Below are 70,364 nucleotides of genomic sequence, written 5' to 3' on the forward strand. Positions count from 1 at the left end.
TTCATTGTCTTCCAGCTCGTCCACATCCAGCCATTCCACTGGAGACGACACGAACTCGGATTCGAGTCGTCGTGAGGCTGCAGATCTGGCCTTTGAGATGTGGAAACAGAGAAAACGACAAGAAAAACGACTGCGGGAAAGAAAGGTCTACTTACAGAGCCAACAACACAGACATCTCTACTAATCAAAGGCTGATATGCTTATTTCACACTTGATGACAGAGATCTAATCTAACCCAACAAGTGTCAGGTTCGACAGAAAAGGATTTCGAACGAACTACTGGTTTAACACCGGATTATGAACAGCCATGAGAAAAAAGAAACGGATTGGAAATGAGCTTCTTTTGCTATAGACACTTTATCAATTTATTATACCCTTGATGATGAAAATAATGCTTAGAGATCAATAATTTCAATACAATATGCTGTGTTCGCATACTCGGTACTTTGTAATTTCTTTTCCTCAATGAGTTTGATAAGGGGCATCAAACTTGCATAATCCGAAGACAGACCTTCAAACGTTGCGATCGTGTTCAAAAGACTTTCCACCACAGACAGGACCTTTTCATCGGTTTTGGCTCGCAAAATGTTGCCATATTGCGAGTTCAGCAACAACGACGTCCATTGGATCAGGGCCAAAAATCGGTCGTTGTGACTGCCAGTTTCAAGCTTCAGACTCAAGTCCAAAAATTCGAGCATTTTGATCAAGGTGCCAAATTCGAGTTGTCCCAAATATTGGAACATGAGAGCGTCGGTGATGGGAAGGCCAAAGGCTAGGACCAACAACCTTTCCCGTTGGATCTGAGGAGCGAGTGGGCCAATTTTTTCAAACCGTTCGTCCTCTATTTGGATGAGAAACTCGATCACGTTCAAAATGATCAACTCGGGAACATCTTTGGACTGGCGCAAAAACGCGCTCAGTCCTTTCACGTCTTCTTGTTCCAGATAGTGGAACACCTTATCATACATGTCTTGAACTTGGCTCACGGTCTTGGTCTTGGCCTTTGCACTTTGGCTCTGAGCGGCAATCACCTTTGACAGGGTGTTCGGGAGGTCTTGAATCACTATCATCCGCACTTGGTTCCCATCTTTGTATATGATTTTGTCCTTGTGACAAGCTACTGAGGGCCAGTCTGAGCCGGATATCGACACGCTCGTTTGGGCCACACATCCGCCAAATTTTAAATTCACCACAGAGACCGTACACTCATTTCCTTTGGCTTCGCCAGCGAAAACCACCAAGTTGTCAGGATTCAAAGGCTCAAGCACCACTCTTGACCCGGCTTTAGTGTCAGTTAAAAGGCAAATTTTCTTCGGTTGATCTTCTTCGGTTTCCAGGCCCATCTCATCTTTGAAAGCCAGGATTCGTTGCATCATCAAGTACGAATCTGCCATCCAAACCAAGGCTGGACCTAATGTGGTGAGGATGGTTTGCATTCCGGATATTCCGGCGGGAAATGTCCGTGACCGAATCTCGGTAGCCGACAATTGACTTGAATCCGGGTCGATCGCGTTCCTGAACACCTTGATTTGATGATTTTTTTTCTCGTTTTGCGTCAGATACCAGGTCATGATTTGGCCTTTATATTGGAACACCCCATACTTCAGCACATTGCGGACATATTTGTCCTTCATATCATGAGCCACCATGTCGGGATGATGTCGCACATAATCCACGGTTTGAATATCGTTCGATTGGAATACAACGTAAATCTGGCCTTGTTCGTCGACGATCAGATCGCGGACTTTGGATTTCAAGGCCAAAGTCGGGATTTGATCCAATTTGGTCTCAATCCCATCCCAATAAATCAATTTAGCACCATTCAAGACGCCTATATGGTTACCCATGCCAGTTTCCAGCAGGATAGGACTGGTCAATTTGAGGAAAGTGGGCGGAAACCACGTCTTTTGAACGGCGAGTTCGGCTAAATTGTATTTTAAAGCGGCACGCTCGCCAACCGTGATGAGAATCAGATCCGATCCGGATTCCGGACAACTTTGGGAGCGCAGCGAGCCGGCGCTTTCTAGCCCAGGTAAGAGGATAGGATCCCGGAGGACGTGGGACTTGGGGGCCGAGGTCACCATGAGACTTGATGATTTGACAAATACTCACGTGGTCTTCTTGGAACACGAGGTGTTTTGGATCGGTGGGTCGGGGGAAAAATACACGGAATGTTGAACAATGGATTAGAGGTTGCGTGTGTGAAAGTCGAGTGTTGGCCTGAAATATGATTCGGGACCAATGTGAAGTGACCTTTTCTGCCTGAATGGTTATTACACAATATTCTTTTTTAAAGTGGTCACTTTGAAGCAAAACAGCTACAACACATGCAAACTATATATATAAATAATGCTAACCTTTTTCCTCTTTATACGTAAACAAGAGAACGATTATTATAATGCAAAAGACCCCTAAGTCATTTTTTACCGGGTGAAAAATATTTAAAAAGGAATTAATCAATTCCAAGGATTTCCTAAAATATCTAACTCAATCTTTTGTGTCAACATCTGATTTTAGTTTTGCTTCCTTGTGTTTGAAAAGAATGATGGAAAAATTCCGCGAAAAAATAATTTTGCGGATCGAGGCTGGCGACAGCGCCAGAACTGTCGCGACCAACTTCAGCATCGCCAGGAGCACCCTCTGCAGGGTCAAGAACACGTGCAATGCCACTGGCAACTTCAGTGATAGCACAAAATAAAATAAAAAAAACCCAAGAGATTTTGACTTCCAGTGATGTGGATCAAGGTCAACTTGGATGGCACCCAGTATAGCCGCATTCTTGGGGCGGATTCTTAACAGCCACTACAGCGCCGGGAACTGGGTGTGGCAGCAGGATGTTGCTCACAGTCACACTTCTGACGTCACTCAGAAGTATCTGGAGTTGAAGTTGAGCTCCAATGGATTCTGGCCCCCTCATCCATGAACCGGAAAAAGGCCATCATAAAGGCGTTCAAGTCCTTCTGGAGGCGGTTGAAGGTGTTCATTGCTGCCAACGAGGGGGAGGGGGTTGAAAAGTGGATTACTCTAAATTGTCTACATCTCATCTTATACCATTTTAACCCTAAACCCTTTGTTCTCAAAGTATACTTTGCTGAAGGTTGTTAGAGAAATTGGTCAGAGGTCTTAGGAGATACCAGGTACATTTTTGGCTGATAAAGATTCGTAGGACAAGAACCAGAGTCCTTGTTTGAACGACCCAAAGATTTGAAACATTTTTTTAGAACTTGTTTAAAGCCCTTGTTTAAGTTCTCTGCGTTTGGAATCTAGTTTGTCGCCTCGAGTATTCTCCAAATCAAAATAAATAGTTTATATAAATAATAAAAGGGGACAGAATAAGGTGAAAAGCTCATCAGCCCGTATGAGGTTGTCTCAAGCTTAATCAAAGCATTACACTTCATATATGATATTATACATTCGTAAGTTTTTTCCCACCCCATGATTTAGGGTCAATTGTAGTGACCGTCGAGGCTTAACGCGAGTTTTGAGAGCACCTTCAAGCCATCGAGAATCCAGGCTAGTTCAAACATTGAAGTCCAACTCTCTTTTCTAAGGCTCCTTCTTTGTACCGGTATGTACAATCTACTCGTACTTCCTTCAAATATTCGCAGGCAATTCGCATTGTAGGTGTTGATCCTGTAGCAGCATTTAAATCGGACTTGGACAAGCTTCTGATCACCCCTACATTCAAGGACTAACCACCTCCCCAACCGTAATTCTTTGGTGAATATCAGATATCATATGCATATTAAGCTAAATAATATATATCAGTTCTTTTTTAACTGCTAAGGATTCCATTCCCAGTAGCGGTAGGAAGTCCGCAGAAAAATCATTGCATGACAACGCAACACACTGTACTATACCGCAATTTGATTAAAAGAAGGTCATTTTTTTCCTTTCTGCATTTATGGAATTTGGTTGAAGGTGAGCCTCTCCCGGCCAAAGAAGGAACATAAGGTTCACGGTTTTTCCGTACAAATTCGTCTAAAAATTCGTCCAAGCATTTGAGAGCAGATGTAATGGGGGCATATTGGAGCTAAAATCGACGAAAAAGAACCATTTGATCCGATATAACTCATGAGCATTCGATTCTATCATGTCCTAATTTGCATTCAATTGATATACTCTGCTCTTAATCTCGTAAGTCTAAAGTGCTTAAACGTTTTAAATCATATACATTTTTTATTTGTGTTAAAATTCAATAACGAAATTTTATCTAAGCTATTCCATATGATTTTGCGAGGTAGAAAAACGCGATAATATGTTTGGATATTTCCCTCGAAACTTGATCAGGCTTTTTTAACCACCAAGTGGGAGGTGAGATATGGTGAGAAAACACGACCTTAACCAAAAACCCAGCCAAGATATATCTGAAAATCTTGCTCTTTGTGAGGCTTCTATTTTATCTACTAATCAACCCAGCATATGTTCCTTGTAGTGGTTATTTGCAAGATTTTTTATGCCTTGATAAGTAGGTTTTGCTTGTTTTCTAACATGTTATTTAGGAGATACAAATCACCCAATAAAGTACGTAGAAGAATGAATACCGTTTTGGTTGTCAAAACAACGTAGAACGCTAAGTTCTATATGCATTTTTGCATGCATTATGCCCTGAAGAAATGGGGTTGTATAAAGAATTGGCTAAATAGATTGAACATAGTTTTATTTTCTTATTAATCTCATGCATCAAGATGGGATTATCATAAATTTTGTTCGTACAAAAAGACCACAAAAAACAAGGCAGCTTGCGAATGGCTTATCACAATGGCAAAGAAGAATTGAGTGCTCGTCACCTCTTTCAAAAAAGGAATTCAACTTTCACAACTTTCAGGGTTTACACATTTTCTTTTTTGGGGGGCGGTAATAATCGAGACAATGGAGGTACGCAAGATTAATTGGATTCCATTGTCTCAAAGAAACAAGAATTTAGCATCTCAATCGGATGGGGTCGCAGAGGTTGCAGGATGAACGTCTTGAAATTCTTATTCGTGTTCATCTTGAGCCTGGGAGAGAACATGGAATATTTCCTTGAAAATCTCTTTGTAATTGGTCTTTGAGGACATCATGATTGGTAACTCTCGCTTATCCACAGGCGGAAACCTTTCTTTAAGGCTCAAGAGCTGATGTCTGCAGCTTTCCTCTGTGCGTGCGGTGATCTCCTGGAGATTCCTCAAAAACTCCCTCGCATCCGTTTGCGTTTGGGCGTTGGTCTGCGTTACCTTGATGTCTGGATCAAGCTCGAAACAGCAATCCGGATCCTCGATTATGTGTTGATGTTCATACATGAGGAGCTCCTCTTGGAGTGATAGAGGTGGGTTAGAAGTGGGCGTGCCAAAAGGAGGAAGTGAAGAGGCTCTGATAAGGAGCTGGGATGGCACCTTGGAGACCTCCTCGGGGAACTGGGGATTAAGGTTAATAGTGGGGACTTGCAAGCAATGAAGTGGGTCAGTGGGACTGGCTGCGTTTGTTGTTGTTGCTGATAGGGTTAGATCATCCTGTATGAAAAAACAAGAAGAGTTCATCTCTCTGGCAAGGAATTAGTGGATAAATTTGAAAGTCAGTTGTGCTTCATATATAGGGGAGCAGAACAAACAAAGGCTAATTTGTACAAACGAAATCAGAGCACATATTCCTAATTTAAAGAGAACCTTTTTTTACCTTCATAATTTTAGAGGGAAAAGGTTAGAATCAATGTTCCTTTTCTTCTATTTCTTATCAGAAAAATGGGAATGGTCTTTACAAAATCAAAAAAATTGCAAATATTTTACACGGAGGGAGAGGTAGAGTTTGAGACGTGAAGGAATGTTAGTTTTATGACTGAAACATCCTCGCCTCGAAGCTTACCGTGTTGAAAGACTAGAAGGCCCTTTTTGTCATAGCACCATAGGTAGAAGTTAGAATCAAGATTTAAGGTTCACAGCCTTGGACCCTAAGTTTTCCGATGGCAGTTGTTAGTAGTAGTAGACGTTGCTCTGGTAGTAGCAGTATCGGTAGGAGCAGAAGTTAGTGAAGGAAAGAGTTGTTAAGATTGGTCGGCTAGAAGCATGCCCATATCCTGTCCCCCAAGCACTCAAGAGTCTGAAGAAACATGACAAGGATGAGAATGGCACCAATCCACAAGTCCAGCCAAGGACGAGTTACACTCCGAAGACGAAGGGTGGTCCAAGAGGTGAAAGAACCGTCTTCAAATCGGGTTATCAAACACCTCCAGAGCACGTTGAGCTAAATTGAGGAAGAAAGTCACACAAAAACTGTCTTGAGAACCATTTTGTACAAAACAACAGTCCCCTGATCTCTCAAAAAAAGCCATGCAACCAAACTACGACGCTGACAAGAAAGTTTATGACCTTTTAGTAAAGGATCGTTTTTTCCCATAGATTTTCCTCCTGCCCACAAAGTTTGAGATGCTTTTACAAAAGTTCCTCAAAACCACTTTTTCATTGGAAAGAAATGACCTTTTTTTGAATCGCTCTACTTGGAAAGGAACCCGTTTTAAAACCAACGTGGCGAATGCAAGCAAGCAAACACCTTCAGCATCTTGGCTCATGGTTTGATGTGAACGCAATTGTCTTGGAATGCTGAATAAATTGCATCGTGCAGAAACGCTAACAACCACGTTTTCATTACGAGAATAAACTTTCTTGTCAGAGAGCAAGCCTTATAAAACGCACCGCAAGCAATTCACTACAATTCTACAACTCTACGATTAATCCATGGGAAGAACATCATAATTCGATCAATAAATGACCCCCTCTTCCACTGGAAATAAATCATTCGCATTTACCTGGGCTCTGAGTGTTTGAGAGATTTGTTGGGCGGCTTGTCCCACCAGTTCCCCAAGGGGGAAATCTTCGATCGGTCCAAGGCAGGTCCGACACACCTTTCCACTTCTACAATGATATTCAACACCACACCAGTTAGTTAGTCACTTACGTATCACTCACTCAGCAATCTTCACAGCGCCAATAAAGCGGTAGGCCATAAACCAATTGTGGTCATGTTCAATATCCATTGTTATTATATTTGTACCTGACAACATCCAAGTCCTCCATTTCATCGCGTACATTGGTCAACGTGTGGTGAAACAGACCATCGTCCTCAATGGCATTCAAGCTCTCCTCGTTGGCCTTCCCCTCGAGATCCGAGGTCTTTAAGGCGGCATTTTCCACTTGGAGCTTGGAAATGATAATCTCAAGCTCTTTGGCTCGTTCCAAGACTTCGTCGTATTTCCCGCGCAGATTGTTCAACTCGGAAATCAATTGGAGATCGTGCTCATGGCTGAGTTCTAAAGAGGACAGATCCCGTTCTGTTAAAGGCAGGGATCGGTGAGGATCATTGGGAACTCGGGTGGCATCCTAAAAGACGGATATGATTCGAGTGTGAAGGCATGTTTGCAAGAAGAGCCGAATATTAGCGAGACAAACGTCCCCGAACGGATCAATCCACGAGATGACCAGAGGAATCAGTTTTGTTTTATTTTATTTTCTTTTTTTTCCTTTTCGAACGTAATTGATGGTAAAAGTGCGCGATTTGAAGCTATTGCGCAATATATGCCAAGTTGAGGAGGCCCACAGCCAGATTGCTTACGTTTTTCACTCACTTTTGGTGGTCAAGCAACGGCTGCAGGCCATCTCAGAGCGGCATTTGTTCGAAAAACATCTTGCATATGCCACCTTAAGATCCGCTTATCTATTCACTCTAACCGTCTCTCTGAGTGTCAATCAACCAACCAACCAACCAACCACCAACCAACCTTAAGTTCTTTGGCAAGAGTCGAGATATTCTCGTGATGATCGTTATCGGAATGTTCTGAGCTGGAGAACGGGTGGGTGTGCGAGTCGATGGAACTACTGCTGTACCCGGAGGATGAGGGAGGTTGGAAGAAGTCAAAGATGTCCCCGGTGGAGACTTCGGCTCCCAGATGATCCTGTCGTTCCTCCTCATCTCCGTCTTGTTCTTCTTTTTCATCCTCGTCGTCGTCATCATCCTCGTCCCCATTCGATTCGGAATGGGTGAGAGAACTCGGGTTGGGATCATCGCTGGAAGTGGCTCCACTTCTATCGTCATCGTTGGCATGACGAACAAAAGTGGGCAAGATCAAGTGGAACTGAATATGGGGAAGAAAGGTAAAACTAAATCATAAGCAAAACTGAAAACAGTGCGCGGAAGTGTCGTAATAGGTCAAAGCCCGGAGTGGAGGAGAAACCAGAAGATGAAATATGTGCCAGAAACACAGAAACAAGAAAAGAAGAACAAAATATGAACAAGCTTTGAATGTGGTTGCAGGTGAACTCCTCGAGAGCCATGACAATGCACCTGTGGAAGATGATTGTGTTGGTTTTTCTCTCTTCCAATTGTTCGTGGCCCCCATGAAAATCCGTTTTTGAGGGGAGTAGTAGGTAGGAGCAGGAGGATTTACACAATTGAAAAGTGCGCCTGCCATCGTCTTGACCATATGTCAAAAAGAAAACAATCCCCGTGGCCATTGAAGTCGAAGAACATGAAGAAGAAGAACCCTTGGACATGTCCAAAAGTAAAGATAATATATGGTACCGCACTCGCTGGGAGGAAATTGAAAGAGTCGAGAGAAAAAGTAACTCGCCTTGTAATGAACGAACACGACAAATGAATGTCAGCTCAAAAGCCATCTTCTCCCAGTTTTCCCTGGCCAAATAGTAATCTATCTGACTGAAGGCCGGGCGGAACACGGACACGAGGGGAAATTGCATTTCCGTGTCGCTTTCCCATTTTTCTACCATGCTAAATGAGTATCTTTTCATTCCCAAGATTTTTGGGAAATCTTGAATTCCACGGATGTAAAAAAACAACTTGGAATGGACATGGTATGGTATGGTTTTCTTTTGCTTCATACCAATTAGCAGGACCTGTCTTAGAGTGCTAGCAGTAATGAAATGGCTGTAACTCATTCCAATTTTTTGACAATGGAAGGCGGCTTCAGTCCTTGATAAAAATATCAAATACTTGGAAAAAAACGAGAAAGTAGCAACGATTGGCTACCTTTGCCGAGAAGTGGATCTCGCTTCATTTACATTTTTTCTTTCCAATTTTCATGATGATCGTAATCATCAATCTTCGATAAGTGAGCAAGATTTATTAACGTTTTGAATAGCTAGTGCGGACAGATCGTGTTTTTTAAGACACCACGTTAAAAATCGCTTCCCCAAAATGAAAACCCAGTGCAAGTTCAAGACATCCGAGAGCGGGCCCACATCCTTCACAAGTTCATGTGTCAAGCTAATTAAAAGCCCATTGGACTCACCTCTGAATCAGTTCGCTTCCATTTCTCGGACGAGAGCAGACATTCCACAATGGACGAGGATTTCCGTCGATCTTTTCGCCGCCGTCCGTTTTTGATGGCATTGGGCGTGGCATTAGTGTGATTGTGGTGGACGGAGTCCAAGGAATGTAGCTCTTCATTCCGGATCTGCTCGAGCTGTCGTTGAAGCTCTTCACAGCGAGATTCCAAGCACTCGACCGTAAACGACAAGCTAGAGAGAAAGAGCCAACGGGAAAACGCTTTGAAAATTGATGATCAGGAATGATTCGAAATTAATTAGACGAGACCAAAAGGATGACTCGGAAGAATAGATGGAAGAGAGAGGAGTCGAGAGGAAAGGCAAAAAAAAAAAACAAGATTGCCTGGAGATAATTACCACAATTATCGGTTCAGAAATGAGTCAAAGGCACCCACTCTGGCTATACTTTCTGTAAGTATGCAAACTGTATTGACTCCAAAGCTGGGCTCAAGAGCAGATTCCTGAAGAACTCCATCCTCCTTCTTTTTAGAATATCGACGGTGTTTTCAGTCTATCGCCTATTTACGATTGATGCTCTGTTCGAACACAATCGTAAGGTTTAGTATTGGTAACTGGAATGAAAGAAGCAAAATGCTCCTTTCAAATCCAAATGGACTCCGTTAGCAAATAAATGCCAAAAGAACCAAGCATCGCAAGACAAGGTCAATGATGAAGAAAAAAAGCCCGTTCATCGGCACGATTTCCTCTCTCGAAGAACTGGCAAAGTCATCAATTGTTGGAGAGACCATTAAGGATCTCGTCGAGAAAAGAAGAATGTGTGCCGTTTTGAAAGTGCCATGAGATGTCGGAAGTTCAACCCGTTGTGTTTCTGTGCCAAATGGATAGTAGTGAGCCCTCCATTGAGTACAATACACATGACCTCTGCACAACAAGTTCGGGGTGGAGTGCCAGAAGAAATATGTCATGAGAGCAATATGAGGAGATGGTTAACGCACGCCTCCAACCAACAATAAGGTAAAGGTGAAACACAGAACTGGTGGGGGGCTAAAAAAAAGAAAAATTGGCGAGGGGGGAATTTAGGTCGACCTATTTCCTGTTGGCAAATGGAACAATGAAATTGAAAGCCATAACCCAACATCCGGCAGAGTTAAGTCCGAACAAAAATGCCCTTTAGAAACTTGACACTGGCCGTGCAATTGTTGAAAAAAGGTCAGGGGCACTTGACAATTCACTTTGAGCACTCGCAACCACAACCAGGCGAGGTTGGGGAGAGGGGAATAATGCATCCTCAAGAAATTCGATAAACCTATCAATTCATTCGCCATCTCCATGGAACAAATTACCATGGATTGACAAAAATTGTTTAAAGAATAGAAATATAAAAATTGTTGGAAAAATTCGACAGACATTTGAGTGTCCCATGGTTACTCACGTTTTCAAGTTGTGCTTGTCGGCATGGTTCTCGTCCACGAGTTTTCGATTGGTTTTCTCGAGATCCGAGTTGGAAACCTCCAATTGTTCGCAGGTTTTGACTTGGTTCTCGTTGACTTCTCTCAGGGCAATATTCTGTTTATTCAGGTACTAGAAAAAAAAAGATCAAGATATGCCACAGTAAGTAAAGTAGCCATTATCATGGATGGGCTCTTGGATGGTTTGACTCTCGCAATTTGGTTGCACATCTGCCCTGCCAACGATGGCGATTTCTCCGAAAATTAAGATGATTTTCGGGAAACAAAAGAGAGAACTACAATTACACTTCCCAAGAACCAGACACAAAATCATATTGGCCAGACCATTTTGCACAGTGGCCAGACAGAAATTTTGCACGAGGTCCCATTTGTCAATATTGGCAAGTAAGACGGTGTTCTGTTGAAGGGGATGAACCAATTGAACATTCAGTGGGACTGGAAATTCATTTCACCCACCATCTACTGGACGTCCAAATTTAAGAAAGCAAAAACACTTACAATTCCTAGAATATCCATTCTTGTCTTCCTGGACACAAAGGCCTATATAGGTTTTTATTAGCATGCCGCCGAACAATGCGGATAATTACTTTCAGTCTTTTTGGTACCGTTCTACATTCCATAATTGAATATCGACTCTTGTTTAACATTGGTCACGTCACTTCTTATGGCTTCAAATCCTAATGTTTGACGGATGGGAACATGAGACTGAACTGAAAAAACGAGGAGGTTGAGAAAAATATATTTCTAACGACGACAGAATTGGAGATGTTCAAGTCTCCATACGTACTCTCATTTCAATGATCTAATGAATCCATCCAAGTTCATCCACCATGGTACATTTTGGTGATTGAGACTCTTTTCCTTGTACATGAACAAGATGATGATTATGATGAGAATGACGTGGATCTATCATTAGGCCGTGGTCAACCCTAGGGTTTCGCGTTAAAACTTTCACAGCACTAACCACTTATCTCTCTCTATTTAGAGACATTTCAATCGTCTGGTCAGAACCATGAGATAAAGTGAAAGATGTCGTTGACTGGTCATCAAACCTAGACCAATAATTGTGCTATTATTATGGTTTTCTACTACTTCTAACTCCTTATAGGTCATTCATTCCCTTCCCAATGAAATTGCGTCCTATTAAGTAGTACATTGTTGACGCACAAAAAATTGATCATTGATGACTTGAGTGGACGTCCATCATTGGAGGAGGCAAAAGTGATTTGCTTTGGAAGAGTACAATTTATTTGTAGTAATGCAAACACTGGGCGCGATTTGTTGGAAATTGATTCGCTATAACCACAAGGCGTGAAACGATGAACTAAATCATTTGTCTGGATCTTGCTGTTGCCTTTAAATACGCTTTAACTTGAAACGTGTACTCCCAACAAGAAAAACACGAGACCACAACATTAGCATGAACACTAAAGCGAGCCAGCAACCCTGAGCAAGCTGATTGACTCTCATTCAGTATCGATAGATACACAGGAGGACTGCAATATGTCTTTGAACAAACACACAATGTTAAATAAAACAGTACTGGTCTCTACGAGGCTTGCCTATGTTTTGAGGGCCTCACATCACTTGCGCTTACAGGGTGACAAAAAAAACACTATTAGAAATATCAAAGCGGTTATGACGCTTTTCCACACTAGATGCAAACCGAGAATGTCTGCAGCCGAAAAATTATTGCTGATAAGAATTTAAAAACTAGGTGCTCAAGGATTATATCAAATTATAAGAAATCATATTAGTGGCGTAAGAAATTCGATAACGCCATCATGAATTTAAAAAAAGAAATAAGGTTTAAGATTTTGTTGTCACCCTGTAAATACCATAAAATACATGGATCAATAAATCTACACCCATGCACCACAGTGGCGTCAATGCTTTGTCTGGAGTAAGATAGACATTTACATTCCAACATTCTGCCGGCATTGCACTAAAAGATACCCAATTATGATGTTGATAAGGCAAGAATTTCCTAACGAGTATGAAAAGTGTAATTTAAGTTTAACCCTCGGTTCATTATTAGTTTGTTTGGTTGGCTTCCATAAAGTACATCTTTCTGACGATCGACACAGACTGTCTCGCATTGGTTATTGGCATACCTTGCGGAGTCATCTTCTTGTCAGTATTCATTTACTACTCGAGATTTCATGAACACCTTTTGTAGCTTTTGATCTGTGCCCGTGAACGGTTTGTCATCCAAGATACGAGGTTGTTAAAAGAGAAGGCACGAATAGTTTGGATGGGTTGATTGAAACCCACCAATTTGAGCTGCAGCTCGGGTAATTTAGTAAAACACAACACCTATGGTGTGTGTAAAAGGGTGCTCGATAGTCACAGATTAACCAATCAACAACAAGCAGACTTCCAAATTTCATTCAGCATAATATGATTCAAGGACTCGTTGGTATTTGGTATTACATTGGTTGAAAACTTCGTTCCTGGAGAATTTAGTGAGCAATCGCCATTTACCTTGTTCTCTGAGAGCGTCTAAGAGACGTGTCTTTAGATTCTGGGCAGAAAGCTCCTGAGAAACTATCATCGTCACCACCATCATCATCATCACAATCCCCACTACCAATGGTGTTGTTCATTCGAATGTAGTCGCTACTTCCAGTGAGCGAGTCGTCTTCAAGTGCGATCTTTTCTCTCTTATCACCGCATTTAACCCCGGGAATGCGTTTACCAACATCCGGCTCTTGCTCACTCAATTTATTTTTCCAACCGGCAAAGGGTTAATGGAAATTACGTCGCTATTGACTTTCAAGTGTTCAAGTTCTAGCCATTCGGAGTACATTCAGAGAGTAATTCACGTTTGAAGGACCCTCTTTTGTTGACCTCCTTTCCAAATGACTCCTTCCTTATTCATCCCTGGGATTGTTTGAAATTCAATAGCTCACCAATAATTACAATGGGATCGAGTGTGCTTCGAGCTTGCTTGCACACACCCCTATGTTCATGGCGCAAATAGTAGGGAAGGGTGATTCCTCCACACCCTTCCTCAAATTTCCATTGACAGGTAAATAACAAGCACTAAATGGCAACCACCAGTGGTACTCTTAGTGCTCCCAGTGCTCCTAGTGCTCCTATCATCATCACACGGTGCAAGTGGCGATGGACTCGAAATCCCCTCAGGGTTTTTGGATGGTCTCTCTTAATGTCAAAACGACTGGCCATCTGACAAAATTTTCCAAGGCGTTTCAAATGTCTCCAAACCAAAACTTGAAAGATCTTCTGGGCCATAGAATGGCTTTTAGTAATCGAAGCTCTAAGGCGCATTTTAAATGGCCTCCTCCACTCGGGTTCATGTGTTCTTGAACGGTATATGGAGCTAAATGTTGGTCGAGCATTCATGGAGGCCTGCCAGGACTACCTACCATTATCATTCCAGGGCACAAAGAATTTCCCCTGGCTCAATAAATAGAAGGAAGAAAACTATTTATGATCAAAGGAGATGAAGCGATTGCCAAACATCCTAACGACCGATTGTTCCATCCACTGAATGGCACAAAGGGTGGTGTCTTGAAGGCGAGCTATCTGAATGATTCGAAGGAAAGTCAGACTGGGCTTTGAAGCTCATTCATCCAGCCGAGCCCGACCATTGGGCCTCAAATAAGTCCATTGGGTTCGAATTGGGGTAGACCACGGAAGAGCTTCCTGCCTTTGAGTGGTTCTGGCACATATCAATCATCTAGTGATCAAATTTCTCCCTCATTTTGTATGGAAATTGTTTCCATCTTCAAGACGAGATTCTGCCCACATCGGATCGATGCACTAACATCCTCCATCTTGAGGGACTCCTCTTAGAACGGACGGGATATTTCCTAACAAAGTAATTCAGATCAATGCTCTACCAATATTCTAGTTGTAAACCCCAAATCGAATAGCTACATAAGACTCTACAAACAATCGTCGAGTCCATATTTGCTTCGAGTTACTGAAAGTAAGAGGGAATGGCCGAATTCGTCTCATGCCGGAATTCAGATGGCTCTCTGTTTTCTAACACGATTTTCCCCTTGAATATCTGGAGCGAAAAGCCCTGCCAAGACAACAAGATATCTGATCTCGAAATCGAGCATCGTTGCATTAGCATGATGTCTGGTTGGTTCTTCCATGAAGAGAGTTGTCGTCGCCTATTCGTCTTGACTCACCTCGATTTCTTGGGCTTGATCATCGATATGGGCTTGCTGATGTTTCAATGAGTTTTCCAATTCTTTGTTTCTTTCCAGGAGTGTTTTACCCAGTTCGGCTGCTAGTTGCAAATCTGGAAGAAACGAACAGAAAACGAAATCTGCAATTAGTCTGGAAGAAACCATGAACCCAGTCCAGAGAAAAGTGAAAAGGCGCAGGCGGAGGTTGTTGATGCACAATATAAATCGACTTTATTAACTTGACTTTTGTTTTAGATCCCTGGGATAGATAAAGAGATGCCATTGTTTTTAAGTCGTCGATGAAAAATGCTCTTTTTACAGTTGTTCGAGACGTTATGAATGTTAGAACAATCCCTAGCAAACGAGTTGTGGTTTCAAGTTGCCACTGATGATGATAGTAATGGCATGACGCCGATCTCTGGTAACAAATAATTAGTCTGTTGTTGGTCGTTCGACAGTGAAGATTCTGACACGCAGGATATGGACTCGATCCTCTACGAGCATAAAGTGCCCTCCCCAAGATTGCCACGGGCACAGATCAAGTGTGTGGTGGCGTCCAGATCGTAGATCATCATGATCAAATGTGTGAGAAGCCAGGGGATTCCTTGAAATCCAAACGTCCAAATGTTCTTTCGTCGAGCTCGGCGAGCTTATAATTACCAAAAGTACCAAGTACCTCGTATCAATTGGCATCTTTGCAGACAATTAACTTTATCTCACTTGCTTACTCTTGTCTCCACACCTGAATTGTGGCGAACCATTCGAAGCGATATCACCTTCAAAATGTGTGCTTATTTTGAAGTTGTAGATGTAGTTCCAACTAATTATGGGCTCATAAAGGAGGCACATATCAGAAGGGTATCCAACAATCCGAGTAGCAGTTATCATAACTGACAACTGACTTGAGTTGGAATAACATTCTCCAAAGGAAATGAGCTCTTCCTCCACAGATCAACCCCTCAAAGTTGCCTTAGTCTTCAATACCATTTGTAATTTGAAATTTATGGAATGCACATAGCTAATTGCCAGTTTTGGGAGTGCTAAGAGCCATACCATTAGTGCCATTTAAGCATTCCAATTCGACGGTGTAATCCCAACCGAGCGAGTTCAGGGTGGATTCTGCGGCCGAGTTCGTGTAGGGCACTCTCAGCGACCAATCCATAGATATGGGGTTTTGTGTCGACGGATGGCTGCCGTTGAGGCTGCCAAGATTGGTGATGGTGGTGTTGGTGGTGGTGATACTGTAACTTGATTTGATAGTGCTAGGGGGCGTGGTACCAAGCAGGGAGGGTATGGCTGCGGCAGACGGCTCTTCCTCGGCAATCTCTCCGCCCAAGCCCTCCCAAATGCCTGAAGTGGGACAAAGCGCGGTGGTGGAACTGAGTGCATCACTAGAGTTCCTTCGACTGCACCAGACTGAGAGCGAGTTCCGCTTGTGGGCCAACGAATATCGTCCCTCTGGAACCGGCTTCTTCCGATCCATAAGTCCAGGGAAAATAGACGACTGAAGAGGCTCACTTCTTCGACATCAAGGCGGGGAACTCGGAGCTCTCACTTCACAAGTCTGTTTAGAACGGGAGTGCACACGATTCTTGTCGTTTATATAATGTACTGAGTGTTCACCATGCGGACACCGCAAACTATCTTCAACGAGGATGCATGATCCGAGTTCGAAATAAAAAGTACTCGTATCAATATAAATAGAAAAAAAGAACAAGATCGCATGAGAAAAAGATACGAATCTTCCCACTTCAACCAACCAAACACTACTACCGAACTTGGTTGTAGAATATCGCTCTCTGGAAAGGCATGCGGATTGAAGCCAACGTACGTAGACGCCAAGCTTCACGACGGCGAACTTCTCACTCGTTGAGCGAATCGACGAACGTGCAATAGGCAGTTTAGTGGTTGTACCTCTGATGCCCTCAGAAGGAAGGCCCCCCCCCTCCCCAACTCCAGTTTACCAACAAAAAGACGTACGTACCTACATGTGGATGAAGGGAATGTGGATTGCATTGTTGCGCACACTACATAAGTAGTTTGCCGGTAGCCAATGTGTTAAGGTTCTTTTGAGTCGGACTCGAGCAATGGAGGGTAGGGGCAACATAATTGTCAAAGGTGGGATTCGACTCACACTCAAAAATCAAAGTTTAACCAGACGAGGACGTCAAACTTACACGTATGTGGCATGTGGTTGGTTGCCTCAAGAACATGATTTATGAACGCCATGTTTCCTCCGAGGAAGCAACATTAGCAACACCGCCGAATCTTGGAACCAAACCAGGGCTTCAGTGGTCCTGGTAAAGCCAATAAACATTTAATGGGTTGCACTCAGATCATAACTTGGTTAAACCCAATTCCTTCAGAACGTACTCCCAACAATGGCATACCGGAGAGGCGTGGAAGCGGATGGACCCGGCATGACTTGACTTTTGACTGGAAATGCAACGGTATATCCGCGACATTGGACATGCTTCTTCTTGAGGCCTGGGAGGCATTTCATTAAAGTTAATTCGCCATTTGAGGTCGATTGCCGAGAGATCACAATAGAGCTGCTGTTCCATGAGGTTTGTGATCTGTGTGCCCAAGACGCCAAGTCGGGCCCTGTCATTACTGATGATGGCCTCTCCTCGAGCTTCTGATTTTAGGGCCCAGAAAGATTAATGAGCATCAAACCTCAAAGAAATGAGTGCACGACTTCATCAGTCACCATGACGTATCTCAATTTGTAAGTAGATCAGTGTTTCTACGATTGATTTTGAATTCAAACTTCTTCGAGAGTACAGAACAACGTATTTGAGGCTAAAGAGGCCTCTTGGAATGATTCTAATTGATTCTCAAGTTGATGAAAAGCCAATTCGTTTGTCAATTTTAGATTTGCCATTGAGGTTTTTTATCTCGTTGTCAAAGGTACGATAAGATCATGTGCAATTGTGGACGTTTTAGAGGGAAAAATTGGGTTTTGACTGAACAAGGAATTTGAACATAGGAGTACTTTTTCGCCAAAGGAACCCTGAGATGAGTCGTTTTTTTTTGTTTTCCATTGGTTTTAAAGTGGCCTTCTTACTTGAGTTTGTACTTTCACGGTCAAGCAAAAGATAACAAACGAACGTGTTACAAAAATATGACAATCTCAACATGGATTAGGTCCGGTTTCTAAAGAAAATGACCATGATAGACTGAACCACGCCATGATTTAAGCCACTAATGATATGCTTTCTATCTTAATAGGCGTTAAACTAACTTAGGGCACTGGATTGGTCCTGTGATAGCTTGAGGAGAGGAACCATCTGATAGCAAAATCGGACCTTAATTTGCGGTCCATAAAAAGCCATTTCATTTCGAAAAACAACATTAACATTGCATTGAAATCCGCTGTGAGAGTGACTAATTGTAGACTTATGCTTCAATTAAACGCATCGTACTTCATACCATATCTTACCGACTCTAAACTCAAACTACTCAAAAGGTAATATACTGTAGTAGCCAAACTGGAGGCCTCACAATTCAATGGAACTCTAGCACAATTATCCGACATTGCCAAGCCCCAAATGCTTCCAAAAGGTGACAACAGATTTCCGTACTTCTGACCAGCATGATTTGTTCCTGGATACGAACTTCGGTTAAAAGGAATGATGCCTCGTTTTTTTTCTTGACACCATCATGAAACCAGGAGAAGGGCCTTTGAAATACAAGGAACAAGCCCCTTCTAAGATGCTCTCATGTGACGACGGATATCTGAATGAATGCCATTTGCCAGTCCCAACATCACCTTTTCATCATTGACAATGCAATTTTTCAAAGCTCTTTGAGTTAAAACCATGTGGCTCAGTCGTATTCAAATGACTCTACTCAAAGGCGCAATCTTGGTTCCTTGATGAACTCCTTGGTTGCCGTCACAACAACCACACTCCATGATTAACGCCCCCCTTAAAACACCTCTAAACACTGAATTGCTATTCATAAACATCCCAATTGGACAATAACGATCCTCAAGATGAATACCCCAGCCATGGGAAAACCTTTAACCGTGCAGGGTGCATCAACGAGCCAATTAACTTCGGGTGTACTCGCATGAATATGAACTGACTGGCAAGGAATCCAGCTCTTTCAACTCCAAACGGAGCGTGATCCAATCCTTGATGCATGGCGGAAGGAAGGATAGGATTTCAGTCATTCTCGAATACTTTGGAATCGCTACACTTGCTGGCCATGATTGATGTATTCGCTCCAACGCCTTCATTGCAGACTTTGGCGTGGTCAAGACAGACATTAGCGATCTCATGGCAAAAATACTGCTGATTAGACCTCACCCCGTTTTTATATTTCATGCATGACAATCAGTGGTTTGCTCATCAGGACATGCTGTACATTCCCATGAATTGGCAATAAAAAGTAAAAACAGAGAATGTATATTTTGGATTTTTAAAAGACAAAAGCAACATGTTTGAAGAATAAATGAAAGGAAATCGCGTTTTGGCAAGCCATTTGGCATTTGCTTGATTCTAAATTAGGTTATTATCCATCCGTTTTGAAGTCGGTTCTTGGAGGCAAAAGTTCCCAAGATTTGATGCCTTTGGAATTGAAGCTACACTACTACGTACTAGTTGCATTGGTTCCGACTACACTATTTTATTGGTCGATAGAGGATGTGTTTCATTACGTAAGTAGCGCCTTGAGCCAAGAACCCTCTCTTGTCGGTTCATTCAATGCTCAGTCACCAGAAAATGGCCTCCCAAAATGTGCAGAAGGCGCAAGAATGAAATGGCCAGTCTGGACATGACGAAGTACTGCACTATCTTGGGAAGTTACCAACATCAGTCAAGATTGGCTGGAAACATTTAAGAGGAGAATCGCCCTGTCAAGAACAATGCATCCCATCGAGTTCAAGGTTCCAGCACAAATGTAAGCATTAAATACTGGAGATCAAATTGACCTAGAGACCACCGAATGCGTGTGCTTGATATACACACAAGTGTCCTGATGAGTGACGTTTCTCTCTTCAATAGAAGTCATCCGACTGAATTAATCACAACAACAACGCAATTTGTGCCATTCAAGTATAACAACAAGGTACAAGCAGGATCCCGAAAATGACAGCCACCCCCTAATTTTCTTCTTTGTTTTCATATCAGTCACATTAGTCTCAATCTGGTAAGCATACCAGAAGATATGTACAGTATGTACTGTAAGTCGTTCTTACCTTGTTCTAGATCGCTTCCTTGCTCGAAGAATCCATTCATAGTCCTGTTGGATTTGGAGAATCACTTTGGTATGACTCACGTGACTTTACGTGATGGAAAACTAGTCTAGTAGATATATATTGTAACTCTCGTTTGCCAGCTTTCACAAGTGTCCTTTTTCGAAGGAGAAAAAAGGTTATGCCATAGTCGTCCTTGACATTGTATTGTAAAGGAAAGGCTGTGGGGAGTGGGTAAATACAGGCAAATGATGCACATAGGTTAGTGAGTCAAGAGCAAGAAGACCCTTTACGGACCGAACGGGATGTGAATATTCATAATGTACAAACGCAGCTTTTCATGCAAGACCAATAACGAAACCTCGTAAACACTCTATTTAACACAAGCAAAGGTATTATTATGTAGTCTATTGAAATTTCTATTGTTTTCGGCAAAGTGGGTACAAGAATTAGTGAGACCTCCAAAAATACAAAATTGAAGGGCCCCTTTTATAGTAGATCAAGGGCAATATCTGTGCTATCTTCGTATCTTAACTTGGGTTCAAACCAATCTAAAGAAGATAAAACCCGATTGGATGCTGATCAAGACAATCTATAAATAGAAACAACTTAATCTAGAGAAGAAATCTTAAACGGAAAGGGAAATGGCTTGATTGGTATCAGCTGATATTGGGACCGAACAGTTTTTTCCGCAATCATTCCAATATGCCTCTCTCTCTCTCTCTCTCTCTCTCTCTCTCTCTCATAATGAGAAGACTACAATTAAAAACCAGAGTAATAAAACTGTGCTTTGAGACAAGAACATCTGACCATCTCCAAAGCATTCATTGTGTTATGGTCAAATCTTTCCACAGTCCTAATCATCGCACTAATAAAGCCAAGATCACTTAAGGCTGGGAAAATATGGCAGGGGAAACAATAGATTCGGAATAATGAGTCCAAGTCAAAACACAATTACAAATAATTCCACGACCATTTGTATCTTGCCAAGGCATCCGCTTCCTCGTGTTTCGAATATCCTCTTGCCATTGAGCTGGCACAACGAGTGTCCAACTATAGTCCGCACAAAAGTCTGTAGACTTGAATCAAAAGGCAAGGAGGAAAATTCCTCGATTGATACCCTCTCAAAATGATGTCCTTGAGGAATTGGCGGCCGTGTAAAATGGCAATTGCAAAACGAGCACAAGCAGACGAAGCTCTACGCAAACATGACCCGTAAAAATTGATATCCGCCAATCCTCGAGGCATTATTTCAAAATTGGTATGCCAATCAAAGAATAGGACTAGGACCAAACTCGACCAGGAATGCAAGCGAACCTGGCCTTTGGATTGCCGAGCTGACAAAACCAATTGGAAAATGGCCCCATATTAGCTCATTTGGAAATGAGTCGTTCTCAAAGACGAAACATCGGGGGGCCATTCGTGGTCACATTTTTTAAGAGGTGGTAGACGGGACTTGAACGGGGCGATATAAAAAATTGAGAGGTGCATTTGATTGAGATACTATTGATGTGCTAACCTTTTTTCCCAACTGAGGACATGTTTCAATTACGACAATTTTGTGCATCTTAGACTGATGCGTCCGTTTTAGTGATTGATAGCTGGATAACAAATAAACATCGTCTCGTCTCTACTAACAAGACAACGCCTTAATACTTCTGGTGCTGAGCAAAATGTTATTCAGCATTTGTCGAGAGAAAGAAATTATGCTCATAATGCATGTTATGAATCAGGTAAACGTAGATGGTGCATATAATGAGGAAAACTAAACAAGATATAAAACGTGCGCTCTGTGAGAAAATGAAATCAATTTCATGGGATAGGTGGCGCCCGCGCCTGATGATAAGAAAAAGGGGCGCCCTCTAGCGATTTTTTTCACATGATGTCTCAACCCCTGAGTAAGAGAGCAGGACTTGCTAAGATCTCCCAAAGGGAAGTTCTCACTTCCCTGATTAAAACTTTTTGGGTAATTGACATATCACTTGAATCAAGTTTTCTCTTTCCCACCCATTTTCAAGCTCCTAATTAGGAACATGGGAGATGCATTCTCTTTATCTCCAGCACTGCAGATCAGATCATGTGATAAACTATGCGAATGAGAAGTTTCACAACTTTGGGTGGTGAATTCATGCTTTACACTTTACATATCGCGTGGCTAGTACATCCGTAGTCTGCAGTTAGCCTTCTCTAGTTGAAAATAATTTGAGCTTCGAGGGCCTTGACACCTTGTGAAGTCATCATCATCTTTGTCGACGACAGAAAACCCAGTTCATGGACTCTGTAAAGCGTACGCGTATGTACAATGTAGTCGAAAGCGGTGCTCTACAGGGATGTGTCAGGTAGATTTATGGGCTTCAATTAGATGTGGGGGGGCTTTAGCCGTTTCGTCTTTACCTTGTATGAGGTTTTAAGAATGGGACAAACTCCAGCTCTTGCCAAACACATTTTCAGATGAACCTCAAACGTCTTAGTCGTGACCTGCTCATTATGTCGAAAGACTCTTCATAGATCCTCCAATGTCATCTTTACCATCTAATCAGTTCATGCGCTTGCTTATTCAAGGCGAATAAATCGGATCTTAATCGCTTGAGGAACAAAGACCATTGCAATTATTTGAAGTTCTTGCCGTTGTGAGGGAAATTTTTACAGCAAAAGCTCACCTTGATCGAGAACGAGGGAGAGACAGAAAGTTTTCCCAAATATCGAGAATCGATCATTTCTCATTATTGTGTCGACCTTACCCGAAACTCGAATCCATACCCCTGAATGGAGAAGGAGATTCCAATCAAAACTTGGGCATTCTTGAACTTCCTCTCAACATGAGATGGTGCAAGCTACAATTAGCGAGCGAGACCCCCAAATCTGCAATCCTGCCGACCTTCACTTTTCAATGGGGCCCTTCCTTCAATCACAAGAAATGCTTCGATATCAATAGATAAACATCCACACCACACATTGTTAAATGCTATGCTGAGCAAAGGTTATTTTTCATTTTGGGGAGGGTTCGGCAAGGGCCCATGCTGGGCCACTTTCGAAACAGCTTCAAATTATCTAAATATTTAGCAAGTTTATTCCGCACGACATCCCCATTGCCTGTGATAAACGCCACGTTAAGGAAGGTATCTTTGGCTTGACGCTCAAGTTCTTGGAGGACTTCGGTATCCTCATAAATTTTGTGTTCTGATTCGGTTCGAAACTTAAAACTTGTACTGTACTCTTCCGCTTCATGCAAGTTGCTTCTCAAAGTGCATTGGAAAATGTCACCTTTCATTTTAAACTGAACGACAAAGTACACGTCAGGTATGGTCCCAATTACTGATATTGGTTGCATCCTTTTAGAGATTTGACGCTCGTGACTTTCCAAACTCATGTTGCAATCTGAGCACGAGTCCACAACAAAATACTAATTTCTGGCTAGACCATCTCGCCCCCCCCCCAAAAAAAAACGATTTTGTCTTGTTGGATTACTGGGAAGGCAACAGAAGTATTGAAGGCATATGGTGGGCCTGTAGAGCAACCAAATTTGTGCATAAACAAATGAACAAATTTACTCAGATATGGAATGACAGTAAATGTTCGTGAACACAAAAGGTACGAGCAACCTCATACATATTTTTCTCGTTAATGTGGGAGGGCGAGACGCTATCAAGTTCAGTTTGAATTAGGCAAATGAGCCGTAGACTCGAGGGTATGCCAAGATCATCATCGTTTAATGATTCTAAATTAAAAATTCGCAAATTCAAACGGTAGTGCAATTGATGAAGTACGTACATACACCATATAGCGGCCAAAAATTCGGCTATTTTATGATTTCGCTGGAGTCTAATAAAAACGTGAAGAAATCGAGCACAAGAGCTTAAACCCTCTTGAAGCTCTTTCCCTCTGTAGTCGGAAGTAATTTGGGATTTTGATACTGACGAAAGCTTGAATCCTATTCTAGCAACAGGAATCCACAAAAAAATAACCTTGTCATTTCACTAATGACAGTATTTCAATCCTAATAATAATGTCGGAATAAAAACGAAGTGCCTTTTCTATGGTGCAATCATTTTCAGCCGAACTTCGGTTTCTATTATGTCTTTCAATACATCGTTAATGTTTAATAAGCTTAACAAAGCTTGCAGAAACCATTTTATTGTAAAAAATAACAAGAGACGATCCTTTCAACCAACTTTGTTGTTCCCACTATAACAAACGCACAAAGTGGAGTAAATAGACTGTAGGATGGGGGCTAAGAATGATAAGTTTTCCATCTTGAAATGCTGGGGATTCCATTCTTTGTAGCGTTAAGGAAGTCATACCATAATCTTAGACTTATTAGACACATCATCTGTGTCCAGCTGTACTTGCTTCAAGAGATTGGATATTGATTACGTATAACAGCCAGACTCATAAGTAATAATCACGTGGGTCGAAAGCCATTATTTCTAATCTTTTCAGGGATACCGAACACCTGAATAGGTCCGAGATTGAAACCCCACTCTTTAACATTGTACACCTCATTCAGATTAAGACTTCTTTTTCATCTCAGAACAGATGTTCCGCACAACATGGCAACATTAACACAAATCACCAAAGCAGTTCTCACCCTTGGCAATATTTTCCCTCAAATTCTTTGGTATATTGCGTCAATGATAACCTCCATGACATTCCAACAACCAAAATTGAATCCTGTGATCAATTAATATGTCCAAGATGAATTATTTTACCGTGGACGTGAGTGGGAGCTTTCAAACTCCCGAAAGAACCGCAATTTGGGCGGCATGCTATTCTCGGTAATGAAGTGGGAATCAAAATTCAGGAGGCAAGATGCCAAGCTGATGCCAAATACGACCGATCAGAGCACCAACACACAAAGCCTCCACAACTGGTCAAAGCTCGTTCATCAGTCTGCCATTCACATTCAGTAATGCAAGTGTGTCCATGGTTCAGAAATAATAGAAATGAGATTTCATACATAATCACCGCGCAATCCAATTGTTGTAGACAAGTGCGTCAAGAACGAACAAGTTCAAGTTCATCACAATGAATTCAGTGGGGGATTTTAATATACGTTCCTTGTCATGAATGGCTTTGTATCTTAGACAGGAGCATTTGTTAGTTCTCCAAACGAAGCTGAGAGAGAAATCATTCAACCACAAAGTATCGCAACGATTGTTTGGTTCAAAAGACATTACAGCAGAATTTTTGAACATATCCCAGATGTATTGTCACCCTCAAAAGTACTTAAACTGCAAGCAGGATTAACACAGAAGTGATCATCGATCTGCGAGGGCAAAATTAAGATTCATTGCCATCACGGTGCCATTTTACAACTACAGTATATATATAATCAAGATCTCGTCCAGCAAAAGTACGTAGCCTCGATGCTTGCAATGACCGTCAGATCCATGACAGTTTTAAAGGGGTTTTCAACCAGTCATGTTCATAAAAGGTCCTAACTTATTATAGAGTACGGACAGTTTCTTCGCACACATCGCTTGAAATGAGTCATCTCTTTGAGTCGAACAGTCGAATTCAAACGCCAGGCCACAGAGAACGTTCATTCAACAACAAGTAACAAACCGTCCAGGCCAATATAGCCACCTATACGGATCGGGTATCAACCAAGACTTTGAGTGTCTTACCTGTTCCAGTCCAGCAATCCGTACACTCCTGGCACAACATGGACCATTCAAAAGCCAGATCACTGTGAGAGGCTTGGGAGAGATCCCCTTCGCCCTCTCCACTGTAGTATTCATACTCTGGAATGGGCGGTAAGGATCGAAAGTTTAGGTGTTCAGACTGGAGGTCGCCAAGAAAGACCTCGCCTGAGGGACTAGAGGCGGCTGTTGGGGAATAATCGAGTGATTGGGAACGGTCCAGAGTCACGTTGTTTGGGCATGAGCACATATTGGCCCTTGGTCACTCCGTTGGCGGGTCACTGAGGTCGAGTGCCATTTCAGGTCGCCATGCACTGACGAATTTTGACTGAACCTCAACCGGCCAAGGCAACAATCAACCGGCTAGAAGGTATACACAATCTCACCGATTTGGCGCGAGATAAGAGACAAGTAATTTCTCAATCTCTTCACGTCCTGATTTTGCCTTCATCTTTCCGGGAAAAATCCTTCACATTTCTCAAGGAGGGCACGACTCCTGGCGTTTCCCAGTTCTCTCAGGCCCACATTGTCCGGTTGACAAGTAATTCTAAACGGTTGTATCGATCACTTTCCAAGCAAGGCACCAAAAACGCGAATCCATAGACCACGAGGTTGCTCAAAAAGTCTCCCGTCTCTCCGAACGCCACCGACCAGTCATAGACCAAAACAGAACTGATATGATCGAATGAAGCTTCACTCTGCAGGGATTTTCGGGCGAAAAATGTGCTTTTTTACGATACACTCCAGGCTTTGAGATCACAGTGTCACGGACGATAGTGTAGGAGTGTTGTTCGAACTCGAGTTTTTTTCATTTGAAGACTTCTTGTTCACGTCCATCCACAATCTGGTTTGGGGGCGTACGAGCGCTCCTTGATGCGGTGGCGCCAAGATTCAAAACCCGGCGTTCTCCCCTTGTGATATTGACAGATCTAGTAAGGGCTTCTTGCCCTGCAGAGGTGGATGGGCGGTTGGCAAATCCGCGATGGCCAGAAGTAAGCGAGGCCCTCAAGAAGGGCCTTGATTGCCCAAAACTCCAGATGCAACAACTATCAAGACAACAAGGGAGAATTGTGTTGCTCGGAGGGACGACCAAAGGTGGAGAGGAAGAGATGACGATATTGAGATTTGCAGATTTCGATTTCGGTAAAGGCCAACCCAGCCAGACAATCCAATCCACTCCAGACCCTGCTAATCTTGTTTGTGCAAGTGAGAGTGAGCTCTCAAGATTTAGGAACGAAAACAAGCAACACGAAGATAGTATGGCGGAAACTTCGGGCCCCTCTTCCTCATTACTCGACTTCAAATTCAGAGGAGATCACGGGCGAATGATGAGGCAAATGGTGAAACAATGAGAATCTTGGGCCGGAAGTCCACTACTCATTGCGCTCGTCAGTTGTTTGCCTCCACTACCAAACAACACCTCAATTAGAGTTGTTTTAAAGGTCACTTGATTATTTCTTCTTTCACTTAAGTCTAACGATCTCTTTGAAAAGGCTTTCGTGTTAGCTCAACGATGTTTCTTGATCTTCTAGGCTGAACTGATCAAGCGTTCCTTGTTATCCGTGACGGCAACAGATGTGTTTTACAAATAGAGCAACATTGCTCTGTTATCACTTGTGGGCTGTCACAGTGCAAGCAATCCAAGGGCCTTGTAACATAGGCCTCTTCTTCCTCACGAGGAAAGACAACATGGGTAAGAAGAACAATGGAGGCCCATTTTTGGACCAATTCACCCATATGGAGTTAGTAAATCAGATATGCGATGAAAGTCTCGACAAACCCTGAACAAAGCGGAGTTGTTTGATGGCACGGCATGGGTACATGTATCATAACACGATACCGTCCAAGTCAATCCCCTCGATGTGGAAATTCCTTATCAGGTGCCTCTAGAAGTTCCTGTACCATCTATCTCTTCAGCTCCCGACAAGATCCTTGATTAATGGCACTCCAACACTTCACCACACACCCATGAATAGGTCATTCCACTATACATCATTCCGGAAAATTGGACGAGTTACGCCACCTCACGCACATGCCTGACTGCTATACTTTTCAATCCACCATTGGATGAACTGCTCAAGGAAAGCACGAACATATGACAGTTGGCATGTCCAATGAACTCACGGAGCACTCGAACTTGGACAAGTGGACATCATCCCCTCGTCATTAAGAAGTTTTCACAACTGTACAATATCGATCTCGACGCTTCTCTTCGCATCTACTCCTCGCTGAAGAATCTGATGCTTCCAAGATTGGTTGTTGCTTGTTCACACACATTCTCGTTGGAGGTAATTGGAGGCGATGGAGACCATTCGTAAGAGAAGGGGGGGATTTGATTTATTCACCGGCCTATTTCCTCTGAAGTTTGAAACTGAAGCCATACCGGGTATCTTTGTTTACAACCAGAATTTCCTCTCCATCCAAGACCAACAAGAACATAGCACTGTCAATAGCTTTTTGAAAGTACCTACTTTTTCACGTACTAGCAACTCTTGCTTCGGACAAACACCGGGAGATACTACTGAAACGTTAGCCCTGTATCACTGTATAGAGTACGTTGTGAGTTGTGAGTACAGTGTGAGGTAGTCGAGTAATGGATGGTACACACTCACCAAAGGGTGTGTGTGTGTGTGTGTATGTGGGAGATAGATCGAGAGAATGAGAATAGTTTGGTAGTGGTTGTCTCATTTTTTAGCTGCCACCAAACATTCCAAGCTGTTCTTGCGTAGAAAGAATGATCCCACTTGAGTGCTCCTACCCAGTGGTCTTCGTGATCGTCAAGCTGCTCATGTTGAAACGCAACCAAATGACAAAGTTGATGTTGGTGTCCAATGATCAGCCCTGGCTTTTGGTGCAAAGACTTCCACGAGCTCATGATGCATGAAGTGCGATTTTGATGGATCAGCACGTGAGCTGTTCGGCCAGATAGCCTTCCTTCACTGCCAAATTCATGCAGTACTCGACTATTGTAAAAATGGCCTCACTTATTATCTTGGGATCTTTTCTATTCTGGGATCTTCTTCAACTAATTGCATTTCTTCAAACCATGTTGCTTCCTCCATCCATTCCACTTTAAGAATTTTTTCCCCCTCATGAATCGCGAGCTTACGAAAAAGAACTGCAAAAGCAAATCTTGATCATCGCAACTTCAATGCGAATAAATACAATAATGGTTGGGAAGTTGCAACCTCGGAAATGCATTATACCCAGATAAGCTCGTGCGATTTTCAAAATAGGTAGATCATGCATTTCCAGAACCAATTCGACTTGGTACAGTAGAAATGGACACTAAAGGTTACTCGTCCGCCCAAAGGCTTTCAATTCAACTTGAATTTCCGGAATATCGCACGGGCTTGATCGAAAACACTAACAAAGAGGGTGTCGGTGAACAATATGCATGCTCTTTGGATGCCGAATGCCGAGTATCACCTTGATCCATTTCAAGCAACTCGGATTGAAGAGGATGCTCGAAGAATTCTAATCCGAATTGGAGAGAAATTTGGTTCACATTTCGTGTGACGATTGCAACTTGCTCACAAAAGAAGAGTGATTTTTTTTTGTGAACACTTTGCAATGCTATCCCACCGGGAAGGAGCGAAAGTTGGATGGATGGATGGAGGAGGCTGTGTTTTCCCCCTCTCCATGATACTTGCTTCGCTTCTCGATGGTCTAGAATTACTCCTTGTCCATAATAGGTCAGCAGTAAGTTTCTCAACCCCCTTCCAAAGGCCCCTCTGTCCAAATCCCGAGCTGTGTTCCAATATGGATTCATGAGCTACAGACAAATTGTTCACAGACACTTTGGTCTGCCGAATGATGCCTCGTCATGAGGTCTCCTTGGAAGTTCGTCATGAATGATTGAAGCGATCTTGAGCATGACAGATTACGAACAACGAAGAACCAAAATGCGAAATCACCTCATGAAGAAAACGAGCCATTCATTTGACGGCACTTAAGAGACCATAAAGGGGTTCCTGCATATTCCGCCAACTCTTGACAAGGTCACACTGAACACCAGATAATAATCCATTCGTTGGGTTTAGGGGGCGACGGGAGCATTCACAATCACTTGAACACGCCATTCAAAGACCATTTTCCGGGTTGAATTTCTCGTCAAATCTACGGGGGAATGACTCGACACCAAGGCAAGGAGGCACTGTCGGGAATTGAGATTCCAATCAGAGGGACGACAATTTCCCCGTCGTAAAAATTAAGGCAATTCCGCGCATTTTTTGAGAGGACAACAAATTGTGATTTTCTAGCGGGGTGTCTGTTGGTACGGTGGATAATCCCGCCCAGACGACCTCGAGGTAGCCATCCACTTGGGACCTATTAAACCTATTTGAACATTGGTTTACAACTCTTTGCCACGCAAATCTCCACGACTCTACGAGCTCAGCAGCCTTCGCGTGCATTTTACGTCGAAAAATGAAAACGTTCAAATGACCGAGATACAAGCACTGCAGCGACCAGGAAACTCGGGATTTCTCAAAATCACGGAGGCCAACCAGATAAAAAATGGTGGTCGACCTTTCACGGGAAACAAACAAATAAATGCACAAGTTGCACATCCCGTATTTAAGCTAGGGGTTCACTCTCAGTTTTAATATTTGAATTTCCTGGGCAGAAAAGAATGGGTCGTTGGTTCGCTTGATTTAGTGTCTGGCCGGCCAACTCAGCAAAAATTTGTGAGATGTAGGAAGGTTTCTTCTCAGAGAAGATCAAAAAGCTTAGAGAAACCACGGTTTGCTAGAGCCCTTTCACTTTAGTTTTTCCTTTGAGGCACCGGGAAAGGGTAAAGAATCGTTCACATAACGAATGAAATGGGAAAAAATGGGGAAGGGAACAAAAAATGCGATCCAACCAATGAAACAAAATTATCCTATAATTATACCCTGCACATTCGTGAGTTGGTTACAATATCCTGCGTTGATTCGAAGTTCATGGATCCGCTGTCATCGGGAGTAGTTTAGGTATTTGCTTGTAGAGGTCGCTTTGTCGTCAATATCTTACTGAATCATGGAGAGCTCAGATTGATCTTAACGCCCTCTAGCATCACCTTGCTGGCCAAAGCGCCATAAACGCCGACAACTATAGCGCTCTACCAACTCAGGGAGTCAATTCGGCCATGGACATCACACACACCTCATAGTTCAGTTAGATTATATTATACCTTCAGCCGATATTTCCTTCACGAATTATTTATAAATTCCTCCCATTTCATTTCTTTCTTTTCAACCCAATCTAATCCCAAATTACCATTCATTCTCTCAGGGTGGAGAAAGTCTTCAAAACACATGTAGAGCCGATTGTTAATAAAACGAAATACTTTCTCTCTGCATATTAACATATACTCCCATTCAGACGTCGAGACGACCAAATTTTCACTGGTTCTCTTCGTGTTATCATTCTCTCTATTTTGACTCTTACTCGTACTCAAGTGTCTTCCAGTTTTGGGTTGCACATTGAGTTGGTCACCCTGCCAGCTCCCACAAGTAAGCAGTTCCCAAGGAAATCTTGCCCAGTCACTCAGTCAGTCACTCAGTCAGTCACTCAGTCAGTCAGTCAATCGCTTCAATCCTCGCCATCGTCTCGCCGAAGCCGATTCTTGTTGGTCCATCATCCCGCCCATATCCCATCCCGCCTCCTCGCCATGTTTCTGACCCGCTCCGAGTACGACCGTAGCGTCAACACCTTCAGTCCCGAGGGTCGTTTGTTCCAGGTGGAGTACGCTATCGAGGCCATCAAACTTGGCTCCACGGCTTTGGGCATTCAGACCTCGGAGGGAGTGGTTTTGGCCGTGGAGAAGCGCATCACGTCGCCCTTGATGGAGCCCACCTCCTTGGAGAAGATTGTGGAGGTGGACCGCCATCTGGCCTTGGCCTTCAGTGGATTAGCCGCGGATTCCAAGATGCTCATTGAGCGGGCTCGTACGGAATGTCAGAACCATTGGTTCACTTTTGATGAGACCATGCGCATCGAGTCTGTGGCCCAATCCGTATCCAATCTGGCCATTCAGTTTGGCAACGCTGATCAGGGCGGCTCGGGCTTGAGTCGACCTTTCGGCGTGTCCTTGTTGTTCGCCGGATTGGATGAGAACGGGCCCGTGTTGTTCCATTTGGATCCATCCGGCACGTACGTGCAGTTTGAGGCCAAGGCTATTGGTTCGGGCAGCGAAGGCGCCCAACAGAGCTTGCAGGAGGTCTATCACAAGTCCATGACCTTGCGGGAGGCCATCAAGTCGGGCATGACCATCTTGAAGCAGGTCATGGAGGAGAAGCTGAACGACACCAACGTGGAAGTGGCCACGGTCACCAAGGACAAGGGCTTCCAGATCTTGTCCAGCCAAGAGTTGCAGAATGTGATCAAAGAACTGAGCTAAACCACCACACATGGTTACTTCATGGCACTTTCTTGTGTATTATGGAATATTCTCTTACTATCCCTTATAATAAAACAGACTCTTTGAACCCCGATCTGTGGCTGGCGGCACTTTTTTCAAGACTAGAGTCGTTTCAGATCCGCAACATGTGGCCGGTTCTAATGGCTGCCCTGCGGAACTACGCGCCCATGGTCGTGTTCCCGGCTGCGTGCGTCATTGGCGTGATCGGCTATAACTTGGAACGAACGCTGACGGATCGATCCACGCCTTGGTCCAAATCCGTGATTGAGCGGCGGGAAGAGCGGAAAATGAACGAGAAACCCGAAGACGAGTTCCGAGTGCCCGCTACGATCTTTGAGCGCCGCCAGAATCCCTCGTGACCAGCACGGTTACCTTGGTTGGCCATTAGTCAGATGTATTGCAACTATTTTTAGAACGATAGAGTTAGTCGCTAGGACTTAAAAATATTCATTTTTGGCCTGCCTTTGGAGCTTCCTGGAAAGGCTCGGCGGAAGAAAAAATAAAGATCTTTAAAGCACTAATTATATCTTCTTCAAAATATCGCCCATTAATGGAATGGCTAGCGGAAGATCTATTCTGGACGGGTTCAGCTTCTTGAAGCGATAGAAAACTACATAGAAAAAAAAACGAATGGGGTATTATTACACTTCGAATGAGACATCAGTTGCTCGGTGAACATAACCTAATGCCCCAGATAGTACCAAGACATAACTAGAAATCTAAGGCACGGAATATTGGCTGCATCGATTTTTGTGCCCAGTTGCTTGTCTATGGATAACATCAAAAACGTATTATTTTGGAAGATCGAGAAGAAAATTTTTTTGCTAGCATTGGATTTAAGCCTTCAATAACAATCATCTATTTTGGACGCTGAATTGATCTTCAAGCTTAAATTTTTTGCTCGGAATTGGTTTACATCTCGAAAGATAACTGATCCCAATACAAATTTTGGTCCAAAGGCCACACATTGTGAAAGATTAAATTATACATCTACGCATGGATCCGGAACACGACCACCAACTGTCGGTTCTGACTGGTTGCATCAAAACATCACACAACTCATACCAACCAATCCAACTAAAGACAAGGGTTGCAATGAGCAGAAATTTTGAGAATCAGCAAAAGTTTAGAGACTCTGGTACCTTTGAGTATTGGGAAGATGTCCATGTATGACGTTCTTAAGCAGCATGAATAATGGCTCGAATTGTGCAAAGCAAAGAACGCTTTCTCAGCTTTCGCAAAGCTTACCTTCAGCAAATATTCAGCTTATTTTGATTTCTGACGCGTTTGAGTTGTCTTAAAGAAAATATTTCGTAATGGTTCGATATGATTTGAAACTAGTGTTGTTTGCTACAAAAGCAGTTGATTCATTTTGTCTCTTTATGATGCTATATAAGGCCGGTCAAAATTTGCAAAAATCTTGCATATCCGATTTTTTTAAACATCTGGCCACGAACCTACGAAAACCGTAGATACTGTCCAATATGATAACAGTCGCCCACATGGAAACTCATTATGTACGCATTGATAGGCTTTTGACAGTCTTTCAACATCTCATTCTTGTGTGCCATGACTAGACCTCGAGAAAAAATTACAACCTGAAAAATAAACTATTCAGCTTTTTGGGGCAGAAAAATATTTTTTTGTGCCAAATTTCCGATTTTCCGAGATTTTTCTGAAAATTCATTGCATCTGCAAATTTTGCACTTTTAACAACAATATTTAACACTTTTCTGCAATTCATTATGCAATTTCAGTCAATTCAGAGAAAAAAAAACAATATTCATGGTAATTTTTAAGAATTCTGGTCAAATTGATGGAAAATTGTGAACTTTTACGACCTGATTTTTTTTTCTTCAAATCTTTTTGAAAAAGGTACCCGTGGGTATGAACAAAATTGCAGACATATTCCCAACCACCTACTTTTGTATTTTATCCAGCTTAAACAACTCTTTAATCACTGCAATTTTTTAAGATACTATATATTTCAAATGTTGGAACTTAGTTTTTTTTTTTAAATAATGAACTTCGCCTTTAAAAACAGGCGCATCTTGACGTGTTTTCATGATTTATGGGGTAAATGATTTTGAGGTGGATAGTTAGTTTGCGAAGAATTAACTTACTATTACTGTCAAGAAACTTAATTTTCTGAACAAAATTGTTCGGCAATACATTTGCTGCGACGCTCTGACATTGTCGCTTTTTCTATTGATGAACTGAGATTTATGTTTTTCACGAAATATCAAGGATGAGCAAAATGCTGCTCAGTCTAGGAGGCAGCATGGACAAGGCAAGAACTGCTCCCAAAGGATGTCAGATTCAAACTCCAGTGCTAGAAGAAATTAAGATATAATTGTCGTTTTCATCTACGGGCTGCTTGATGGGGAAGTCAAAAACAGACCTTACACCTCGCCAGAGCGTGTTGGCGCCACTGTTTTGGCGAGTTTGTTTGCAATTTTATGCGTAAATTCGGTTGAATTTATGTGAAGATTTGCTGTCAATAAAGACCATATATATCTACAAATTTTGGCCGGCCCTACTAATCATGATAACTTTGAGACTGCAAAACTCCATCCGATCATGGCCAGGCTTCAGTTGTCAAGAAATCAAATCATTAAGTATCAAAGTGGAAGCAAAATCAAAATCATGAATGACTCATTTTTTGCACTGTTTATGTTTACAGTTGCTAGTGAGCCAAGAATAACATTCCAATTCTTTAATGCATCATGAATTTGTTTATTTTGAAGACGTAACTTCAGATTCATTTTTCGATAAGATTAATCCTTTTTTCGTGATAAAATCTTTCAAATCATATGCTATGAAAGCATATTAATCTTTCTAGCCATCTTGTACTATAGTCAAATAGTGTATTTTGTCTAGCTTCTCTGCAAGTTTTGTGCACTTTCGGGTACTTCTAATGCAATTTTGTTGTCGCTAAAGACCATTTCTATCTGGAAATTTCGGATCGGGCCTAGATTTGTCACCCATCTTTCTTGGCTCTTCTTAACATGCCTTGTAAGGCATCTTAAAGCTTTTCCTTCTCCTTTTACTTCGTGCCTCATGTTGTGAAATAAACTGATCTGACACGTAGCGGACCGCGTTTCTCATTGTAACCAATCAATAAGACACCCTGTACACAATTAGATTGTTTTGCGACAACTTTGGTTTGAACACCTTTCACACGTTACAATCCAATTTTGATGGTACACCTCTCTGTGTTATGGAAAAAAGCTTTGCTTTCTGGATGCGTAAAACGAAATTCATGTCTTGGAATGACAAAAAGGCTACCTGATCACTTAATTGCCCACCATGTCAAACTTAGACGAGCCAAATAAAACGTTGATAGAGTTTGCTCTAGGTCTTGAACGTAAAAAAAAATCAAAACTCCGAAGATCTCGAGAAAATCAGAACGGACTGACTATAAAATCTGAAGGAAAAGTTCAATTGAACGCCTTAAGTTCCGAAATGCATGTAAGCAAATACAAATTTTTTAGAAGACCATCTCATGGGTATCACCACGGTTACGTACTTTTGCCTGAAGTTGATAGAATGACGCATTGTCATTTTATCCTCCCAGGTTCAAGACAAAACGCATGGCCGTCTCTCAAGACTTTGCGGTCTGCTTGTCAGATACCGATACAAATGGCTATCAATAAGTTAGTCCCGATTGTGTCTGAAATTGCCATAGCTGTTTTGTGGTTGTCATGAGCCGTGCTAAACTTGGTGAATACCTCTTACCTCTAGTAAAACCAAGATGAATTTGGACGATCAGATGTTGATGGATCCTTTCAAAATCATTGATGAATGATGATTCTTCCAATAAACAAAACACTTACATATAAACTTCATTTAACGCCATCCAAACGCACATATAACGAAAACCAATAGATTTTTTTGTCCTCGCAAATCTGCGTAACGCAAATCATACCAAATTTAACCGAATATCAAATGTTGTTGTGCACTTTGAGGAACTGGAAATTGACCTCTCCTAATGAAGTATAATAAACCTTTCTTTGCCCTTTCCAATTGATGTTTCGCTTCAAAATGAATATTTTTTCGTTTTATTTATCTTTTGTCTGTGAAAAAATGGCTTCATTTTTAAAACCCCATTGAGTTCATTTTCAAATGTTAAAGTCTCTGATGATTCATCGAGGGCAGCAAACTTTTGCTTGACTCACTTTGAATGACAATAAAAAGGCTCACTCACAACAGAAGAATCTTCGTGCCTTCAAGCACGTTGATTGATCCATTAAAGTTAATGTTTTCTTAACAAAATGTCAAACCTGCAGAGTAAACACAAATCGATTGAGATGTCGGTCCTTGTTGCCTGCATTCAGAAATGCTCAGTTTTTGTGATTTAATGATCAAGATTTATGTAGGATATACAGATGCATGTGGACATGTCATTAGCTCAAAATGCACCACTTAATGCTCTCCTCGAATCGATTATGAGATTTTAGTTGAAATTCTTTTTCCCTTTGGCCTCGACTGTAGTTGGAAAAATTGCCTCGAGTTCAACCACAGATCAAGGCATCAACCTTGACGGGAAGGAAATCAATCGAACTTGATTGAAAAAAATGAAAAACTCAAGCCATCCGACGACAAATCGAATTTACCCGAGGCAACGCAATTTTATACACAAAAGCAACATCTATAGAAAATAAGACCTTAACCTTCACCGGCCTCGAAATTGAACAACAGCTAAAATAGCTCACCTGTTTCGTAGTCCAGTCCGCACAGAATACACTGGGACTCTGACAAGATGGACGCATGTCTGGCGAATTCGAGGCTACTCAAAGAGATCGCTGGTTCATACTCAAATTCCATCTCATCGCCCGATTCGAGGGCCTCCACTGAGTCACCCTGAAGGTCACCATGTGTCTCATGATCCAAACCATCCTCCTGGTACTCATCTGACAAGTTGAACTCGCCATCATCCGATGATCCTGGATCCAGCCTGGACTCAGGGAGATCCTCGGTTTGGGTCTCCATCTCCTGCCTGTTGCTCACCCTCACCAATGACGCCATGCAAGCCTCGCAAAACTTTGGAGGCTCGCTATCACTCATTATGTAAAACAAACACTCACTTTATCATTGTTCAAGCTCAGCTTGTGCTCAACAATTCACATCACTATTCACGACATAATCTCATGGGCTGCTGTCAAGTCAGGGATGTTTGCTGTTGTACCTAAAATCCCTTGGCAGCCAGCTTCGTATCCAAGGAATAACACCACCACACCACCATCACCATCGGCGCCACCACCTTTTTTGACTACCCGCCACAGAGTATGCACACGGAGTAGTCCTCCTTGATCAACTCCGTTCACCACTCACCCTAGGTGCATGTGCCCTGGTGCAATCCTCTCCAATGCTCAACAAGAGTGGCGTGGAGCTGCACTCATTGCGTCCACTCTCGGAGTACTTGCAAGATCGAGTACTCCAAGTTTGCGATGATGCGCCATGAACGCGACTTACGTTTTTCAATCTTACGCGCCTACGTGACAAGAGATTCCACTAAGATTTACATTTCAATGGCGCCTATTTTGATTTCAAGAAAATGCCTTTTAACCGATTGTGGCCTTGTACAGATAGGATGAATGGCGAGAAAACAAGGAACGAGAAACGATTAGACTTGTACGAGTCATTGATAAAGGTGAGGTATTGGGATTGCCCTGCTTTATGTTGGAATATCGTTAGTTCCCTTGTATAAACAAAATGGGTAAAATGCGCGAGATGAAGCAAGAAGCCAATGTGGAGCACTTCCATCTCCTCATTTTCCCTATTATGGCGTTGTCTCCAGCGACATGGAACGTGGAACGGTGGAAGGAAGGAACGACAGAACCAAGGCCTTGGAAGAAGGTGAATCTGATTAGGCGTTCCCATTCGCTATTCCTCGCTCGATCTTGCTCGAGTTAGCGGACATCTAGTATGTAGGAGACAATATCTGAGCTAATCAGACATTAATACTGCAACATGAGCTGATCCGATGGGAACATGCATCATCTGTACAAAGCTAGCGAGATCCATTTCGAACATGCTTCATAGAGCCACATCGAGAATAGCCTTAGATCCCACGGAAAGTACATGCGTGTAATCCGTGTATAATACACCCATGAGAGCAGCAACTTCTTGGGGGAAATAAATTGATTCTCTCACTTTCCAGAAGCTCCATTGTCAGCCACTGGGAAAAAATAGTGGAAATGTGCCAAACCATTCCTTTGGAGAGTGAAACATGGCTACTCCTCGGGATGGAGCCCAAATCAAAGTGGGATGGAGGCGTCGTTGAGCCAGAGTTGGACCCATTTTCCTGTTTGATATTGGGTAATCGGAAATTTATACCAGTTGTCAATAAAGAAGTGCTGGATGCGGTTGCTGGTGGCTTTGATAGCATTATTAGGGTCCTGAAGACCATGCGTCGCGCATGCCATTGCCTGAGATTCCATTGGCACAAATCGGGGAACCACGGAGTCAATCCGATCCATCTTTTTATGTTCCCCCAGACTGAAACAATGGAGCATTGTTGGCAAGCACCCACTAACTTCCCACGATATGTGACTCTCAAGGTTCCACGCTGATGGTGGGACAAAAATGGACCGAAGAGGATCATGGGCGTAAATATATATGAATCATCTTCCAGATTCCCTTTCATTTTGTCCCCTCTATCTTGACTCGTTGGCGAGGCTTGAGTCATTCCACAGGACTCTTGAATGTGATCTCTACTGAAAAAGACGTTCATCTTTGCTCTTCGGTCTCACAACTCACATCCTCCCTAACTAGTGGAACACGGATGGTTGGATTTTCCCAACATCTGTCTTCAGTCTTCTTGACCTAGAAGCTCTTTTTCAAATTTGAAGGGTGAGAAGAAGAGAGGATCTCTCGTTCTTCTGCACCCTTTTTTTTATTCCAACCCAAAGTTTTGACCATTCTCAATATGATGGCGGTCGTGGTCCAAATGTGCTGATAAAAGGCTCTTGTGGGCAAGAAACGCCTTTTCTGGTGGTTCGCACGTTCTAAATTCTCCCCACACTAGGGAAACCACTTACAGTTTCATCAATACCAACCATCATACATCATAGCCAAAATATACGATGCCATTCCAATGGAAACCCGCCTGGTTTCTGAATGTTTTTCGGCCCATTCACTCCATTTGGGAACAAGAAATGACTGGACGAGTAAGTAGCAACATTGCCTCCTTCAATTTCCTAGTGTCTTCGTCGCCCGTTCTGCTTTACTACTACCCAGTAGTGCTCTGTACTCCTCCTCTCCCAACTTGTTTCCCTACATCCAGAAAAAGGTGAGAGATGCATTTGCCATGGAGCCAAGAAGACCGGCAATCGTCTTGTTTTCCCAGAACAAAACGTCCAGGAGTTGTTTGCTCACCAAACTTGCACCTCCTTTGATTAAACAAGCAGCTTCCAAGCTCGATCGCTCGCTTCTAACACGAATAGTCCTTTCGGATATGGGCGTGGGAGTGAGCTAAACATTTCGTTTTCTCCAACACATATCATCATTCTAATTGTATCTATAAAGCTTGAACAATGTTTACCAACCACCCAAGCACGAGTCAACCCTCACTTAATTAACCGTACCATCAATCTTGCCGTGAATGGTCGGTAGGGAGCCAAAAAACGATAACGCAAGATCAAGCCAGGTCTAGACTTCATTTCCTGTTCCTAATGACTGGTTCCCACCAACCTATTTTTCCACAGCCAGGGCCAGTGCATATACGTACATACGTAGAAAAGTCGAGGAGTGTTGTTTGAAGACTTGGAGCGAGTAATGGGTGGTTTTGACTATGAGCATCCACCATTTTCCTCTCGTCCTTTAGATCCAGGAGTATTTCGGGATCTTGGTTTACCGCAAAGCTCTCACAGGAGATGAAATGTTCAAAAAGAACAGGAGAATAAGAAACACCCGAACACATGCAAGAGAGTGCTCGTATTTAATAGATAAATGGTAGCTCGAATTGCATTGGTCGCATGGTTAATGCCATTATTGGTGTGATGCCACAAAGAAGTGTTGGCAGATCCTGATAGATAAAATGCGAACTAAATTATGGAAACTTATTATGAAATTGGATTGTCAAAAGTCTCGCATTTGTCGGAAACCAAGGACCAAAGAAGAGCTCCCTTCATCTCTGATGAATGAAGATCCTGGGGAACCATACTGTTCCTTCTCTTTCAGCTATGTTCCCTCCGCTGAGGCCAAGATCTCAGGAAAGGGGGAGGCCAAGAAAGAGCGAAAGACAGCAAGACAGCAAGAAAGAGAAAAACTTTTGAATTCGGAGAGGAACAAAAAGAAAAGCAAGAAATCAGATTACAACTCGAGGCAACTTTGGCGAAGAATTTAAACTTGTCCTGGCCTCCGTCAGACTGTCAGACCCTCCCTCTCTCGGTCTTTGGGTCCATATCTTTGTGCGTGATCCATTTGATATCCTCAAAGTGATCCCAGTGGCTCTGGTTCCCATCAAATCTCGCTCTTCGTCTCTATTGGCCAAGATCGGCTTGCAATGAGAGAAGCCAAAACAGGGTTTGGGAACGAGAGTTAGTTCATCCAGAACAAAAGCGACGTGAAGGGTCCTGAAGGTACGTACAATACTGGATGGAGCCTTTAAGATGAGCCCTATGCTTGTTTGACGTAGAGATGAAGTTTTTTTTTCTTCAGAGGAAAAGGTGGGAGGAGAACAAGGGCATCTTCTCGCCATCGGTATAAAAAACTCGCCTCACGTCGATCAAAACTTTTTGGGCTTGAAGTTGGACTCACGGGCTAGACTCTTCTTACGGCTCAACATGTGTCATTAAACTTTTCAACCAAGTCCATTCTTCAGGAAATGACAATCATAGACACACAATCCCGTTTTCATTTGTATCAGTGGGTTTCAAATGGAACGTGTTTTTTTTTTGAAGTGGGGGAAGAGACCAAATGGCTCCCTAAACTTGAGTGGTCGAGAAAGAACCTATTTTCCAGGTGGCTGATTCCCCCCAGCATCTAAAACAGGTCTTGCTATAATCAATTACATTCATCTGGAGAAGAAGGCCGAGACAAAAACCTCCACTGGTCAGATTGAATCCAATTTCCTGAATCTAATTAGGGCAGAAAAGCTAGACACGGAGGGAGAAATACGTAATAAAATGTACATCTCATTCGGTTGTCGCGCAACTCATTCTAACTTTTCGCCTCATTTCATTGCTCAACTTGCACACGGTAGACCCGCACAATAAGGCTCCGCTAAACTATACACCACGTCATGATGCTTTTTTCTCAAAGGCCAGGAGAGAGAGAAAAGGGGGATGAAAGATGAATTATGAGAAAACACTTATACCATTCTAAATCTTTTCTCGTCATCTGCATATCCCCTGGGAAGAGAATTTGCACCGATTCAGGTGGACAAAACATATCCTATTTCAATTGCTGAAAAAGACCATGTAGAGAAATGAACGTAATATTCTTAAAGGGCCCTCAAGTGTATACTGTACTTATAAAAAGTACTCCACACTAAAGTACGAATGCAAGAAACGATTTTGGAAGCAATCACGTTGTAGAGCGAAGTTGCATCACACATATTGTGCAAGAGAGCTTGAGATGGTACACGCCAGTGCTTGCTTAGTCTTGAGCAACTGTTGAGATTGTAGGTAAGACCGAGCTCGGCATGAAATGACGGATCAAACCGCAAGGCTTTACTTTGGTAACACCGAGCCGAACCTTACCCAAATTCCAAGCGTTCAGTACGAATTGGAAGAGGCGCTTTCAAAACACAATAATCTGAGCCCTCTGAGAGAGTGTTCCTCTGCTTGCTTCTCTCCTCCTTTCCCGTCGCACTTTTGTGCGCTATGAGTTCCATTGGACGTTTTCCTGTGAGCTAGCTAGCTCTCTCTCTCTCTCTCTCTGTTGGATTCTCAGGGCCTTCATCCTCGCTTTTCGTTTGAGCGTCAAACAGTTGTAAAGCAATTGAGCTCGGGAAAGGAACTCAAGAAGAAGAGCTTGTCACCCAAAATCAGACAGCCCAGTGGACCACACAAATAGGCTCTTTTCACTCAACTTCGAGCATCTTAAGCCCCAAATACCGAGAGGACAATTCAGCGTCCTCAAACCACGGTCTCGAAGCAAAAGCAAAGTCCTGCCCGACCAGTCTTTCTACCTTGTCATTTGATCTGGTGCCGTAGACGTCGATTTCGTGCTCCCTCCGGGACGTCGGAGACACAAAAACCCAACCTGAAAAACGTGCAAAAAGTTGAAAAATGGCCGAAGTTGTGCAACCTCGTCGACCTCCACTCCTGAGCACCCATCCCACCCCAGTCGTAAGTGCCATAAAACGTAGGGACACTACCACTGACCCAGCCCATCATGGATCCGGAAGTATTTCGTACATAGGAAGAGACACAAGCATGAGCAGCAGCAGTTCCTCGTCGTGTTCGTCCACCAGCACACCCACTCGACAGCGTCGGAAAATCAGTACTTGGCTTAATTGGTGGCGAGGTAAAGCCGCCTTGGCCTCGGGCCGGCTCAAGAGTGAGGCCGAAAGGCCCTTGAATGAAACTAGTCGGTCTCATGTTTGCACCTGTGGGATGAAGAGTAGCCTCCTTGGCAGGACGTGTAGTAGTGGTTCTGACCGCGGCGGGGATCATCCAGTGTCTTCAGTGCATGGCTCGACTTCGCAATTGCTCTCAGTGTTGCCTACGTCTTCGAATTCTTGGAAAGAGACCTCACCTGGTAAGAAACGTTCGATTTAGGGGCCCCTTGTTCTTATCAGTCTAATGGAGGACAGATAGCCTCCTGAAAGTAGGCCTGGGTTTGCGAGAGTACACCCAAGAGGTTATCTCATTTCCCTGGAAAGACGGCTAAAAGTCTTGTCAATTGTTCCGCCTTTCTTCAGAGAACGTCAAGGAACAACAGACCTTGGGGTAGTTCATTTCATGGCCGTCCTATTCTAAGAGGAGTGTGGATATGGATCCTGGGGGAATAGTGGCCGTACTGCCTTGCTAATGAGACTCCTCTTTAAAAGCAGCTTAGACAAGAAGACCTTTTCTCTTCCCTTTGCCACTTCCGTCTATTCAGTTCCACTGGCCTCATTTTCAGTTTCTCCCGCCTCGAAGGAAGACCACCAACCAAATGTCTTAGGCTGAATAGCCCCGCAATCATCATGATTGTCCAAAGTCATTGGACCTAATTTGCTTGAGAAGTCGGCCCGAAGCTCTTTCAGATCTTTTCCTTTTTATGTCTTTCGGTCATGATTTTTATACCCCCTTTTGAAAAAGATATGATCTTGCAGAGAACTTTACCGACGAGAACCCGCAAATCGGCCAGAATCACTCTTTTTCGCTTGACAGGCCACCAAGAAGACGAGAGAAAAAGGGATCAAGACCCTTCGTTCTAACTCCTATTGTCTGGGACTCGGTGTAAATATTTTATGAATCCAATTCCAGCATTTCTTTCACGAAAAAAAACCCTGAGCCTTTTTGTCGACTAGAAAGAGGACCCTTTCAGGCGTCAGAGCCACGACTAGTTTAAATAATCATGTTAACATCAAAATTAACTGGGAGAGAGAAAAGTTTGATAGAGACCCAGACCCTTGCTCTTCTCACTATTTTTTGTAGAAGATGGATGAATGACGCTTTCTTTCGTACTCCTTCATTTTTACTTTGAATCTGAACTGAATTCCAAAGTTTTCTTCTTTCTTTCTTCAGGAAGTTTGGTTCATGCCATCATTTCCGAAAGCTAATTGATCTCCAGTGTTGGGAGCTCACTATCCACTTTTCTTCCAACTTTTCCGTGTCACATCGAATCATATCTCTGAGTCTTTTGTTTTCTTTGGGCCTGTCCAATATAGCTTCAATCCAATTATGAAGAATTGATGGAGAATCCCTCGTTCAAGTTTGAAGCTCCTTTCGCTTTGGGAAGTATGACTCAAATTGCTACAATGAAAGGAACACAAGCAGAAAAAATGAAAAATAGATGGAAAAAGGGAAAGTTTGCAAAAGTTGACTTTGCATTGGTGCCTCAGCATGTCGCTTGATGTGTGCTGACTCGCTCCGTTGGAGGCTCTTCTCGTTTGAAAACCCTTAAAATCTTTTGAAATTATGTGCACTGTCAAGCCTACCCTTCATCCTGACGTGCTTGATATTCTAAACGGGAATTGGGGCCTTTGGAGCCAGGATCTTGTTCATGATCCATTCGCAAGTTCCAGGAATCTTCAGTACCGTTGCTGGCTCGCTTTCTTTGGAAGTGAAAGCAGCCAGCAGGAAATTAGGCCATGATTGTTTCTTTATCTTTAAAGAGGGGATGCACCCGAAAGTTCCAATTTGTGCCCAACGGGAGAGATCAGTGACTAGGAGGAGCTATGTTTTGACCTTGCATCCAACCATCCATCCATCCAACCAACCAAGCACTCACCCACGTTCGTTTGTTCATTCCTGTGGAGGTGAATGTGGAGGGAAGAGGGGAGAGAGATGCACCAAAGAGAGATCTTGAATGCAGAGAGAGAGAGGGGGAGAGAGAAAGAAAGAAAGAAAGAAAAGGAAGGAGAGAAGGCCACCCACTCTTCAATGGATGCTGACTTCACTTGGCCTGACATGGGAAGGGTTGAAAACTTTTCCGAAGCCACTGTGAGCGCGCACGTGCCGTCCCAACCCGAGCCCCATTAACTGCAACATGGCCAGGTCACACAATGGAGGGCGGAGGCACAAGGCTTGGCTTCTTGACATTTGAAACCAACACATCTCTAAATAAACTTATCCCAGAGATGTTGTACGTTTAATCAAGTCATTCCAAGCTAGCTGACTGGATCCAAGGTCGACCACAATCTCATCTGGATTCAAAGGCTTGGAGTGAGAAAGCTCGAAGGTTGAGGGGAACTTGAGTGATGACGTGAAAAGGCCTGGGGAAACGAAATGAGGGCCTCCATTCGTGCCCTGTCATAAAGATCAACGACGTTCAAGTACTATTCACTTCGGTTTGGGACCCATAAATGACAGATAAAGGCAGAACAGCGGTCTGCTCTTGCACTAAAATAACGTCACTTTTGACAAAAGGCCAAAGTCTGACCATGAATGGTCAGAGCTTCATCCAGTGGCACGAGGAGTGTGTACGTAGTGGTGGTGCTCAAGAGCTTTGAGTGGAATCCGAATGCCCAGACGTCATGACGCATTCAATCTTGATGCCGCTCCAAAAATGGAGATAGGTGATTACCGCGTTACAACCCAAAAGTAAAGTCACTCCTCGGCCCAACAAGTAATTTTATTGCGGAGCATGTATATGATCTGACAAAGCGATCGATGTATTACACTTGAATATTGTTTAGAGAGGAAGATCGCAGGCATTAACTACTTTTGATCCTTCCTTTTAGCATCGGCACTTGTGATGCCTGAAATAAAATGTTTTGAAGTAAAAAAGAGAAAAGCACCTGTTCAAAGACTTCTGCGACATAAATGTTGTTTTAGGTTTTATTTATTATGACTCGTCTTTCATAGGCGCTATTTTTTGTCTAATATGATTGGCATGAAAGTACAAAGCCCATGAGGTTAACTACTACAAGAAAGAAGAAAAAATGAGACGACATTTTGTGATTAGCGTTTTCCGGCTTCATCCTATATTCTGTATTGTTATGTTTTGCTTTTTTGTTATTATCTCGTCTCGCATAGGCTGTATTTTTCAACTCTTATGATTAGTACGACAATACCAAGCGCGAAAGCTAAACAATTAACTACTTTCCTTTATGTAATGTGATGGGACGCAAAGAAATGACATTTCGTGATTAGTATCGATGGTTTTCCTCATTCATCTTATATTCTGCATCGTTATTTTATGCTTTTTGTCATTGAATTGTCTCTCATACGCTGTATTTTTGCCTCAAACGTTTGGTACGACAATACCAAGGTCGTTAGTCTAACAAGTACTAATTTCTCTTTAAATGAGATGATGAAACGCAGTAAGATAACATTTCGTTATGAGTATCGATGCTTTTCCTCTTCATACTTCGTAGGCACGTACCAACAAGCAGGGAGGAGGAATAAATTAAAGGGATATATCTTGAATACGAAGTATTACTAGAGGAATGGGGCACAAGGATACAAAAGGAAGAATACAGGCACCCATTAAAAGTTGGAGCTTTCAACTAAGTTTGAGATTAACAAAATTTTGTGGATCCTTGAAAGGTTTCTGTATTTAGGGAATCCTTCTTTCGGTGGTTTTTGAGCTAAACTTTATCAGCTTGAACTCAAACTTCAAAGCAATGATCTAATAATGATGATATTACCTCGAGCTGTTCCCAAGATCTAACCGAGTTCGCATGAGCCAATGGAGCATGGTTCTTCGTCGTTGCCCTCGAGCTCTCTTTTCTTTCTTTGCTCTCTATACTCATTACTATTCAGGTTCTTTTGGGTATCCACTTTAGCTTTCCCCTGACTTAATTAATCCAATCTCACCTGACAAGATCCGAGTTGCGACGCTTGTGTCGTTGCCAAGATCAAGATCCAGCATCCAACATCTTGAAGCTCTGGCTAGTAGGTCGGCACTGTTACAAGGTTCCCTGTACCAAAAATGGCCTTTCAGGAAGTCCATTGACTGATTCTTTGTTCAGGAGGATGTGTGACTTTGAATGGCAAACGCCGTTGATCCCCAGTCATCTCTGGCCAATGAGGCCAAAGAGGAAGAATGCATGCTCCCATAGGAGGGAGATGTTGCCCGCCACCCATTGGCATTTCAGCTACTTGGTTGAATTTGGCTGATGTTGGGCAAATATTTTCCTTTGATAAATTATGCATGCAGATCCAGGGATAATTTTGTCTAGTGTCCTTTTTGTGCCTTGGGTGAATATCAAATGGCCAAGGCGACCTTTCATCCTCGGGGGGTATCCTTTGGTCAAAGAGGAGAACGATCATCACTATCAATGCCAATGGCAGGAAATGGATACGGCTGTTATGGGAAAGTAGAAGGAGAAGCAGAAGAAGAAGGAAAATGGTCGAGGTTTGGAAGGCAGCCAGGCTGACAAACGCGGAACGACTTCATGCATCCATCTTGATGGATGATCAAAGCACGCACAGCTGTCGCCTGAGGTTTCTCAAGACCATCACCCAAGTCGCATCTCGTCCTCATCAGCATCAGTACCATCATTCTCGCCGTTGTCCTCTTGGTCCTCGTCTCGTCTTGGTTGGATGGATAGATGGATGGGTGGAAAGAGATCGTGATTGGTAGATCAATGCCAATGCAACTCATGTCTGTGTCTGATAACAGCGCATCATCGGCCTACTATCAGACCGAGAGATAGTCCTGACTGAAAAGCGACGCGTATTAGAATTACGCGCAAAGAATTGGAGTTCATGAAGTGGTTTGATGGGCAAACTTCGGTCTAATTTCACGCACTGAAAGACCAATATCCTTGATGAGGGTCTCAAAAAAGCAGGGAATATCCAACGGATATCTTGTTTGATCCAAAGGAAAGGAAGAGGAGTCTTTCCTGTTTGTGACCAAAGGATATCTTTCCACCTCGCTTCATAACAACGCTAAACTTGTTACGATATTTTGGGAGCAGGAAGGCAGGGCTCCGGCCTTATTTTGAAGTAGAGAGATAGAAGACGGCGTGTTTCTTTTAGGCATAAAAGGCCCCAACCCATCCTTCTTCTGTCCTCAATGCCCATCGTCATATTTGATAGTCCCAACTTTCTCCGTTTCAAGCTCATCCGTCCTCCAACCTCCAATATTGTTGCATTGGTCGTTTACGAGAAAGCGGAAAACTGGAAGCCAGGGAGGGCACACGCAACGGGTTTTATAGGGCTACAAATGATCCAAAACTCTGGCAGGTCTTGCTAAATGGGCCCCATGTTTTGCTCCATTTTTCCCCCCTCTTTCTCTCTCGCTCTCTCTCAGTTGTGGGCCCTTTTGTTGTTGGAGGCGCCTTAAATGAACCTTTCATTCTCCTTCAACGAGACTTGGCCATTGTTCAAATTTCGCCCATCCCTGTTTTACCTTGCCCAGATGAGCCTCTATCTTGTTGCAGGATCTGGGCATAAAGCTAGGGAAACTTTCAAAATTTGCTTCTTTTCACCCAGTTTCTGAAATGGGTTAGCTTCCGGAAGTTTTCCTTTACATGTGATATCTATTCCAGGTCTCCAAGGACAGATCTTTCCCCAAAATGGCGACCTGGAACAAGGGATTCTCAAGTTTTTTTCTTTTTTTTCTCGGGTGGAAAGGGTCCCCCCCAACTCTATTCTTTCCCCCCTTTGCTTTGGGCAACGCGGAGATTTTTCTTCTACTACTACTACTACTACTACTGCACCAATGGACTCGGCCACTGACTGATATGATCGATCCTTTACTTCAAGGGTTATTTCAAAGGCATTCGGATGAATGTTGAAGTGGGCAAAAAAAGCGTTTCAAAAGGACAGTTTCATTTTATCGTTCACTATTTCTTCCCGTCGAGTTTTGAATAAGAATAATCTATAGAGGTTTTGGGCGTCAGGTTGAGAGCACTACACTATCTTGGCCTTCAGGCATCGTGGGTGGCAGATATGTTGGGATTACTGGTGTGGAACGTGTTCTTTTTGAGCTTGAGTTAAATGCAGAACAGTCACTTGGTAAAGGAATGGGAATGAATCCACTAGAAATGACATGAAATTAAAAGTTATGGCTTGTCAAGTACAAGAAAAATGGGATTTATGCTCAAGGGTTGACAAGGTTTGTGCTGCCAAGAGAGGATTGCACTTTCGCCAATGATTCATAAATTTCTGAAAATTCGGCTACAGAAAATGCAACGCACCACCAAGGGCATGAAGCTCGGTTACTGGGAACCTCCACAGACTTCCCTAAAATCCCCTCTCTATTATATGTTGCATCGGTCTTTTGTAGTTTGTAGCCGTCCACGATGAATGACGCGGTGAAGAATGCTGACCGAAAACTACTGACCTTGAGAAGAAGTGTTTCCAAAAACTAAGGCCAAACCGTTCTTACATTTGAATTCACTTTGCTTCCAGATTTATTCCCAATGGACTCATCCCCTTGCGACAGGAACCCACCAATGGAAACCAACAAACACCACCACCATCCTCACGACCATCACCACCACCACCACCACCATCATCATCATTCTCTTCAACAACAACATCAGCAACAAAATACTCATCACCACCTCAACAACCCTCATCACAAGAGCTGTGCCTGTTATCAGAACTCATCACATTCAGTTTGTCAAGCGGAAGGAGGAAGAGACCTTCTGTACTTGAGGCTGAATTCCAATAGTTCGTCCACCTTGTCTGACGACCTTGACCTTGGAACTAGGCTGGACTTCATGGTCAATGTCGCAGCCTCGAACCCCGATTTGACCGAAGAAACTGATTGTGATACAGCCCTTTTCGTGGGTGGAAACGGCAAGAGTTCAAAGGTATGATACCATCATAACTGTCATGTTAATTAGTGCGGAGATAAGTTGCAAGCTACCATTTAATGTCGCCCTCGCTAGACTAGATTAAACCAACGAAAGTTACCAACTCGATGGTATTTTTCCCCAGGTTTCTGGGGATGACAGTTTCCTAATTTAGAATTTGGTGGAAAAGCTATTAAAAGGGCATTGCAGATTATTGTCCACCGCGGAGGTTAGGGGCTGCTGGTGACAAGGGGATTTAGTAGAACTGGATCCACCCCCTCATGGCCTCTCAAAAGACCTTGGCATAAAAGAAAAGAGGGAACTTAGATTTCCGCATTTTATTTTCAGTCACCTTTTCTAAGTGGTCGTCCTGCCAGTAGCGTGACCAAAGGCAACAAACCGTTCCGGAGTAAGTTTCCTAGCCCCTTCAGAAACCGGAAGTACATGGCCGGAAAGAACCTTCATCCGGGACCGGGGGGTGGGTGCGCCGCGCTCTATTCGGGTCAACAGACCCCCACCCTGGCCAAGAACATCCCGTATTCCGCATTGAGCTCGACGAACTCACCCACCCAACCCTTGGGTCCTGAGGAACAAGAGCTGGAAGCCGCCCTTGGCCTTGAGAAACCGTCCATTTCCAAAGAAGAATTACTCAGGCTCTACATTCAGAAGCTTGATGAAGAGGCCAACTATTTCAAGGCCAGTTCTCCTACCGAGGACGACCTTTGCGATTGTCCAAAATGTCAGGTGAGCATAGTATGCATTAACATTCTGTGGGAGTGTTGGAAATTTCTCATTTCACCACATGCATTGCCGTGTTTGAGTCTCCTCTGTACTTTTGAAACCCTATTACTTCTAAGAATGGAACACATTTAAGGGTGTTCCAAGAAAGCCATAAGTACTGGAGGAATTCTGCGTCACTCTAATGGCGGAATATAGAGCACTATCATTTAGACGTCTCGACTCCTCATTGCTAGCTGCTTGTTCCCCATCTCACGGATGTTCCCTATCTTTCTCTGAAGTTCTCTCTTTATTGGAGCCCCATGGATCACAAAAAGCTGCTGGTGATAAGCACTCTGTACGTAGAAGAGGTTTCTGAAAGAGCGCAAGGCTGATGAACATGGACCAACCTCGAAACACACACATTTGCTGGTTGGCTTCTTAGTCTCGTTCTTTTGCTGCTCAACCTCTCTTTCTTTATCTGCACAATGGAGCAAGGGAAATCTTCGAACATTTCTGGAATGCAATATCTTCCTCCTTTATTTGGAGCATCTCATTTTTTCTCAAGATTTTCGTGGGGGATTTTCTTCTTAGACACCGTAGACCTTGTTGAGAGGCGCGTCGTCGTGGCAATCAACGGGCTCTCTCCACTTAACTTCAAGAGCAAATATTTGTTTTGAAGGTGTCGTTCCTAAGACTTCTTCAAAGCTTGTTAGAGTCGTCAGGGTCCCTCTGCCTCTTCCTTCCCTCGAAGGGCCTTCAAGACGAAATACGAACCATGGAATTCTTCAATCAAGAAAGACCAACTGGTGAAAGTGCTGAACAACCGTTCACATTGATTGCCTTTCTAGTGTCAGCAAAATTTTGGAAGGAAGCTTTACCCTCATTAGATCGTCACGCTCATTTGTTAACTCTCAGGATCCCCATCTTTGCCATGCTCTCGTCGATTTTGAGCCAAGTCTAAGAACGTGGAATATTCGACGTCCCACTTTCATCCCAAAGCGAATCTCAAGGTCCAAATTGAAGTTCATGCTTGCAGTTTTCGGAGAAAAACTTTACTTACGACTTCGATTCTAAGGCTTTATTGACCTACTTGCCTCAGCAACTTCGCTTCGTCCTCTTCAACGTACTACTACAGTAGTTATAATATATGCGTTCTAGAGCATTTCAATTTTTCACAGGAGGGATCCCTGGTGAAATCTCACTATTCTTCCATTTCCATCTCATTTTTAATTGATTATATTTTATCATATTTTAATGAATAACTTATAAAAAATGTGAGAGTTCTGACCCAATGAACCAAATGGCAAAAATGAACAATATTTCCCAGCATGTAAACCGTATTTTATTTGCTGTTTTCTTCATTTTTGAAAATTTGAACAATTGTTTATGCTGTTTGTAGTATGTTTCTCTGCAAACAGCTTTTGATGAAATTCTACAAATTAAGCGTTTTCTATCGCTCGCCACCTTGTGCTCCATTTTTCCATTTCTAGCATTGCGTTGAACGGAATCATGTCATCCTCAACACCATGAGTTATCCAAAGAAGATCAAGGTTTTTTATCCCCGCCATACATGCGTCCCGTTTTAGGCTGGCTTGATTTTGATGAAACTAGACCCGTAGACCCGTATTTGGATGGGTGAAACAAGCCAATCTTGAATCTCTGTCTGTAAAACGTGACACCCACCATCTTTGTGAATTGATTCGAATGAACTTTTTCTCAGTTCACAATCTTAAAATAGTGTTAAGCTAATCAAAAATCATTATCCATGACTACATGAGCAAACATGTCTAAAGACCTTACTCTTAGGAACAAGGTAAATAAATCCTTCTTATAAGTCCATCAGGCTTTTTTGGTTTCTATTAAGGAAAGAGTTTAAGGAGTTTCTCACATAATTATATCCTTGAGATAATTTTTGTCCCACAAAGTTAAATCCTTGTTTTAATTTATTAGCTATCCAATTCAACTATTTGTTGTTTATTTTATCATATAAAAACATTTCCTTAAATCATTTTTCTATTTGAGATATTTTGAGTCTTGTTGAACCAGACCGGACGCAGCATTAGCTTGTATTAGACTAAAAGCCTCGTTGAATGAGACTTCTATGCCGCGCGAGGCCCAGCCGAACATTAATTAAAAAATCAAAATCAACAATTATATCTTTGCAAACAAAGCAAAAATAGTAATAAAAAGAGTGATGGAAAATAGAAAAATAGTGAGATTTCACCAGGGATCCCCCCTTGTGAAAAATTGAAATGCTCTGGAACGCATAAATTATATCTACCTACTACTTCTTCTTCCTTCTTCAGCGTCTTGTTCTCCCTCGTCTTTTCTAGCTCGAAACACATATAAACCCGTCTTAAAGGCTATACGAAGGCTTCCCATTATTGAGTTCCGATACTCCTCCCAATGTCGAAGGTCGGAAGAGTCCATTGAATTTTCCATAACTCGGGTAGCAAGTTTCTTTACTTAAGACACAAAGAACGCTGTCTCTCGGGTCCCCATCGCTTTTTTTCTGTCGAGATGGCTAAACCTCATTTCCTGTCTCTTTGTTGAGGATAATTAGACATGATTGACCTTCGAGTACGACCAAATTAATGATCATTTCCTTAGATTTGTGCACAGGACGATCCTAGAAATGAGTCCAAGGTGAAGTCCCCGACCCACCAAAATCCCATCTCATTTTGGAGAACAAAGGCCCCAAAAATCATGGACATGCTTAGCGAGACAAAGCCCAAGTTTGACGGTATGAAACTCAGGTACACAAATGAGAGACACTACAAAGTGTAGCCTAGGCGTCCTTAGGTCAGAGTCGTTTTTTACTCGAGTCCGAGGGAAGTTGTGCTTTCTGATGAGTTAGCAAACGATCTGGGAGTAAGCTCACACGTTGGATCCGTGGGGCTTGTTTCAAAAGTTTTCCTCCAACAGCCAGGCTGAGTGAGCTTTGCGCGCCACTACTCAGTATATACGTTCCCTAAAGACTTTTGGGTTGCTCAAGGTAGGAAATGGGCAACTGAAGTCTTCTTATTGAGATAACAGCTAGAACCGCTACAAAACCCCGGGCAAAGAGTGGAGATTTGGTCCAGGGCCGAACCGAAATAATTCCGTACGCATAACTTTGAGTGCTCTCTTTTTTTTCAGACTTATTACATTGAATACTACGCGCGTTACTTGGAACAATACGAGGCCCGAAGAGAGTATGACCAACAACAGGAGTTTGTGGGACCCCTCGAGGCTTCGTATATCATGGATGATATAATGAACAATGGAATCTCTTTCTGTTCCATCATGTAGATTGGACCTTGAACTCACTTTCTCACTAACCCTCGAACAAGTGTATGTCGGTGGGTATCACGTATACTCTTTACGGATGCTCCCCCCCTCCCCCAATGAGGCTCGAGAAGACACAATATTTTGCCAAATTGCATGAGATCCTCTTGTACTAATACGACAAATGAATGTTATTATTTATGTTGCCTCTCAACGAAGTAGAAATTGGAATAAACCAAGGGCAAAAACGTCCCTCGAGATCCAGGTTGAACCGGCTCCTCATTACTCACAAGTTTGTGCAATTCATGTGAAGAAAAAAAGAACTAAATTCCTTCAGCGCTCTTCGGAGTTCCTTGGGAACGAAATCTAAATCATCCGAATTGGGAAATAATTGTCAAGACTTTCGTTTGGAATGGCCGTTCTTTGAGCGCCCACAGCCTTTCTTTCTTTCTCTTTCGTTCTCTCTCAGGATTGCGATGGTCTCTTTGGAATTTATTTGGAGGCTCCACTTTGAACCACTGGGGATCTGAGAACAATGATATTTCTTCGTTTTCCAGACCCTCACAAAAAAGCTGGGAACAAACCGTGTGCCTTGGTAAAGCATGGAATGAATACTGTGCTCAATTTTGTCTTCATATCTCAATCATTGAAACAAGCCTCAACCAGTGGTCAACAACGAGGAGCACTCATTTTGAGTGTTTCTATGTCATCGCTGTCGCATTATAAGATGGTCGTCTCGATGGAGTCTGCAGATGTACAAGTTCAACTCGCATCCGTCTGTGATTTATCGCCACTTTTCGGCTTTAATGTCGAAAAAAATCGGCGTGTTCCTTTCCAATGAAGAAGAAAGGAGGCAAACGATCTTGAGGAAAATGATTCATGACTTGGAACTAGAGAGAGCACGCAGTTCTGGTCCCTTTGGACGATGCTGGGACGGCTGAGGAACTCGGTCTTTTCCTTCAATTCTGGTTGGACCACTGCGCAGATATGGCTCCATTATTGCTTGCCGGCGGTTCCTCAGAATCGACTCTGGTGGACCGGCGAAGGCATGGAATTGGGATTGGAGTGGGAGGGGGAATGTCATTGAAACTATAAAATAAATTAAACTCCAGTAACGACGTCGGGCCTTTCTTGATCTTGTCTAGTCGTTTCTTTTTCTTTAAACAGAAGAAAAGTATCGCCCCAAGCACGTGTTGTACACGAAAAAAATGCATATTAAGCTTGTAATACAGATCAAATATCCTTGTGATTTGAATTTGTAGGAAAACAAATTGGGGTTCCTAACTTGAGGAAGACAGTAGAGGTAGTGAATGGTTGAATGTCTATGTGCATATCTACTTATAGTATAGGATGGAGACCGCCTGTATCAGGGTGGCTGGCAAGCCGCTACAAATTGAACATAGATATAATTATCATTCTTTATTGCGACAGATTTGTCATTAGACTGTTGGTAGATTTACAGGATCCAATACATGGAGCAATTTTCATTTCAATCGCAATTTGTTATTTCTACATTTTTCAGTCATGTATTGGCAATCAATTACGTTTATGGTCTTTACTTTGACATTTTTCAAGTATAAATTACTTACAACTAAAACCAATACTTGGTTTACTTAAGAGGCAGATAAAGTGAAGGTTCAAGGATTTCAATTGTATCCAAGTAATTAGATCAAAACAGTTTTGATTTGAAAAAAAAATAATGACACTTTTTCTATTTTCATTTCTGATATGCATATACTTATAATTCAGTTGTATTCCAAAGAAAGAGTTGTGTGACATTGCTTTAGACATTATTGTGTGTAATGTTAGCCCAATGATGCTACCATTTTCATACAATTATGGTAATTGGCATGTGACTGAATAATTTTGACAGCAAATTGTAATTGTTTTTAGCTACATTTAAAGGAGTAATTGGAGCATCTTTGTTTTCATCTTAAGCGTCACTCATTCTGATAGTTTTCTCATTTGCTATGAAGATATTTGAGGTCATGTGAGTGTATCAAAGAGAGTTTTTTTGGCAAATGCTAGAGTAGATTGGATGAACAATAGGGTAATAAAGGAAAGTGCCTTATTGCATTGTGTGTTCTAAAAATATAAGGCTGGTAGTTGCTCAATCAAGTCTTAAGAAACTAATGTCCCCCTCGACGACAAATAATCCATGCCAAGAATGAGTTTGGATATTCTTATAGCATACCCTTAGGGTCTTGATCTGGGTCTTTTGCTTGTGAACCTCAAAAGAATCCCGTCCCAATCTATGTAAGAGCAAGTTGCATGAAAGGAACCAAACGACGACTCTTTCTTTGGACCAGTGGACCATTCATTGGATGTAGTGCACAATCTGGAGACAACTCAAGCCTAACATGGGCCCAAACATACTCTGGAGGCACATTTCACAGAGAACAAATAGGCAGAGACAACCAGCATTGGGTGGGTGGTCTGGTGTTTACAATCCTAGACCAATTCAAAGTCAGACCAGAAACTGACCACTTTGAATAGCAGGTTCTTCCACGTACGTACCTACGTACGTACGTACGTATACGTATCTTCCCATGTTTCGAAGGATATGCCTTAGAGTGCAGAAAAAGTGGTTCCATCCGAGGTCTGGGGATATTCAATCGAGAGCTGCTCTGGAACGCCGATAGCGGTAAATTATGTAAATCCAGTAAATATATCACCCTAAATAACCCAGCATTGGCTTTTCAAGCTCCTTGGGTTGCCAGAAACTTTCTCCAGGCAAGATTGATGACAAACAAATCAATGCAATTGCATCCATCAGGGGCCCAACAAAACGGCCCAATAATGAATGAATGGCCAAAATACAGCACGACTCGACTCATGAGTAGGTTTTCTCGCTCCCAAAGATCAAATCCGGATCAATCTGAGAGGGAGGGTGAGCGATGCCAAGAATCCTCCCGGATGCTTCATAAATCTCCGGTCGAACATTGAAAACCAATAATCCGGCCTTTTCGGCCACACGGTATTGGTAAATTCTCAATATTTCGCTCCCTCGTTTACTCGCTCAACCAAGATCCAAAGGCGAAAAACTTTGCCCATTTGTACGTTCCAAGCAAAAACTCGCCAGGGCGCATGTTTGTTCCGAATCAATGATCAGTTATTAGCACTACAGTAGAATAAGTCTAAGTCAGAGGAGGCCGTTAGCATTCTGTTTCGTTCCTTTTCCTCTAGTCAAGCCAAACGAATGAGGGAACAACAGCCTCTGGCTACCTTTGAAGCTGAATTAATATCTGCCGAGGCTGCTCCCGCGAGACTAGCATAAACAAAGAAGAATTGTACACCATCAGTCCAATCATCACCTCGCCGAATCAAAGCCAAGAATAATCCCTCATTGAACCGTAAATATATCGATAACACCTGCCGTTCTGCCGTTTCCATAACATGTGCCTTTGGCAATGGTCTTGACACGAGGTTTTTCTTAGGATGCTCGGTGCCTTTCTCCCTTCATATTTGGCTTCTAATGGAAGATTGTTGAGCACTGATGTTTGCCGTTTCCGTCGAGCTTTCTTAGTCCCTCAACTTGGAAACCCAGCGAGAGATTGCTAACGTTCCTCGAGTTGCTCAGCATTAAGTGGATCAGGAGGCTCTTTTACAACCAACCTCGGAGCAGCAGCCTCTCCCCTTGTCATTGGGATGGAATGCAATAGAACCATATTGTGAGGCTGCCATAGACACAAAATGATAAGATAATCTTGGAACTTTTATGGCTCCATGGCAGAGACAATGTACGCATCCACGAGAAGCATACCAGGAGATTCTGAAGAGTCCCTTGATCGTGAAGTTAACGACAGTTTGCACTTGCTTCAAACAAAATGGAGGCACATCCAATGAAAATGCACTGTTCACGTGCATTGCCTTGGATCGCGGAGAGAATCGCACTTGCCCTTCAATGAGGCTTCAAAGTAAAGAAAATGTTGCAGGGGTCATAAAAGGTTTGGCAACTTGTCGGGTTCATTCGACCAAAAGGCTGCTGCGGTGGTCCTAGAATCAAGTTTGGCTCAAGATCAGAATGCCAAAACAGCCATTCCGAGACCATGCTCCGCGTCTACTGTACAGAGAATAGTTTGGCCTATAACGTGCTTGAAGCTAGCTGTCCAATTTTAGGACCATAAATTGATACACACGCATGCACCATGGCGCGCAAGTCCCGAGCATCAGCCTTGACCCACGCCCATAAATACTTTGTGTTCATGAGCTTTGCGTGATATGAAAACAGATCCATCGTTTGTGTTCCACATCGATCCTCCAGGGTTGGATGGCGTTATGGCAAGCACGGCGCAAAGATAATTTATGATATGTTTGGGCGATCACTCCTTAAGTAAACAGTTTCCGAGCAAATCCAGAAGGGGGATCGTTTTAGTTTCCAATCAGACGGAGTTGGAATGGATCGAACTTGGGAGTTGAAAATTGAACAAAAAAAAAGAGGAAGAAAATTCCAACAATGAGGGTGCTTGAATATTGATCAATAGGAAGATGGTGATTGTGCTCGAGTGATAAATGAGGAAATTTTTATCTGGTGAAAGTTTGGAGAGGAGAAACTCGGAGGAAGACCCTTCCTTTGAAATGGTGAGCACGATGGATGATAGATGGTTACTGTCATTAATAATTCATGCCAAAAAACTTCATGATTGATTCCCAAGGCCAGGGCCAAATTTGGGCCGGGGATGGGATGAAAACACCAGAAGGCCATGAGCTCACTTTGTATGAACAAACAGATGATGATGCTCCCAAAAGTTGGAGAGGGTCTTACTTAACCTTGAAATTGACGTAAGAACAACCAAGCATTGAGCAAAGTTAAACAAAAAGCGATATGTTATCTATATTGATGGATCCCTTACAACTCTACTATAATCAAGATTGTGTTGTGTCCCTAGAACAAGTTATCCATATTTTCTTGTCCTTTTCAAATTGATCAAAACGCTGACATCCATAATGCGATTACAACGTTAGCATGAGAGCAAGTTGCCAGTTCATCTTGTTCATCTTGGGATATCGCTTTTTTTTCTTCTTCTTCTTAAAGCAAAAATATCCTCCTCCGGTTCTTTTGTGGTTTCTTTTCATTTGACCATTGGCAGACTTGTCCCAAAAAGTTGAGCTCTCAAATTGATCCATTCCCAAGAAAATAGTCTCACGAGAAGGAGGTCCATCTTTGTGAAAGAAACGTTAAGTTCCCACAAATGGAGAGCAAACCATCCCATCCATCTTCGGAGTGTACCCCGTACAGTAGTTGTCAAGGCCGCTGAAGGCTCCAACCACGCATTTCACTGAAGGCTTTGACATTTCCCCACATGTCAACAAGCCCGCGGACTGACATTTGGAATTGAGTTCGGTATTGCCCCAGCCCAGAAATTGAGGATTAGCATTGGCAGAAAACCCCCTTCCTCGCCTCATTCTTTCCCAAGCCAAAGGACTAGCAAATCATGACAAAGCGTTGTGTTGACACCCACTTTCCTCACGGGAAATGGATATGTCTCGGTCTCTTCTCTTGTGGTTGGCCAAGAGCAATTTGGATCGGCTGGAAATCAAAACCTTTCGACAGAACAAAAAGAGCTCTTTCCTCCCATTCTGATGGAATCAAAAGAAGAAATCTCCTGGCTTTATTCTTTTCCATCTCTGCCTTTCAAACGAAGTAGATCATAAATGGCGTATGTTAGTGAACAGACTAAGAAAATATTGACCCAATTCTAGGGAAGTGTGTCAAGGCAAGTCCACATAGGAGTAAGTATCCTGATATTGGAACAACTTCAATGGCCAACACACGTTTCACATGCCTGTGTGCTTTCTCTGTCTTATCCTGTGCTCTAAATTGGCAAACCAATTTCTCATCTCTTGGTCCTTCAGGCTCACGTGTGTCTACTTTGACAGATCCATCTTTAATTTGCAGGGACTCCTTTTTGCCTTCCTTTACCGCACACATTGAAGCCCAACTGCCTTGAGCAAGAAATTCATTATACGAATAAGTGTATTTAATGAACCTGCTGGATCGTTCTTTGTTAGGACTGAATGAATGCTCCTTGGGACACGACGTCTGACACTGGAAAATTAGAAGTCGCCAAGTGACAAATCCTCTCTAATCCTAAATGGCTGGAGACCTTGTTAGTGGCGCCTAACTACTAAGACCTTTCCCTTATGATGGTAGAAATGAGAGTGAATACTAAAACAAATGCATAGTCAATGCTGTCAAGGAATTGTCGTATAATTCATCATCTTTAGGCGACAAACATTGTTGTGTCAAAGCATGGTTGAGGCCAAGCAAGCCAAGGGTAGAGCAAAATAGACTCCATACTGTCGAAGCTAAAACCGTAACGGAGGAGCTACAACCACTTGTTTATCTGCAATGGTTTTTGATAGGATTAATAGTAAATATCATTCATGAGCTTTGATCCAATCCAGGTCTGAGGGTCAAATGTAGCGACTGATAAGGGCTAACATGCCTTTTTTAGAGCGTCATCGAGCCCACGAGAAACGCTGCTTTTTTGTTAGCCGTTGGCAGGTTAATAGTCAGATTTGAACAAGTTTTTGAGCCAACATCTAGATCAAACCTATATATTCAAGGACTAGCTAAATCCGTCTACTCTAATTCGTTGATGCATTAGATGTGATATCAATAGGAAAATATGTCCGAAAGATAAATGAGAAAATAAGGCCAGCACCTCTAGCGCATTAGTAGTGTATTCAGATTCCATTTTACTACCCTTGGTTTAATCTTTGTGCTGTTCAAGTTTATGTAATAAGTTGTTGCATATACATTGTGCGGCTGTCTTCGGCAGATCTACGGTCATTCCCGAAGGTGGGATGAAATTCATTTCTAAATGTGATTTGGAGCGGAAATACCATAGATAGGGACACTCTTGATCAGATGGCAATTTGAGCGATAGAGTTGCCATCTGTTTCCGCATAAACAAGCAAGGCTTCAAATGATAAAAGTCCGACAAACTTTGTTGCTTTTTCTGTTTTCAAAGAGGTTCACGTTTCCATAAAAATCTGTTATGATCCGTTTTAAAATGCATATGACCGTTAAAATCTTTTTGGTTTTGAATATTAAAAGACAATTCAAAATATCAAGCATTGGCTAGTTTTAAGATAGAATATGAAAGCAATTGACATTTAGAATCATCTAGTTCCTTTCAATTTGCTGCGTCATTTTACGTTCCTTTTTGGTATCGAGAACCGATTTCATTGGTTAAATATTTATGCTCATGCAACTGAATTTTGATCGAGTATAATCAAGTTGAGATATCGACTAACATCTAGGTGATGACTACCTTTCGTTGAGAATGTCTATTGGATTTTTTAATCTAAATCTAACCCTCATATACTAAAAATTTGCATCCGTATGACCACCCTCTTGATGAGCCCATTCCGTTCACCCTTTGGCCAAAGCAAAGGAGACAAAAAAAACTTTTGTGCTACAAGTTCTAAGTGGTCGACTGTTTCGGACCAAGCTTTGGCCTCGTTGTACCATAAAAGACTCCTCCTAATCAATGTGATGGACATCATCTTAGGGTGAAAATATTTTAATTGGGTACATTTCCATCGCCTCCACGCATTGTTCTATATGATTTGAGAAAGTCATGATCTTCTGCTTGATTCTGGCAAAACGCGTACATAGGTTTTCTGAAAATGACAACCAAAGATGGCATCAAACAGAGTTTAGTGTTAATTTGTTTTGAAGGTAGTAAACGGGGTTGCAACTTGTATTACTAGGAGCTAATGCAAGAAAGGAGTTCATGAAAGTAACATCTTCTGCAGTTAAGATGTGTTGACTAGCCAACAGGTAACTGGCATAGGAATTAAGCATTTGCATCAGTGGTTTTAAGTCGTTTTGGCTTTAAGGACGTTTTTTCAATTCATAGATTGATACGTGCCTGTTCAGAAAGAAGAGACAAACAAAAAATAGTTCGGAATCGACAGATTAACACTGAATGGCCACAATGAAATATATTTTTCGAAAGTAATTCATATAATTGTTTAGATCAATCATTATAGAATTATATCTTGGAAACTTATGGACCTCGGCCAATGTACGTTCGTTGAGTGATTATAATGCTGGGTATAATTCATCTAAGGCAAAATATGGATTGCGTTTAAAATCCAGAGTAATTTGATTTATATTACATGTATCTTGCTTGTTTTGTTTTATAATTGTGGTTTAATAGATCTGAAACAATGAAATGAAATTCATTGATATGCGAGAGAAGGTGCCATAAAATGACGAGGCATATTTGAAATGTCAGCTTCTTTCGTTTTTCAACAGGACTACTTCTTTTTTTTGCATTTTTATTATTTCTCATGAGTGTAATCTAAAATGGCCTCAAAAGTCACAACAATTTAAAACTGACTAAAACTCGCTTTCAAAGATACGTGGATTGCCATACCCACATATTACCAATATTTTTGGTCAAGGAAGAACCACACCGAAACTATGCTCTGAATCTATTCAACACAGCCATCTATTGGTAGGTTTCGATATCTTGGAGGGTATAATGTGGCCCTTCGTCTTCTCTGCCTTCAGGTTAGTGGGTCTTGGGATACACCCATTCTAGGTGTAAGTCTCAGAGCCGACCTCTGGACTAGATCTGACCTCGAAACCCCATATAAATGATGACTCAAGAAATAGCATCGACCTTAACCTAGTTGGGGCATCCTCCATTAGTATGAAAACGACGAATCTAATTCCAATTCCCTCAGAGTCTACTAAAGTGAAATTTGGCTCTTGCCTTCGTTGAGCAAAACCCATTTTTTATGTCGGAAAGGATGAAGGCGAATGAGGTTCTTCAGAATAGTATAAGGTATAATATCCCATAAGAATAATGAGACAATGTCTCAAGGGAGCCGTTCTCTACTTTGGAAGAAAATGGGTTTATATTCCCAAAACATGGTTTGGTTAATTCGCCATCTGCTTATTTTCATTATAACAGATCCGCCAATATTCTGCTTCCCTGCCTAGAGAGAAGCGAATTTTCAAAATTGGCCTTTTACACGAAAGCCAGGTTATTTGCATTTCATGTTCCAGACAAATTCCACGGTGGGCTCCAACTAGACCTGATCCTAGTTTGAGTGTGTGTGTATGTGTGGGCGTTTGCCCGAGTTCATGTGTACTTTGGCCAATGGCGAACATGGTAAATTGACCATCGTTCGAGAGAAAATGAAACGACCCACATTGCGTGTCTTGGTGATATCTTGCGCCCTAAGTCTGGCCGCACTCGAATCCGTGGGCATTTTACTCCATCTGCTTTGTCATGAAGCTTGTCTAAATTCCGGCCACTTCAGGATCCAGGTCAACAGTACCACCCTCAGAAGGATTGACCGACCTCGGAAGCCCGTTTGGGAGGGGAACCCCACGACAGTAAGTTATATCCTCAATTTTGGAAGGAACTATGGAGACTTACACCTACGTACATGCTCAGTACTCAGTGTCCTGTTCCCAACACCCTTTTCTCCTCCCCCACTGTACCACGCAAGGTAGTCTAGAGAACAGTTTTTACACCTTGTTAATGAGAAGCACTAACTTTCCCCACGAAACATTGTCTTCTAGGCAATTTTGAAAGAAATTACAAGTTTCACGTTGAAATTGAGGAGAAGGGGAGCTTAAATTGACCATTTTCACCCAAAATGCACCTTTTCGCCCCGAATTGTTGGTCACTAACTTGTCCAGCGTTCGCTTCACTCCAAAGTTGAGTTTGCTATCTTTTGTTCCTACTCACAGGATTCGCCTCCAACTTCAACTCGATTTGGCGAATTGGGCAACTTCGAGGACAAAGTTCGGCTCTCCCACCCGTCAGCCGAGTCTACCACCATGGCCTCCTCAACAACGACTGCCATACCAACAACAGTTGTTCCCCAAGGCTCCTCCTTTGAGGGCATCAATGCACATGCACAGCTGTTCGCTGGAGTGGTTCCTCGGATGATCAACAGCTTTATCATTCGCATGGGAAGACCGTTTCAAATTGGAGCCAAGGCAAGTTCAAAGCAGCAACGGCCAACCAATTCCAGTCCAATCAACAAGTTTGCCCCTAATTGGAGACCTTTAAATGGAGTGAGTCTTTTACGTAAAACTGAATTGCAATGATGGCAAACTCACGTTGCAATGGCATAGGTGGGCTTAGGATCGTTGAATGGGAGTTAACAAGAAACTTTCAGCCGTTGGTTAAGAAACATTATTGTGATGTTCGGATGTACCTTAAAATGTGTTAAGCCCTTTTGAGGGCCATTTGTTTTGTTAGTTGACTGAACACTTTTTGAATATTTAAGAGTTTTGAAAATAGTTCCTTTTGTCTATTTTTGGTCGATGAATTTTTAAGAAGTTGAAAATTATTGCTTGAATGCAAGTTTTCCTTGTTTACACCTCAAATGCCATTCTGCTAGGTGTTATTACCTTGACGTGGATTGGTTATGAATTATCCAATCAAAAAGAAGTATTTCTTTAGGTGACGGCTTCAATACATCGCTTAGTTACGCCCATGTTTATCTACGTTGTTAGATGTGACTGGTAGTGGCACACAATTAAAGAACTTTTGCCAAATTACTGGGATATTATGAACAAGAAAGCTTTATGTTTAGCCCAAAAACACTAAGAAGGAATGTCAACCACTGTTGCTTACTTCAACTTTTCTTTGACACTTTTCCTTTTATACCTTTCTTTTATCTTTTTGTCTAACCCTGCATTGTTTGCCTTTCTTCCCTCCTGAATGTTTCAATAAATTTTGTAAGTAGATTCCTGGGGATTCGAAGCAAGAATGCATTCCTTCGATTATTTACCTCTTCTCTTCCTTCCAGAAGCCCCATCACGCCCACTCAAGTATAAGGAGTGGAATGAAATTTAATGGTGGGAGTGGATGCGAAAAAAGTGCCAATTTTCCCATCAAAGAAGGGACGAAAGAGGAACAAAAGGAATCGACTGCGAACGAGAGGGTGGAGGAGAAGAGAGACAGGCAAATTTGGCAATCAACTCAAAGCGGACAAGAGGAAAGTGACAAAGGCGGAGCTAGGCGCCCATTTTATATTTTTGGAGCCAAGTTGACTTAGCTCGGAAGTGGGAAGAAGCATCCGCACTTCCAATATGTTAGAATCCATGTGGAAGTAATGCGAGACGAGGAAGACTCGGAAAGTAGGAGAAGATCCTTTGCTATTGAGCTTCATATTTGGATTATAACCTAGTTCTCCAAAGCCCTCCTTCGCCTCCGCCTTCTCGTCTTCTTCGTCTTCTTCTTCTTTTTCATCATCATCTTCATGGAGCGTTGGATATGGAGTTAAAGGCTCTCTTTGAAATTCACTCTCTCGACTACCACAGGGACTCTCAATCTCGTCTCTGGGGTAATCTCCCGAGGAAAGAAGGATTACCTTGTTCTTTAGGATGGGTTTTAATCCGGCTTAGTTTCAAAATCCTAATTGATTCCCGTTCTGCACTATTTTTTATCATTCCGGTACAGACGGACTGGAATTGATGGCGAGGAACACGACCGCCACACTCTCGACCATTGTTCCTTGCTTGCACTTTGAAGTTTCATTAGACTGCGTTTCTGCCTTGAGAGAAAGACAGAGGAATGCAGAAGAGAGTAAGTAGGGGGNGGGGAAGAGGCGGCGGACGGGCAGAGGAGCCCGAGGACGAGGATGCTGTCCATTTCCATTGAGATTCCTCTCGGGTGGACAAATAACTAAAAGTGTCCTCGACACTCTTAACAAACGTCTAATTATGCAAGGGCAGATTGGGTCCAATGCCAAAACTCGCCATGCCATCCACGTCAACCATTATTCTACCGAGGATCTTCTTGTCGAGTTATATAGAGACTTGGAAATGAGAAAACTCGATCCAATTTCTTATTTCTAATTCCAAAGCTGGCCTAACTAGAGAGGTTTCCGTCTCGGAGACCAAGATTTGCCGTTTGTATGGAAGGGCTGATGCTCTGCTTCAATTTGAGGACGTCCTCCTTTTGGATGACCAGATTTGAGTTTCCACTCAGAACAGCTTCAGGTCTCTTGAAAGCAAATCGACCTAAGCCATGGACCATTCAGCTATCATTAGATAAGAATTTGGTCACGTAAAAGTCTGTCCAGGATGAGCAGCTCCATTGTCACGACGAGAGTACGTACAACAGAGAGGCTCGGGGCCACCGGAGAATGGGCCAGACAATTCAAGTTCAGGGCCTTAAAACACGGCCGTATCGTTGTCCATTAGTCAAGGAAGGAACCCAAGACAGACGATCAACTTCAATTTTTCGTGCTTGCTACGTCGTTGGCCAAGATCTTATACAAGAGCCACCGCGGACGGAGGGGACGGAAAATAAGATGAAGAATCTCGAGATTCCAAGAATCCCAAGTGCGTGCGGAATTTCGGAATTGCCTTGTTTCAGGAGTCTGGATCTTGGTTGTGAGAAAAGCACACTCTTTCGATCTGAAGAGATGCATCATTCCGAGTTTCCATTATAAATTGAGATAAAGCATCCTCGATCTGGTTGAAGATCTGCAAGGTTAATGTGCAAGGTTCATCCTCGTCTCAGAGATAAAGGCCACAAACAATTCACATCTGCACGCTCGCTCACAATAACAGCAGTACCCATCTTGAACCATAGTGGCTCGAGCGAAAGCCAAGATGGAGCGAGATCCTTCGACTAAAAAGGGCCTGACATTCACGGGAAAAAAGAACAGCGGATGACGCCTTTCAACATATCAGTGTCAGAGCTTGGCAAAAAAGGTCTCTCCACGGTCTCACATGGAGAAAAGGATTAGGGTAAACGAATATACTCGGAGACCTCCTTTGTAAATGTCATAAAGCTTTCCCTAAATCATCCCTTCATGCCATGACCTGCACTTGCATTCATCTCTCATGTTCAAGAGCCCTACAGACAGAACCCAAAAGGCTCCCAGAGAGGTTTAGTCAGGAATGCACCAGACAGATGTACGTACTATACAAATGACTGAAATCCGTTGCACCTGCCTTGACAAACGGAGATACTAAGGGTAGAGAATATGTAGTACAGTACATAAAGACCAAGTGCTACTTTCTTGACGTGCTTCCAGCAATGGCTCAGATCTCTAGGATGACAGTTTGATCATGTTCACACAATAGGTTGATACAGGGACTCTTAAGAATCTTAGTGTCCTAGGTTGGTACCATCGCTCATCATTGACTGAGATCATTTTGGCATTTGTTTCAAAGCGTAATTGGCACGTGGAAGAAGTGGACCCTAGAGAATGTTTTGAATAGACATGAAGAAAGTCTCTCTTCCGCTTTTCTTTCCTTTTAAGGCGAAGGAGGAACGTCTCCCGGGTAAAAGCTACGTGACTTTCATGGTCATGTTTCAAACAGAATAGCGCCCACACATGCTCCTCTCCTTTCCTCTCAAGTGAATTAAATTCAACTACCGCATTCCCATTGGATTTCGTTAGGATAGCTTGCTTCCAACTAACTTTTTCTTGGAGTGCTCCAAGAAATTTGAGAACCTCGTCAACTTGGTTCCAAACCTAGCTCTCCCTAGGGATTAGTGTTGGACAAAACAATCCCCTCCAGGAATCAAGATCTAACACTCAGATCAAAGCCAATGTCAGACTTTAAACCGGAGGAGACGTTCAGCGAAGACCAGGCCCAGAGGCCGAACCCAACCAAGAAGGATCGAATCAAGATCAATCCCATCCCATCAACAGTCCCGCAACGAGGTCTCGTTCAAGGTGACAAATCCGAGTTTTGGGTAAAAGTACTGGCTTTGATGGCAAATCTCGTTCTGGCGTTGGGCGGATACACCAAGCGACCGATACTTTATCTCCCATGGATGGTCATCTATGGAATGGAGATCGTGGGTGGATGGGCAGTGGGCTTGACCTTTCTTCTCTTTCCGGGTAATAAAATCCAAGTTCGACAGTATGATCCTGCCCTCTTTCCCCCCTCCAATCTAACTCGATGGTCGAATGCAACTCAAAATCACTCTAGCACGTCGCAATCAAATTGACCAATTCCCAGTCAACCCGAACCAATTTGAATGTCTTTGTTTCCGTTCCACTTTCGTTGAAAGCCGACCTTTGATGTTCCAGAGTTCCATGTGTCTGCCCTGTGTTGTTTGGGTCGCACTGTATTTTTGACTTGGATGTGGATCTCGTTGGTGAGGCGACACCAAAAGGAGGTGGCTGAAATGGTGAACAGACCACGTCTTCAGACCATATTCTCAATCATGACTGCTCATCCATTCTCACCCAGGCCAGAATTGGAGCTCTCGGTCCGTCCCCCTCCTCCAAGTTTCGACTAGTCTCGTTAAGACCTTTTTGGCACCAGCACTTCGCCAGTTTGCTATCATCATGTCAAAACTTACGAAACAAGGCAAGACAGGGATGTGGATAAGATCACTCCATTCTCATTTCCTTTTCGACAACCAACCCGAGGGCTTGCCGGCCTTTCTCGGATAACGAAGCTCACATTTGACTTAAGATTCAACTTCTTGGTCTTAAACTCCCTCCCACAGCGAGTCCATCCCATCCAGGATGCGTATCAAGTGGAACAAAAGTGGGATATCCACATTTTTGGCACTAGATGATATTGTCTCCTAAATCATGGCTCATGGTTCAAAGGAGCTCGAAGCAAGCCACGTTGGAACAAAAAATCTGAAAGAGACAAGCCCATAAGTTCCCGCCCCTTGAACAGATCACTGCACTTTGCCGTCATGTTCCATGCCCTAGAAAATAAACAAATGAATGATTGCTTCGTTCCACATGCGCTTCAGTACAGTATGTCAAATCGTTGCTGAAGCTTCCTTTTTCTTGTCGACTCCTCTTCTCCCGACAAGTCCCAAGGGACCTTGCCCGAAACTTTGCATATTAAGCCTGTTTGGATGATAGAGCAACTATGTACATTAACTATATGCACTATCGCACATATGTCTATAATTGGCCGTTTTGTATTGATATGCCTGCCTGCTTTCGAACTATATCAATCCCGTAGTGAGCCAAAAATCGCCATATTGGAAAAGTTTTAAGAGATCATGGCTTTGCATATTGATTTATGGTATAGTCCGACTTAGGGGGACTCAATATCAGCTTAAGGATTGGCCCGAAATCAATTTTTCTTCACCAGTTATTATTATTGTTGATCTAGTAACATCCTTTACGTCAGGCTTGGACAATTTTTTGATCAAAATACCTGATCAAACCTACATTCAAGGGCTAGGCACATTCGCCAACTCTAATTCCTTTTTTTATCATATGAATGTAAAATTAAGTAAAGTTCTTGTCTTTTTCCGTCTTGAAGTGCTAGGAATAGGATTCCCAGCAGCGGTAAGGAAGTTCGCAAAAAAATATTTAAAAAAATTCTCAAAATCCATAAAGCTTCTTAGCTCTTGTCCTAATGGCAATCCCCTGAAGTTATTAATTAGCGCTTTAATTTTGCCTCGTTGATGCATTTTTCGGGTCTTTGTGAATTGGGATTATCGAATTTAAATCTAATCTAAGGTTTGTAAAAGGCGCTCGTTTTCATCGCGCCCTCCATTTTGGGTTTTCATTGCAAGCAACGACTCTGTAAACTGACTCAGTTGTTTGTTCAGTCTCATTGGATATAGACATTAAAATGGACAGTTTTGTAGACATCTTTGGTTATTGTGGGCCCATTCTGGGTTGGAGGGCCGCCATTCGAGGCGAATATCCGCTAGATGAGCAGGGTTTAGGTATTCAGGTGGCTCTTTTGAAGAGGAATATTAACAATTGTATAACCCTAAGGTTTAGGGATCGTCAAGCAATGTGCCTGAGGCGATCCTCTCTGAGGGTCAGGGGTATCGGAGAAGTGCACCAAAAGTGGGCCTCAGGGCCAGAGGTACTAACGCATTCGAAGGTCACTAGTCCTTGCCAAAAAAATATACTTGGACCTGTACTCATACCACGTCAAGTTTAACAGGCTGTAACGGTTGAAACATTGGATTGCGAAATTTCCATCTAAACGTCAAGGATTGGCTTATTTGAGTTACTTAATTTTTCATGAAACAAGTTAACGTCGCTTATTGCTGGTGCGTAACAAGAAACTATAGTGGTGAAATTTCAACAAATTTCAACAAACCCATATGACCGGGCACCAAAAATTGATTGGCATATGTCTCCTTCGAATTTTCTTGCATGTATTGCGCCTTGAGACACCATCCTATCCTAGTGGATGTACGTCCGCTTCTATTCGTATTGAGTCTTATTCTTGGCACCCTCAAATCCAATCGCAGTCGAAACGAGCTGAGGCTTGCCCACACTCGTGGCCGTGTTTCCAACTTTTGGAACAATTATTACGCTCTCATGCATGCCTCTTAGGCCTTACCGGGAGGCCTCCATGCTCTTCGTTTCTTCCCATGCATTCCTCTAGGAATTGCAATCCTCGACGTCTGTTGTGTGCCATTTGGTTCGCTTGGTTTTGTTGGGCTGGCACCGAAAATGAGTTGGCTTCGGGCAAAGATTGGAATCCTTTGGGTGCATTTGCCATTCCAATATTCCAAAAAGACCGAGTCGTCATAAAAGTAAAACATCTTAAAAATGGTTTCTGGAGGGCCATTTCGAGTTTTATGCCAAATTTTCCCCACTTTCCGTGGATCTAGAACGGCACGTGGTAGATATGCATATTTGGCCTCGTTTTTCGTGCCTTCCATCCATCTTTGTGAAGGCTCAAAAGAGCCCTCAATGCTAATGGTGTCATGAACGGAAATGGGGTATCTCTGAATCAGATCAAGTTGGCAAGATATAAGAAGACTTTTTTTCGGGGTAGACACACACACCTAACCATTCCGGTAATTTTTCAAAATTCAAAACTTCCGAATTTGACATAACGTAACATACACTAGAAATTGCACCTAGAAAATGGACTGCATCCACGTACATGCTTAAATGGAAGGAACTCAAACG

At 42.7% G+C, this 70,364-nt stretch overlaps 6 protein-coding genes across 14 annotated transcripts in view; 5 read left to right on the forward strand and 1 right to left on the reverse strand.

The window, feature by feature from the left end:
- Window positions 1–437, forward strand: part of LOC131881057 (nuclear transcription factor Y subunit alpha-like) — a 5,273-nt gene extending 4,836 nt beyond the window's left edge. For all 3 annotated transcript variants that reach the window (XM_059227817.1, XM_059227832.1, XM_059227825.1), the window contains exon 2: window positions 1–437. This exon is cut by the window's left edge and continues 2,188 nt beyond it. In XM_059227817.1, the coding sequence (XP_059083800.1) occupies window positions 1–184 (184 nt within the window). In that variant the 3' untranslated portion in view covers window positions 185–437.
- Window positions 438–4,643: 4,206 nt separating this feature from the next.
- On the reverse strand, window positions 4,644–37,403 carry LOC131889833 (bicaudal D-related protein homolog). 5 transcript variants are annotated; one of them, XR_009374239.1, is made up of 9 exons: window positions 15,961–16,464; window positions 14,908–15,020; window positions 10,708–10,856; window positions 9,278–9,506; window positions 7,751–8,104; window positions 7,027–7,352; window positions 6,782–6,887; window positions 5,842–6,219; window positions 5,351–5,492 (listed from the first exon to the last, which is right to left on the reverse strand). XR_009374239.1 is itself a non-coding variant. In XM_059239047.1 (8 exons), the coding sequence occupies exons 1-8, from the start codon at window positions 37,217–37,219 to the stop codon at window positions 4,980–4,982; spliced, it is 2,142 nt and encodes a 713-aa protein (XP_059095030.1). In that variant the 5' UTR covers window positions 37,220–37,403; the 3' UTR covers window positions 4,644–4,979. The 5 variants fall into 5 exon arrangements, 4 of the variants coding, with proteins under 4 accessions (XP_059095030.1, XP_059095038.1, XP_059095023.1 ...); XM_059239047.1 differs by lacking the exons at window positions 5,842–6,219; window positions 15,961–16,464 and adding an exon at window positions 36,868–37,403 and having other exon boundaries at window positions 4,644–5,492; XM_059239055.1 differs by lacking the exons at window positions 5,842–6,219; window positions 15,961–16,464 and adding an exon at window positions 25,735–28,244 and having other exon boundaries at window positions 4,644–5,492.
- Window positions 31,264–32,269, forward strand: LOC131889903 (proteasome subunit alpha type-5-like). Its single transcript, XM_059239129.1, has one exon. The coding sequence runs from the start codon at window positions 31,403–31,405 to the stop codon at window positions 32,129–32,131; it is 729 nt and encodes a 242-aa protein (XP_059095112.1). The 5' UTR covers window positions 31,264–31,402; the 3' UTR covers window positions 32,132–32,269.
- LOC131889912 (small integral membrane protein 12-like) lies at window positions 32,278–32,673 on the forward strand. Its single transcript, XM_059239139.1, has one exon. The coding sequence runs from the start codon at window positions 32,278–32,280 to the stop codon at window positions 32,509–32,511; it is 234 nt and encodes a 77-aa protein (XP_059095122.1). The 3' UTR covers window positions 32,512–32,673.
- Window positions 37,404–41,993: 4,590 nt separating the features above from the next.
- On the forward strand, window positions 41,994–53,757 carry LOC131889872 (uncharacterized). Of its 2 annotated transcripts, none has more exons than XM_059239099.1 (4): window positions 41,994–42,862; window positions 49,117–49,523; window positions 49,854–50,249; window positions 53,364–53,757. In XM_059239099.1, the coding sequence occupies exons 1-4, from the start codon at window positions 42,391–42,393 to the stop codon at window positions 53,514–53,516; spliced, it is 1,428 nt and encodes a 475-aa protein (XP_059095082.1). In that variant the 5' UTR covers window positions 41,994–42,390; the 3' UTR covers window positions 53,517–53,757. The 2 variants fall into 2 exon arrangements, with proteins under 2 accessions (XP_059095082.1, XP_059095073.1); XM_059239090.1 differs by lacking the exon at window positions 53,364–53,757 and adding an exon at window positions 52,836–53,318.
- Window positions 53,758–57,871: 4,114 nt separating this feature from the next.
- On the forward strand, window positions 57,872–65,043 carry LOC131889887 (uncharacterized). 2 transcript variants are annotated; one of them, XM_059239110.1, is made up of 4 exons: window positions 57,872–58,073; window positions 62,524–62,856; window positions 63,217–63,546; window positions 64,287–65,043. In XM_059239110.1, exons 2-4 carry the CDS (start codon window positions 62,578–62,580, stop codon window positions 64,533–64,535), a joined length of 858 nt encoding a protein of 285 aa, XP_059095093.1. In that variant the 5' UTR covers window positions 57,872–58,073; window positions 62,524–62,577; the 3' UTR covers window positions 64,536–65,043. The 2 variants fall into 2 exon arrangements, with proteins under 2 accessions (XP_059095093.1, XP_059095101.1); XM_059239118.1 differs by lacking the exon at window positions 57,872–58,073 and having other exon boundaries at window positions 62,452–62,856; window positions 63,217–63,468.
- The last annotated feature ends 5,321 nt before the right edge of the window (window positions 65,044–70,364 follow it).

This window comes from Tigriopus californicus, chromosome 1 (genome assembly GCF_007210705.1).
Source record: "Tigriopus californicus strain San Diego chromosome 1, Tcal_SD_v2.1, whole genome shotgun sequence".
Lineage (NCBI taxonomy): Eukaryota > Metazoa > Arthropoda > Copepoda > Harpacticoida > Harpacticidae > Tigriopus > Tigriopus californicus.

Excerpts from the sequence above, each read along its gene's own strand:
- LOC131889887 (XM_059239110.1), top strand. The coding sequence starts at position 62,578 with ATGTGTGGGCGTTTGCCCGAGTTCATGTGTACTTTGGCCAATGGCGAA. Across the intron at positions 62,857-63,216 it reads GGGAGGGGAACCCCACGACA|GATTCGCCTCCAACTTCAAC; the intron begins GTAAGTTATATC and ends TCCTACTCACAG. Across the intron at positions 63,547-64,286 it reads ATTGGAGACCTTTAAATGGA|AAGCCCCATCACGCCCACTC; the intron begins GTGAGTCTTTTA and ends TCTTCCTTCCAG.
- LOC131889833 (XM_059239040.1), bottom strand. The coding sequence starts at position 16,390 with ATGGATCGGAAGAAGCCGGTTCCAGAGGGACGATATTCGTTGGCCCAC. Across the intron at positions 15,021-15,960 it reads ATGCTTAAATGGCACTAATG|ATTTGCAACTAGCAGCCGAA; the intron begins GTATGGCTCTTA and ends CGTTTCTTCCAG. Across the intron at positions 10,857-14,907 it reads ATCAAGCCCAAGAAATCGAG|TACCTGAATAAACAGAATAT; the intron begins GTGAGTCAAGAC and ends TTTTTTTTCTAG.
- LOC131889912 (XM_059239139.1), top strand. The coding sequence starts at position 32,278 with ATGTGGCCGGTTCTAATGGCTGCCCTGCGGAACTACGCGCCCATGGTC.
- LOC131889903 (XM_059239129.1), top strand. The coding sequence starts at position 31,403 with ATGTTTCTGACCCGCTCCGAGTACGACCGTAGCGTCAACACCTTCAGT.
- LOC131889872 (XM_059239090.1), top strand. The coding sequence starts at position 42,391 with ATGGCCGAAGTTGTGCAACCTCGTCGACCTCCACTCCTGAGCACCCAT. Across the intron at positions 42,863-49,116 it reads TTGGAAAGAGACCTCACCTG|ATTTATTCCCAATGGACTCA; the intron begins GTAAGAAACGTT and ends CTTTGCTTCCAG. Across the intron at positions 50,250-52,835 it reads GCGATTGTCCAAAATGTCAG|ATTTGTGCACAGGACGATCC; the intron begins GTGAGCATAGTA and ends TCATTTCCTTAG.